This window comes from Mesocricetus auratus, unplaced genomic scaffold (assembly GCF_017639785.1).
Source record: "Mesocricetus auratus isolate SY011 unplaced genomic scaffold, BCM_Maur_2.0 Super-Scaffold_100014, whole genome shotgun sequence".
NCBI classification, from domain to species: domain Eukaryota; kingdom Metazoa; phylum Chordata; class Mammalia; order Rodentia; family Cricetidae; genus Mesocricetus; species Mesocricetus auratus.
The window spans coordinates 27,455,880-27,527,968 of record NW_024429197.1 but is presented as its reverse complement, the minus strand read 5'-3'; the positions used below and the strand labels follow the sequence as shown (position 1 = coordinate 27,527,968).

The 72,089-nt window shown below is 38.2% G+C and overlaps 1 protein-coding gene across 1 annotated transcript; it reads left to right on the top strand.

Annotated features, from left to right (window-relative positions):
• Nucleotides 1-15,857: 15,857 nt before the first annotated feature.
• LOC110341243 (selection and upkeep of intraepithelial T-cells protein 8) lies at nt 15,858-53,671 on the top strand. Its single transcript, XM_040757432.1, has 7 exons — nt 15,858-16,078; nt 31,818-31,898; nt 36,880-37,227; nt 37,567-37,848; nt 43,155-43,280; nt 49,756-49,881; nt 52,743-53,671. The coding sequence occupies exons 2-7, from the start codon at nt 31,820-31,822 to the stop codon at nt 52,763-52,765; spliced, it is 984 nt and encodes a 327-aa protein (XP_040613366.1). The 5' UTR covers nt 15,858-16,078; nt 31,818-31,819; the 3' UTR covers nt 52,766-53,671.
• The last annotated feature ends 18,418 nt before the right edge of the window (nt 53,672-72,089 follow it).

The following is a 72,089-nucleotide window of genomic DNA, read 5'->3' as shown; positions in this document are numbered from 1 at the left end:
GTTTGATGTTAGCTGTTGGTTTACTGTATATTGCTTTTATTATATTCAGGTACGTTCCTGTTATCCCTGATCTCTCTAGGACCTTTATCATGAAGGGTTGCTGGATTTTGTCAAAGGCTTTTTCAGCATCTAGTGAGATGATCATGTGGTTTTTCTTTCGCAGATTGTTAATATGGTGGATTACATTGATAGATTTTCTAATGTTGAACCATCCCTGCATTCCTGGGATGAAGCCTACTTGATCATGGTGGATGATTTTTCTGATGTGTTCTTGAATCCGGTTTGCGAGTATTTTATTGAGTATTTTTGCATCAATATTCATGAGGGAAATTGGTCTATAGTTCTCTTTCTTAGTTGTGTCTTTGTGTGGCTTGGGTATCAAGGTAATTGTAGCCTCGTAGAAAGAGTTTGGCAGTGAGCCTCCTGCTTCTATTGTGTGGAATACTTTGACGAGTATTGGAATTAGCTCTTCTTTGAATTTCTGGTAGAATTCTGCACTGAAGGCATCTGGGCCTGGGCTTTTTTGTTTGGGAGACTTTTGATGACTGCTTCTATTTCATTAGGGGTTATAGGTCTGTTTAGATTGTTTATCTGTTCTTGATTTAGTTTTGGCAAGTGATATCTATCCAGGAAATTGTCCATTTCCTTTAAATTTTCAGATTTTGTGGAGTACAGATTTTCAAAGTCTGCCCTGATGATTCTCTCGATTTCCTCAGAGTCTGTTGTTATGTCCCCTTTTTCATCCCTGATTTTGTTAATTAGCATGCTCTCCCTCGGCCTTTTGGTTAGTTTGGACAGAGATTTATCTATTTTGTTGATTTTCTCAAAGAACCAACTCTTTGTTTCATTGATTCTTCTCAGTGTTTTTCTGGTTTCTACTTGATTGATTTCAGCCCTCAATTTGATTATTTCCTGGCGTCTGCTCCTCCTGGGGGAGTTTGCTTCTTTTTGTTCTAGAACATTCAGCTGTGCTATTAATTCTCTAGTATGACTGTTCTCCAGTTTTTTCATGTGGGCACTTAGTGCTATAAACTTTCCTCTCAGCACTGCTTTCAAAGTGTCCCATAAGTTTGTGTATGTTGTGTCTTCATTCTCATTGAAATCGAGGAAGTCTTTAATTTCTTTTTTTATTTGTTCCTTTACCCAGGTAATGGTGCAATTGTGCATTGTTCAATCTCCATCATGAGGTTGTAAGGTTTCTGCGATTTGTGTTATTGTTGAATTCTAATGTTAATCATGGTGGTCTGATAAGATGCAGGGGGGTTATTCCAATTTTTTTTTGTATCTGTGGAGATTTGCTATGTTTCCTATTATGTGGTCAGTTTTAGAGAAGGTTCCATGTGATGCTGAGAAGAAGGTATATCCCTTTGTATTTGGGTGGAATGTTCTATAGATGTCTGTTAAACCCAGTTGGGTCATAACTTCTATTAGTTCTTTTGTTTCTTTGTTAAGTTTCTGTCTGGAGGACTTGTCTAGTGGTGAGAGCGGAGTGTTTAAGTCTCCTACTATTAGTGTGTGAGATTTTATGTGCATTTTGAGCTTTAGTAATGTTTCTTTCACGAATGTAGGTGCCTTTGTATTTGGGGCGTAGATGTTTAAAAGTGAGACTTCGTCTTGATGTATTTTTCCTTTGATGAATATGAAGTGTCCTTCTTCATCTCTTTTGATTGATTTTAATTTGAAGTCTAATTTGTTAGATATTAGGATTGCTACACCTGCTTGTTTCTTGGGACCGTTTGATTGGAAGATCTTTTCCCAACCCTTTACTCTGAGATAACGTCTGTCTTTGATGTTGAGATGTGTTTCTTGTATGCAGCAGAAGGAAGGGTTCTGTCTTCGTATCCATTCTGCTAGTCTGTGTCTTTTTATAGGCAAGTTGAGGCCGTTGACATTGAGGGATATTAATGACCATTGATTGGTGATCCTTGTTTGTGCTTGATTTATTGTTAGTGAAGTTATTTTGTGTAGTTTCTCCTCCCTTTTTCTTTTGGTGTTTTGTAAAGTGTCATTATATATTGCCTGTGTCTTTGTGAATGTAGTTATCTTCCTTGGCTCTAGGTTTTCCTTCTAGCATTTTCTGTAGAGCTGGATTCATGGATACGTATTGTTTAAATCTGGCTTTGTCATGGAATATTTTGTTTTCTCCATCTATGGTAATTGAGAGCTTTGCTGGATATAGTAGTCTGGGCTGGCATCCTTGTCCCCTTAGTGTTTGTAGGACATCTGTCCAGGATCTTCTGGCTTTCATCGTTTCCATTGGGAAGTCAGGCTGTCGGTCCAGCCTAGCCTAGAACTCACAGAGATCTGCCTGCCTCTGCCTCCCAAGTGCTGGGATTAAAGGCATGTGCCACCAACGCCTGGCTGCAGGTAAGATTTTATCTCCAAATACAATGTAAAATCACTGTAAGCAATTATGATCAACACAGGGAAATCATTTCTTGTTTAACTCTCTTGTTCCACAGTCCAAGAATGATCTATTGAGTATTAGTTTTATCTAAACATTCTTCTACAAACTGTGATATTGAGTTGTTAAATCAAGACAGAGGAAAATGAGAGAGTACCTGACAAATCCTTATACATTTACTGCAGTCTAGTTAGGTTGAGAAGTATTGTATTGACACTCTGGTGTTCCATTTTACCCCTGTGGAAGGACATTTGAGTAAAGGTCAGCTGAAATGTAGCTCAGGTGAGAGAAATCTCACTACAAAGACCTTTCTCATTTCATGGACAGGAAGATACACAAGGAAGGTCTGGGAATGGGAATGCGCTGAGTCAGAGTGCAGGAGAGTATTTTTGTTCAAGATGTTTTCTACAAATTGTAACTGAAACAGATGCAATTACAAATAATGTCAGTTATCGCCCTCAATGAAAAGGCCTGTAAGAAGAAGGTCCTGGACCAAATGTGCAAATGAGTATGACTATCTGCCTTCAGGGTGCTGATTCCTCTCCTGCAACTCCCTTCAGAAAAGGCAGTCATGGCTTTTGCTTGCTGAATGACCTGAAGATGACAGCTGTGCTCAGGAGCCTCCCCAGGAAAAGACCCTAGAATTTCTTTTGTTGGTTGTAGGGAAAGAGTTTAACTCTGCGAGTTACATGCCATTGTTGAGAAAGATCCCATCAATAGATGAAACAAATACTAATACCACATGTAGATTGCTTGATGTTGAGTCATAGGTGCCACAGCAGAAAGAGAAGCTCATTAAGATGCTAGGCCTTCTTTTTCTGAAGTAGCATAGGGGTACACCCTTCTTGGAAAAGACTGACACGCAACTAGCTCACTCCAGGTACTTCATGTAAACATATACTAGGTTAATTGGAGCTGGGAAAGGTTCCAACTTCCAGAGTCAGCTTGCTCTCACTGTAATGAAGCAGACAACTTACGTGAATCTCAATCCCTTTTGCTTATCAAATGTAAGAACTCCAGATCAGCTAGGACTGTCTTAGGACCAAGACAGCTGCAGCTGCAAGCTTTCATGTAGCATCCAGTGCAGACTCTCCAGAGAAACATTTCTTCAAGGTTTAAACACTATCAAAACAATTGCTAGGTCTGTACTAATTAACAAAAGTATAGCAAAGGCTTTGTTGAAACATTTCTCTTAGGGCCAGACACAAAGGCTTTACTTACATATCACTACACACATATGCTGATATAATAATTTTACAATATGTACTGAGTTCCTACCACCAACAGAAGCAAACCAGTCTTTATCCTTGCACTCCTTGGGTGAATAAATAATGAGGGAAATAATATGGAATTAATATGTGGTGTATTTCTGTATGAGTCACAGTTTCCCTTGACTAATTGAGATCAACAACTGGGACCGAGTAATGGAGATCCTTTGGTGTATCTGGCAATACAGGAGAGTCGAGGTGAGAAGACACAGCCAAGTGAAACTGTAACATCATTATTGAAGACGATTCTCTGAATCCCACTATAAACAGAAATACAGTGGTTCACCAGTTCAAAATATTCCATTTCTTTATTCTCTGTTTTACACATAATTCAATCAAATAACATTGAAATAGTACATTAATGTTTATCTGAACTAGATATTATGCTCTTCAAAGAACAGAACAAATCCCTCTATTACCATGTAACCTATGTTAATGTCTTTCAAATTAATGTCATAGGATTCTATAGGATGATATTTGTTGTCCTTATCCACTTCCAGTAATTGATGGGACCAGACACAGAGATCCAAAACCAAGAACCAGGCTGAGCTCCTGGAATCCAGTTGAAGTGAGGAAGGAGGAAATATATGATCAAGGGAGGTAAAGATCATGATGGAAAAATCTACAGAGACAGCTGAACTAAGTTCGTGAAAACTCATGAACTCTAGACCCACAATGGTGGAGACTCCAAGGGACAGAACTAGGCCTGCCATATGTGAGACATAGTTGTGAAGATTGGACTATCAGAGGGGACCCTGGCAGTAGGACCATGATACAAACCTGGTACATGAGCTAGGTAATTGGAGCCCATTCCCTATGGTGGGCTGCCATGCTCAGTCTTAATGAATGGTAGAAGGACTGGACACTGCCTCAACCTGTTGAGGCAGACTATGTATGTTGACTCATCATGGGAGCACTTCCCTTGAGTAAGGATGGACTGAGGGTAGGCTAGAGGGTAGGTAAGGGCAAGTAGGAGGAAGCAAGGGGAGAATGGGAGGAGGGGGGAAGGGAGAACTTTGGTTGAAATGTAAAATGAAGTAAAAAAATTATCAGTTTAAGGAGGTCCCATGTATTAGTTGTCGACATTAATTGTGCTATTGGTGTTATGTTCAGGAAGTGGTCTCCTGTACCAATTTGTTCAAGGACACCTACCACTTTCTCTTCTAAGAGGTTCAGTGTGACTGGATTTATATTAAGGTCTTTGATACATTTGGACTTAAGGTTTGTGCATGGCGATAGACATGGATCTATCTGCAGTCTTCAACATGCCAGCATCCAGTTCTGCCAGCACCATTTGTTGAAGATGCTTTCTTTTTTCCATTATATAATTTAAGCTTCTGTAAGGCAAAGGACACAGTCAACAAGACAAAAAGGCAGCCCACAGAATAGGAAAGGATATTCACTATCCCCACATCTGACAGAGGGCTGATCTCCAAAATTTACAAAGAACTCAAGAAGCAAATCTCCAAAACACCAAAGGATCCAATTAAAAACTGAGCTACAGAACTAAGTTGAGAACTCTCAATAGAGGAGTCTAAAATGGCTGAGAGACACTAAGAAAGTGCTCAATATCCCTAGCCATTAGGGAAATGCAAATCAAAACAACTCTGAGATACCATCTTACTCCTGTCAGAATGGCTAAAATAAAAAACACCAATGACAGTTTCTGCTGGAGGGGACGTAGAGAAAGGGGAAAACTCCTCTACTGCTGGTAAGAGTGCCAACTCGTACAGCCTCTTTGGAAATCAATATGGAGATTCTTCAGGACAATGGGAATCAGTCTACTATAAGACCCAGCAATTTCACTTTTAGGAGTATACCCAACAGATGTACGTTCATACAACAAGGACATCTGTATCACTGCATTCATAGTAGCATTATTGTAACAGCCAGAACCTGGAAGCAGCCTAGATGCCCCTCAACTGAAGAGTGGATAGAAAAAATGTGGTACACTTATACAATGAAGTACTATTCAGCAGAAAGAAAAAACAATGGAATCTTGAAATTCTCAGGCAAATGGATGGCACTAGAAGAAACCATCCTGAGTGAGGTAACCCAGTCACAAAAAGACAATCATGGTATGTACTCACTCATATATGGATTTTAGACATGGATCAGGGGAGTGCCAGACTGCAATCCCACTGCCAGAGAGTCTGGGAAACAGGGAGGACCCTAAGAGAGATATGCATGGTACCCCAGAGAAGGGGAATGTGGCAAGATCTCCTGAGAAGATGGGGGGCATGGTTGGAAGGGAGAGGGAGCTGGGAAAAAGTGAGAGGGAGAAGATGAGGGGAGGGGAGTACATGGGAGACCATGAAGGTTGAATCAGGGGAAGAATAGAGGAGAACAGGACGAGAGATACCATCATGGAGGGAGTCATTATAGGTTTTTTTTTTAATTTTATTTTCCAGTTTAAATTTAGATAAGAATCAAGGTTGCTTCACAAGTCAGTTCCAGGTCCCTCTCCCTTTCCCTCCCTTCCTCCCGTGCCCTCCCCTCCCCCCCATTATCCTCTCATTTCTCCAGGGAGGGTGAGGCCCTCCATGGGGGTGTCCATAGTGTGTCATTTCATATAGGGCAGGGCCTAGACCCTTTCCCAAGAGTTCTGGGTGAGAGTGCACCTCACATTGTTCTATTGGAGTCCAAAGTCTGTGTGTATACTTGGGATGGGTACTGATCTGCTGCCCAAGGTCAATAGATTCCCTAGGCCTCTTCACTGACACCCAGATTCAGGGGGTCTTGATCAGTCCCATGCTGGCTTCCCAGGCTAATGCCTGGGATTCAAGAGTTAACCTTTGTCTGGTCAGCTGTTTCTGGGGGTTAAACCAGCCCAGTCTTTATAGGTTTGAGGAGAGATCTGGCACTACTCAGATTTCCAGAGATCTACAAGGATGACACCAACTGGCAAACTAAGCAATAGTGTAGAGACTACCTTAAATGCCCCTCCCTGAAAATGAGTTCTACTACTTCCTTATATGCCATCTTAGAACATTCAACCAATGACTGATGGAAGCAGAGCCAAACACCCACAGCTAAACACTGAACTGAACTCCTGGAACCCAGTGACAGAGAGGGAGGACTGATGAGTAAAGGGGTAAAAATTGGACTTGTTTAACCCACAGAAACTGCTGACCTGAACAAGGGGAAGCTCTTGGATCCCAGATTGATGGCTGGGAGGCCAGCATGGGACTGATGCACACCCCCGAATGTGGGTGTCAGTGAGGAGGCCTAGGCAATCAAAGGGGCCTACTATGGGTAGTAGATCAGTATTTATCCCTGGCATACAAATGGTCTTTGGGTTCCCATCCCACAATAAGGGATGCTCTCTCAGCCTGGACTCTTGGGGGGAGGGCCTAGGCCCTGCCCTGAATGAAATGACAGACTCTGGATATCCCCCATGGAGGGCCTTACTCTTCCTGGGGAATAGAATTGGAACTGGGTTGGGGGGGTTGGGTGGGTTGGTGGGGGTGTTGCATGGGAGTCAGGGAGGGAGAGAGAGCTGGCATTGACATGTGTAGCAACCTTTTTCTAATTTAAATAAAAAAATTTAAAAAGAAATAAATAAAATTTAAAAAATGGAACAAATAGTTATAAATTGAAATGATTTTCAATCACTACATTTAAAATATTAACTAAAAAGTCATAAAGGTGATTTGATGGAAGTGGTCTGGGAAAAAGCTGGAGGGAGAATAGTTGTTGATAAGATCAAAACACATTATATGAATGTATGAAATTATCAAAAAATAAATTAAAAAGATAAAGAAATATTCTCAAATCCTATAATCTCTAAATGTGTTAAATTGTGTGTGTATTCTCAATTATACTTCACAATTCTTTTAATCCATTATATTCAAACAGTTTTTGTCTGAATCATTTTTCTTTGCATTAAAAATATTTCCAATGATGATTCTTTTGACCTTTGTTATTTAAAAATGTAATTCTCACTTAGCATATTTTTAAGATTAATGTGTATCATTGGTTATGTTTTCTGTGGTTTTAATTTTGCTTCTTAGAGTTCTGTGTTGATAGTTTTCATACATTTGGAAATAAGGCAAGTATTTTTGTGTTACTTCATTTTTTTGAGTACCTTTGCTTTAACAATGGAATGAATTTCTACTACATATTAGACCATTTGACATTGGCAATCATCATTTTCTCTTTTGGTGGCACAAAAGAAGGGTTTATTTTGCTATAACATGAAAAATAAAAGACCTAGAGAAAGATATTGGGGTTTAAGCTCAAGCTGAAGATCAGAAAAAACAAAGCAGCTAAGCCAGTAGATCTTACCTCTACCCAGTTGAAATGGCAATTCTGTCTCCATAAATCCTCAGAGGCAAAAGCTCTTAGTTCCTGTCTTCTCCTGCCTTTTATTCCTTTCCCCTCCCAGCCATAGCACTCCTGTCTCTACCTTCCTAATGCTGGGATTAAAGGTGTGTGATCCCAGGAGCTGATATCACCATTGTGTGAATTGTTTCTTTTAGGACTGGATCAATTTTGTGTAGTCAGTATGGCCTTGAACTAACAGATTCGTCTACCTCTTAATCCTGAGTCCTGGAATTAAAGAGGTTTGCCACCACTGTTCAACTTCTATAGCTAACTAGTATGGCTTCTGGGATTAAATGTGTGTATCACCACTGTATGACTTATATAGCTTGTGGCTGGCTTTGCTTTCTGTACCCTCAAGTAAACTTTAATAAAATATAAATAATATATGACCACATTTTGGCTCATAGTGTGAAGGTACATTTAGTCATAGCAAGTAAGCCATGGTGACTGAGCAGTTCTTGGCAGTAGTGACAATAGCATGAAATTGAGCTCATATCTGTGTGGATCAGAAAACAGAGAAGGAGAATTCCAAAGTTTAGATACCTTTTTCCTTGTTTCTTTTCATTTAGTCCAGGACCCAAGTTAAAGAAAACCTCCACTCCCCATTAAAGCCAACTCATAACTGTTAGGTTTCTTGTATGCCAATAATATAATAAGTTTCTCCACTAATGCAGTAAACCAGATCACGCTGAATTAAAAAGTAAAAGACCAGCTTTATTTGGGCAAAGAACCATTGGGTAAGCCTCCATCTCTTAGAGAGCAAGGACAGGGAAAGGGGCAGAAGAAAAATCACATGGCCAGTGAGAGGAGGGGGATTATATACCCTGTAGGAGAGGGATGATGACATGTTTTCCACAAGCTGGGTTTGTGCCCATGTATGGTATGCTTTTAGGTGGGATCTTGAGCAGCTAGTAGCTTAGGGGGGAAGAACCACCTCTGCCACTGCCATAGAACTGGACCTTTTGGTGTTTCTATCTGAGAGGGTGGGGTTTGGAGAAGGAGAAGTGGCCAGATCAAACAGGGGTGAGCTGGGGATTCCAGCCAAACATCCTGACCTTCTTGAATACATGGACAAAGGTTCAAATCTTGCCACTTCCTGTTGCCATGGGATGACCAGGGGAGGAGGAGTCAGGAGTCAATGGACTCACATTCAGCCAGAGGTATGAGTGAAGAAGCATTCAGTTAATTGCCATCCTGGAGACCTCAGGAATCTTTTCCTCGAGGAAGCAACAAGGCAAGTTGCTAGGAGGAAATATAGATTACCACCTGCCCTATGAATGGGACTAGCAATGGGACGAGTGAAGACTTCCAGTTAAGAATGAAACAGAGATGCACCCTGGTTGTATTGATGAAGTTCTTCAGACTATTTGTGGAGTGAAACAATATTAGTTTACACCAGGCCAAATTCCTTGATACAGCAGCAACACTCTTTCCCCAAGAACATGCAAGTGTCTGTAATACAGTTGGAACAAATTTACACCTTGGTTTCATAGCAAAGGTTATGGCTTTGGGTTTAAAGGCATAAACATTTTTCTTATGTTTAGATGGCCTGGTTTTAGCCTGATGAAACACACCTTTAAGAAGACAACCAAAGGAAATTTAAATTTAAAATTTAAAATCTGAATAGTAAGTAGTCAGTGCTCTGTCAGTTTATCAGAACTCCATTTGCAATGCTAAAACTCTGAACCTCTGAAATTCCAATGTAATAATTGCATAGAAAGGGGACAGAAATCCAAAACATCTTTACATACCTTAGTGGAAAGTTACATCTGAAACCTCTTTTTCCTTTACTTTGAAGCCTGTGAACAAGGCAAACCTGTCTGTATTTTTAACAAGACACTTAACTAATGAATTACCAAAGTGGTTGTAGCCTGGTAGGAGTTGGGAAGAGAGCTGTTAGACTGGCAAAGCTATAAGTACTCTAGTCATCAAATGCCATCAGATCTGACAAGCATAAATTTTACCTGAGTAAGCAGAAGTGAAGCAGCTTCCAAATTTATTAAAATGACAGGGAATTACCAGATACCTACACAGATACTCCAGGTTCCTCCATGGTCCCAGGGCAGACTCAGTCTTCAGCTCCAAGGCCCAGAAGATCTGGCAGTCTTTCCTGTGGAGTAGGGATTTGGGGAGACTGGCCTACCCTGTCTTGGCAAACTGGCAACAATCTATTTTCCAGTGTCCTGCTTGTCTGCAGTGAGGGCTGGGTCTTGGCAGCAGTTCATGTGAAAGGCAGTTTTTTATGCACTGTGGCCTGCTTTGCCGCATTTAAAGCAAGCTCCAGGTGGAGGTTCTTCTGTGCCCATCCATCTTTTTTGGAGGGGATGGGGTTGCTGCCAGCAGCTGCCATGCCTCTGTCATGAAAACCATTTCTATTAAACATTTTAAATGCCATATTCTCAGATCTCTGAAGTGTTTGAGAACCATATACCTATTAAGTATAAACACATACAGGAGGCTTAGTAAAGCTTGTCACTAAATGAATAGTTTGTAAAAAAAAAAAGTAGTTATTTAAGGTTAGGATTTGAGACCTTCATTCCTGTTATCTTTGAGTCTTAAAATCTGAATTGAAGACATAATTGAATTACCTATATCATCAAAATAGAATATCACAGTTTTTGTATGAGTTAGTTTATCTAAATAGCTAAAGCTTAACAAAGTAAACAAAGACAAAGAAGCTAGATAAATATTATTGTGAACCTGAATAGACTTTATGAATTCATAAACCTAGATTATCAAATACAGTTTATTTATCAAATGTTGTTTTTCTATCAGCACAACAGCTGCACCTGAATCTATTGTTATTTCAGCTCTTAACTGTGACTCTGCAGTCATACCCACACTGCTTAGGCAGTGGCCTGTCTGGATTTCTGCATGTCACTGGATCTGCCTCCTTGCTCCTGCCAAATGTAGTTTTTAACTAAATCTCTATCTTTCTATTTACCAGTGAAGACTCAGGAGTCACATGCTGGGGTGAAAACCTACTAGCTCAGAGAGGCCAAGAAGCAACCAGCTGACCTTCTGCTTTTGCCAGTGATCCCACAAGAGAGAGTGTCTCTTCTGCTACCCCAAAGTAAAAAGGACTGCCACACTCAAAGTCCCTCCCTACTACTTCATGTGCAACTCTCTATCCGTTTTCTGACTCCATGACTACTTTACATCAACTAGTTGCTGACTCCACTTCCTTACCCAAGGTTGATTTTATTTAATTAACATAGTCTTGGGGTTCACAAAGTGATTGTGTCCTGTTTATCCATTTTGGACAGCATACTGTCAGCAGTTACAGAAGGGTAGTTTGTTACCCATTGTCTAGCTTTACCATATTTGAAACATACTCTGTAAGGAGGTTTTGATATGTCTATCATCTTCTTTGAAGTAGATTGGTGCTACCAGAAGCAAATGTGTCTCACTATCATGAAAAGCCTTATGTTATTAAAATATATTAAATGGTATATTCTGCAGATTTTTGAAGTGTTTGAAGACCACTTATCTGAAATATATCTCTGTTTAACCTTTAAAACATACCTAACATGACTACAAATTTGATTGTCATGAGGGCATAAATACTAACTTGTATTTCTTAATTATCCTAAACAGTTTGTAATCATAGCTTTCAAGGACTAGAACTTTACATTACATTTTTAAGTGAGCTGTGTATGTATTACACCTTAAGAGTAGAGACATATATACCTTATGTTAACACAAACATAATCCTTAATTTGTATCAATATACAAAAATCAATACCAATGTCAAATATTTGAGACTAGGAGTTTTCTTTTATTTTAAAAGTAGATTTAGCTGGGTGTTGGTGGCACACACCTTTTATCCCAGCACTCAGGAGGCAGAAGCAGGCAGATCTCTGTGACTTCAAGGCCAGCCAGCCTGGTCTACAGCGCAAGTGCCAGGATCAGCTCCCAAGCTACACAGAGAAACCCTGTCTTGAAAAACAAACAAACAAATAAATAAGTGTAGATTCCATAATCTACCTTTTTATCTTATTTCTATATTCCCCTTTTCTTCCTTCCTATCCTCTTTTTTCAATGCTAGATAAGAAAGAAAGGATAGTGGAAAGAAAAAGAGTAAGAAATTCCTGAATCTAACCTCCTTTATTTAACATTTTCCCTGATCATGATCAGTAACAACTTACAACCAACACTCTTAAATGACAACAAACACTTATAACCCACTAAATGGTCAAAAACCACCCAACCCATGCCTTGGAAATGTGAGTGTTGTATTCTTAAAACAGCTTCCTGTTATCTGTTAGCAATGACATCTTTAAGGCATCTTGAGAAAATTGAGATAATGTTCAACTCCTGGGAAAGTTAGCTATATCATTTGTTGTACAGTCTCTATGTGAAGGAACAGTGCAGGACTGAAGTGAAGGCCTGCCTGGAGTGGTCTCCGAACTGGACCATCTTAGCTGGCCATTTTGAAGTTTTCCTGAGCATTTTGTAGTCCAAAATTATTCTTTGGGATATGTTTGTTAGTTTAGTGACTTTACCACAATCCAGGTTAATCTATCATTTCAGGGCCCCATCATCAAAGGTTATTGTCAGGAATAGTCACAGTTCATTGTAGAATACTTAACATATTAAATGTTATATTCAACAGATCTCTAAAGGCTAGAGTACTACAACCTATTAAGTACTTCCAGGTTATACCAAGGTAGTTACCAATTAGATACATGTTTCATACTCAAACCCCAAAACATGTACAGGAAGCTACAAGAAGTTATTGCTATAATTATTAGGTACTCTGCATGACTACGGACATCCCAATGGAAAGTTCATATTCTCCTAGATTTTAATATAATATTCAGACCTTAAGAAAAGTTCTAAAGAGTGAAAATAAAAGCAAAATATTATGTGATTAGTGGCAATAGAATAGCCCTACAATTATGGTTTGCTTCTGTCTCATACCACATGACTCTTCTATTGTGAGAAAGAAATATTTGATTTTCTGTTAATAAGTATTCATAGGTTTAGAGAAGGAGAAAGCCACACTCCAATTCCAAAGCCAGCTAAGGAATCCAGAGGTCAGTTCTTTGATTCTTCTCTTTTTCTCTAAAGTCTGAAAGAAAGTTTTATTTATTTTTCCAGTTGTTTATGTGATGTTCTTTGTTAATTCATTCTTTTTGCAATCAGGAATTCCATCTTATTGATATCTCATACCAAGCAAATTATAAGTGAGGAAAGTTGCCGGTACATTTGCAAGAGTAATTTGTATTTATCATAGGAGGAGGTAGAGATAGTGTTGCATAACATAATGGAGAGGGGAATGTGGCACAGGTTGATTTTATCTGACACGGATTCATTGCATAATTTTCTTTGAAGCTCTTGACCCTAGGGCAATGATATAGAATCCATGAACTAAAGATGTATGATGTGCTGAAACCGTGAGATTGTTATTTGTTTCAGAGCAATACGTACCAGTCTGTGTACGCTAGTTAACAGTTGGAAGTGGGGTTAGAGTTTGCAACTGATTCAATTGAGTCTTGCAGTGATCAGGGGCAGAATAAAAAAAGTCTGGTTGTATGATAGAGTAGTTTATGTGAGCAGCTCAGTGTGAGACATTCACCATGAGCATATCTGTGATTTCCTGGAACTGGGTGCTTCCCATAAATACTGATTGTGTTTGAGACATAGATAAAACACAGATTCTTTGCTTTGAAAACAGTACTAGTCAGACTAATTCAGTTTCCAACAAACTCAAACCCCCATTCACTGCATGATTTTTCTGCTGTTAACACTGTGTAAGCTTCCTTTGTAATAGAAATGCTTTGTGAATAAAAACCGGATCTTTTCAATGGTTTCAACAGTTGACCATTTCAGGTAATTAGTGAATAATTTATTCAATTGAACACTCAGATGGTCCACTATGGCTCTCATGATACTGCATTATTTGTGTACTATGAAATGTGTATGATTCGATTTATTTTCAGACATGCACAGTATGTAACTATCTTTCAATCAAGATCATTAATCTTTCCATAAAATCCATAGCTTGCTTTTCTGCCCCTTTGGCCAAATCATAGTGGAAAATGACAAACATATCACCCTTAACTTAAGAAGGCTGTAGTGAGATGGTCTTAGGCATTACAGGAACAAAGATCTTAGAGTATCACTTCTATTGAGCTGCACAGATTTACAGAGCTTTTGTGACGGAAATAGTTGTTGCTGAGAATAATTCATCCATGTAGTAGAAGATGGATGGTAAGGATTAGTTATAGACTGAGGGTCAGCTATGATGCCACTGGGAATTATAACTTCTAGTCTACAAAATAACACTCTGCTACAGTGTGTGTAGATTAAGCAGTGGATTGGGTGTCACAGAGTAGATGCTCTGGTGTGCAAAGTTCCCTATAGGACTGATGTTGTGGGGTAATCTTTTTATTCACTGAAAAGATGTGTCTCTGTTTGAACTCTTCTAACAAGCCACCTTCCGATTCATTTAATAAAGAGCTGAACACTAAATAAGTAGGCAGGAGAAGGTAAGAACAACTTCTGGGCAGAGAATGAACTCTGGGAAGAAGTCAGAGAGGTTAAGATTTGCCAGGAAGATGTAGAGGAAGTCGGAACTACAGTACTGAGGAGAAGAGAGGTCACAAGACAGAACATAGATTAATATAAATGAGAAGATTTGAATTATAAGGGCTAGTTGGGAACAAGCCTAAGAGAAGGTCATATATTCATACTTACTAATAAGTCTCTCTGTCATTATTCAGGATCTAGAAGTACAAAGAAAGTCCTACTGCAGACTGAGGCACCATTCTCTGAGTTACTGGGAGAATTAGTAGTTACAATTTGTCAGCTAAATGCTTTCTGGGAATATTACTCAACAGAGGCAGACTATCTTTGTGAATCTTCTTCTGGTCCAAGGACATAAAGTTAATGCATGCAATTCTATACCTCAGAATCTAATGCCCAGAAACTTTAATTAGACATTTTTTTATTGTGTGATTTTTAGAATGGAAACCTCACAGTGACTACCCAATAGTTTATAAATTAGACAAAGGTGACCTAAATAAATTGAATAATTATGAATTTAAAGTCTCAAAATGTCATTTGTCTTTTATTTAAAACTCCAACAATTGGAAATTGTTAAGTAATGTGGATGAGAGAAGAGACATTGTATGCCCTTGTGAAACTAATTATTCTGATCCAAGAGTAATTTAGTTTGCTAAATTCCCAGTGGTGTGGCAGTAGAAAGAGTTCTTACATAGTACCATTTTGTATTCTGGTAGAATTTTGAGGGATGGAGTGAATAATTCTCTTTTGTGTATTTCAAATATAGAGAATTATCAAAAATAAAGATTATAGTTTTTTCCTTCCATAATTTTCTGTCTAAATTTGTGGTCTTAGTGGTCTATGTCCCCACTACAAGGTAATTACTAAAATATTCCTAAGGACAGTTTAGAGAGATGCTGCACAAGTCTTGACCATTCTTCTTAATTTAACATTTCCTAATTTATTTCATAAGAAAAAACCCTAATAATTATTTTCCAAGTGCTTCTACTAAACTTAGTCCACCACACGACTAAATTTAGTGGAGATTTCAGGGAAAAACATAACTGATATCTAGATGTTTAAAAATATTCAAAGAAGTAATGTAAAAAAAGTAAATGCCATTTATAAAGGTAATTTCCAGAATACAATACTGTTGCTACAAGCAAGAAATCCCCTTTGTATTTCCAGAATTACCATGATTTTTAAGGAACTTTCTGGTGAAACTATATGAAGAAACATGCTTTGTCTCGAGTACTATCATGAGCCAAGCCAGTCATGTTGGAGCAGGCCTACTGAAAACAGCAGAGAGTTCCTGAGTGGCACAGAGTATGCTGCTAGTGAGAGTGGACAAAATAGCAATCTTCCTGTTTTCTCTGAAGGGATACTGATTGATACTGGCAAGAGAAAATGCCATCCTGAAGGATACTTGTTGACGCTCTGAGAGAATACCAACTCTAATCTAGAGGAGGTTTTAGTAACTAATGGTGAAGAAACTTTCCTGAAAAACCTGAAGGCACTGAGGATATTTGAAGGGCCAGAAAAGAAATTCTCTGTAGATTCTGGAGCTCAAGTAAGTGATCTGGGTATGGACAATGGTTGGAGACAAGGGTATTTTCTGCCTCTGTAAGTTCAGATTTAGAGTTTCACAACTTGATTATATGTTGGGACTTAGAAATCTGATAGGCAGTTTAGTCCTTCAAAAGAGAGGATTTGCTTTCATATTTCATTATCCTGACATGGTCCCTTGCACCCTGAGATTCAGGAACAATACCATGCCCACAGTTTACTTCCTCCTTTTCATAAACTAGCTCTCTGAGAATTATACACAATATCATATTTACTCACTTCTCCCAACTGCTCCAGGATGCAACTCACTTTCTTTCACTATCCGACTTTGTGTTCTCCTAAAAACAAAACATCAAGTACAGATGGTGCTGCCCTACACTAGACGGTGTAGTGTCACCCCATGAAAGGGCTCCCAACAGTTATAAATTGCCACCAGAAACTAGAGAAAACACTGAATTGTCACTGTTATAGACTTGACAGTTATCCAAGTTTCTACAATTCTGCTTCTGAGATTCAAGTTATACAACTAAATGGCCACTAACAGATCACAACCAATATTTTATGTTTATATTAAAGTATTTTTATGAAGAGGTTTGATGAGGTATTGTTGACATGCAATAAATTCTGCCTGCTTTTTAAGGAAAATAATTTTTAAAGTTTTAAATATATGTAGTCATGAAATTGTCACTTCATTCCGTATAACAAGTATCTATCTGTGACTCCCAAAACTCTGTTTGTTTTGGGGGCCATTCCTTCTTCTCCCTTTCTCTGTCTCTAGAGACTTACTTGTTTACTTTCAAAATTATTTGCTTTTTTAGAAACATATATTTGTGACCATAACATGTAAACCATTTTTGTCTGATTCCTTTAATTCACCCACATCCTCTAGATATCAATATCTGACATTTATAAAATGGCTCATTACTTTTTTATTGATGCATGTATTGTTAGGTTAACTATAACTTGTTTGATCATTCTACTGTCAGTCATATTTTGAATTATTTCCAGTTGTTTTTAATATATTATTATTACTATGTACAAGTATTCTTCTACTTTCATTTCTCTTATAGTTTTTTAAAATAGTATATTTAATAAACTCTATCATTGAGTTAATTGTTCTGAAAGAGTAGGTGGTATTGGAGGGAGATACCAGAATCATACTAGTCATTAAATGATTAACTTTATTATCATGTCTCTTTGATGACTGTAATCTGATTTTTCAGGTAGTATGACAATTGTTCTAATACTTTCATCACTTGTGTAAATCATATGTTGGAACAGTGTTAGAGAAAATCTATCATGTTACTTGTCAAATACATAGAAGACATACATGTATCTTTAAGTATTTTTACAATGGCTACATGAAGACCAAGTAGGCTTCACACAACAGGCTCATGTAGGAAAGCATCTAGAAGAGAAGAAAACCCATGAGATCCAGCTGATTCCTGAAATGTCTTATACATCCCAGGAAAGCTAATCCAGGCTCTATCCTGATTTTCCAAGAAATACAATGCACACATTTTCTATGGCCTGTATTTTATCTTTGTATTGGTTCTGGTCCCTCTTTTGCAGATGAAAATGCTTAAAATTTTCTAAATTACAATTGATCATTTTTCAAAAATGTCTGCATTGTTCTCTGTCATACCAAAAATCTTTTGCCTTGCCACAACTTGTACAAATTTTCTTTTTTTCATTTCACATTAATTCTTTTTATTTCTTTATTTTTATTTTATATTTTTTCTCAATATATGTTTTTATTTTTACTTAAATTAGAAACATGAATGCTTCACGTGTCAATCCCAGATGCCTCTCCCACCCCTCCTCCCTTGTCCCTCCACTAGCCCCCCCAGCACCCCCCAGTCCCCACATCATTTCCCAGGGAGGGTAAGGTCCTCCTTGGGGGATCTCCAGAGTCTGTCGGGGAGCAGGAAGGTTGAGTCAAGGTAAGAACAGAGGAGAGCAGGATGAGAGATACCATAATAAATGGAGTCATTATAGGCTTAAGTAGAGAACTGCCACTAGTGAAATCTCCAGAGATCTACAAGGATAACACCAACTGGCAAACTAAGCAATGAGGGAGAGACTACATTAATAGCCCCCTTTGATGATAAGGTTGATGACTATCTTATATGCCATCCTAGAACCGTCATCCAGTGACTGATGGAAGCAGAGACAGATACCCAGTAATAGAGTTGGGTAGTGGTGAGCAAAGGGGTCAAGACCATGCTGGTGAAGGCTACAAAGACAGCTGACTGGACAAGGGGGAGCTCTTGAACCCCAGACTGATGACTGAGAGGCCAGCAAGGGACTGATCCAGACTTTCTGAATATAGTGTCAGTGAGGAGGCCTCAGAAATCACTGGGGCCTTGGGTAGCAGATCAGTGTTTACCACGGTGTATGAATGAACATTGGGAGCCCAATCCAAATAGAGGTATGCCCTCTCAGCCTGGGGAAGGGCCTAGGTCCTGCCCTGGATGAAATGACAAATTTTCTTTTTGAATTATATAAATTCAAATTTATATAATTGAGTTATTAATGCTAAAAACTTTGCATTATTATAGTTTTGCATATGAATTCCTAATTACTTATGCACCATATTTTCAATAGATAAATTTTTGCTTGAAAATTTTAGTGCTATATATTTCTTAGGCTAATGTGCCTCTACTTCTGTATTATTCTGTTTCCTATGGAGGTCCATTACCCTTTTGCCGGTTCCATAATATTTTAATCATTGAAGCTTTGTGTGAATCTTGAGATTGATAGCACAATCTCTGTAATTCATATTTAGAGTTGTTTTGATAATAACTGGCTTTTTAAAAAGTGTTTCTTCACCATCCTATATACATTGCATACAACTTCATGTTATGTACGAAAATCTTGGTGCATGTCTTAGGCAACTTTATGGTGCTTTAATAGAGTACCATAAACTTGGTAATGGATGAGGAAAAGAAATTTCTGGAAGATGAAAAGTGCAAAATGAAAATACTATTATCTGTAGAAATTTTTTGTGATGTCATCTATTAGTATTCAGGCATCTGTACTGGCTTGTTCTTGGGATTCTAACAGGATATGCTCTCAACTGCAGTCACTAAAAGCACCACCTGTGCATATTCACTATGTTCCCTTTTAAACAGGCCTTGCCCACTTCCCATTCTTTTCTCTTTCTTTCTCTCCCTCTCTCTGTCTGTCTGTTCTCTCATGTGCACTATCTCCCTCTCTCTCCTCTTTCTCCCCCCTGTCTCCTCTTTCCTCTCTCCCACTGCTCCTGTCTCTGGAGGCTGCTCTCACTCCTTCCCTTTCTTCCCCTTTATGATCCCTTTCCCTAATAAAACCCCCTCTGCTTGAACCCTGTTGCATGGTGTCTCTCTCTTGTTCACTGTTTTTCTTAAATTACAACACTATCCATGACAGGTTAAATGGTAAGAGACAGAAAAGCAACACGGGTATGGGTTTGTCCTATTATAAAGATTTCACCCTGATCATAAACCCACTCTCATAATAATGGCATTAGTTCAGGTGTAAGAACAGAGTCTCAATGCTCTAATCGCCTGTTTAGGCTGTTTACAATCTCACTTCCTAATACTGCACCATGGCAATTAAGCACCAACCTGGAAGTGGGAGGAGAGATCCATGTCACAGCACCATTCATACTGACAGTCACATAGTATGTCAATTCAGACAGCCTCCATTCTCAGTGTCTTCTTTTCAATTTTATCTTCTTTTTGTATTTATTTGTTTGTTTTTACATGCCAACTGCTTTCCCTGCCCTTCTCTCCACCCAGTCTTTCCTCCCAACTTCACACCCACCTATACCTCCTCCTCAGTTTCTCTTCAGAACTGGGCAGGCCTCCCATGGTTATCAACCAGCCATTGCATATCAAGTTTCAGTGAGAATAGGCACCTCCTCTCCTAATAGGGCTGGAAGAGGCGACCCATTAGTAGGAAAGGGTACTAAATGTAGGCAAGAGTCAGAGACATCCCCTACTTCCACTGTTAGGAGGTCTCCAAAGAAGACCAAGTTACACGAGTTTCTGTGTTTTTTAATACTGGCTAATGCTTTAATGCAATATTGCATTGCAGAAGTTAACATGATGTTTTGCACATGGGTAACACATCTCCAATTTCTGTCTATACACTATGACTTAGTATGGCTTTGCCTATTGCCTTTATGAAGTTAATCATTTTATTTTCTGTTTATAATTTACAGAGAGATTTCACCATGAATGAGCACTGAATTCATTGAATGTTATCTCTGTTTAGCTGGTAATCTATTTCATAGCAGTTTGAATCATACTCATTGACTTTCAAATGTTAAACCAGCTTGATGACTTCTCTATTCATAATATACAGTATCATTTTAAGATATTGCTTGACTTGATTTGTTAATATTTAGTTTCTAGGTATTACACTTCTCTGTGGGATATATTACTCTACAGTGTTTATTTTCTTTTAATACAGTTAATGGTCAACTATAGCTCATGAACTGAATTGTGAAGTTTATCTACACTTCATTTTGCCTAATAGACTCTGTAGAATTAAGTTTGATTTTTTTTATTTTTCGAGACAGGGTTTCTCTGTGGCTTTGTAGGCTGTCCTGGAACTAGCTCTTGTAGACCAGGCTGTTCTCAAATTCACAGAGATCCGCCTGCCTCTGTCTCCCGAGTGCTGGGATTAAAGGAGTGTGCCACCACTACCCGGCAAGTTTGATTTTAAAATGCTTTATTGAACTCATTAAGATAATGGTCTGGGCATGAATAATTCTTCTTAGGTGACCTACTATTTTCCATAATAAGTATAGGACATTCAAGACAACTCTCTTGCTTGTGAAAACATACTATTTAACTCATGAAAGTCTTATTCTATCCTATGTTCTTGAGTTTTGTAGTTCTTTCTTACTATCTACTTAATTTTCTAAGCTTAGAATGTGATTAGATCTTTTATTTATGATAGATCTAGTTTGTGTCATCTCTTTTTTACTTGGCATGAATATAAGTTTGCCAGTTCTATTGCTCTTTAAAAAAGCCTACTGTTTTGATTTTCTATTATCAACTCCCTTGAGTTCTATTCTAAACAAACATTTTAAAACATTATTTTTATTGAAATATTTTGAAACAGAATTGTATAGATTTAAAACATTCTTTAAAATTCTGCACTGAGGTCATCTGTACTGGGGATTTTTTTGGTTGGGCGACTTTTGATGACTGCTTCTATTTTCATAGGGATTATAGGTCTATTTAAATTGCTTATCTGTTCTTGATTTAATTTTGGCAAGTGATAGCTATCCAGGAAGTTGTCCATTTCCTTTAAATTTTCGAATTTTGTGGAGTACAGGTTTTCAAAGTATGACCTGATGATTCTCTGAATTTCCTCAGAGTCCGTTGTTATGTCCTCCTTTTCATTTCTGATTTTGTTATTTTGCATGATCACACTCTGCTGTTTGGTAAGTTTGGACAAAGGTTTTTCTATCTTGTTTATTTTCTCAAAGAATCAACTCTTCTTTGCATTGATTCTTTTTATTGTTTTCCTAGTTTCTACTTTATTGATTTCAGCCCTCAATTTGATTATTTCCTGGCGTCTACTCCTCCTTTCATCTGTGCTGTTAATTCTCTAGTATAACTATTCTCCAGTTTCTTCATGTGGGCACTTAGTGCTATGAACTTCCCCCCGTAGCAGTGCTTTCAAAGTGTTCCATAGGTTTGGGTATGTTGTGTCTTCATTCTCATTGAATTCTAGGAAGTCTTTAATTTCCTTGTTTATTTCTTCTTTGGCCCAGGAATGGTGCAGTTGTGCATTATTCAATTTCCATGAGTTTGTAGGTTTTCTTCAATTTGTGTTGTTGTTGAATTCTAATTTTAAAGCATGGTGGTCTGATAAGATGCATGGAGTTATTCCAATTTTTTGAAGTTGCTGAGGTTTGATATGTTGCCAAGTAAGTGGTCGATTTTTGAGAAGGTTCCATGCGGTGGTGAGAAGAAGGTATATTCTTTTTTATGTGGATGAAAAGTTCTATAGATGTCTGTTAATCCCAGTTGGGTCATTACTTCTATTAGACCCTTTGCTTCTTTGTTGAGTTTCTGTCTGGTATTCCTGTCTAGTGGTGAGAGTGGTGTGTTGAAATCTCCCACTATAAGTGTGTGGGGATTTATATGTGATTTAAGTTTTAGTAATGTTTCTTTTGCGAATGTGGATGCCTTTGCATTTGGGGCATAGATGTTCAGGATAAACACTTCATCTTGGTGGATTTAGCCTTTGATGAGTATGTAATGACCTCCTTCATCTCTTTTGATTGATTTCATTTTAAAGTCTAATTTATTGGATATTAGGATTGTTGCTACCCCTGCTTGTTTCTTGGGTCCATTTGATTGGAAAAATTTTTCCCAACCTTTAACTCTCAGGTAATATCTGTCTTTGAGGGTGAGGTGTGTTTCTTGTATGCAGCAGAAGGATGGGTTCTGTCTTCGAATCCATTTTACTAGCCTGTGTCTTTTTATGGGTGAGTTAAGGCCATTAATGCTGAGGGATATTAATGACCATTGATTGCTCATTCTTCTTTGATTTGGAATGGTTGTTTTTGGTGGAATTATGTGTGGAATTTCACCCCTTGTTCTTTTGGCTGTTGGTAGAGAGGGATTCTCTAATGCCTATGTTTTTCTGGTTGTAGCTAACTTCCTTGGGTTGGATTTTTCCTTCCAAAACTATCTGTAGGGCTGGGTTAGTGGATTCGTATTGATTGAATCTAGTTTTGTCATGGAATATCTTGTTTTCTCCATCTATTGTGATTGAAACCTTTGCCGGGTATAGTAGTCTGGGCTGGCATCCATGGTCTCTTATTGTTGGTAGAATATCTATCCAGGACCTTTCAGAGTTTCCATAGAGAAGTCAGGTGTAATTCTGATAGGTTTGCCTTTATATGTTACTTGGCCTTTTTCCTTAGCTGCTCTTAATAATCTTAAAATGATTTAGTTTTATTTTATATGTATTCATCGATGACCTGTATGTATATGTTTACCACATACATGTAGTGTTCTTAGGAGCCTGAAGAGTGAATTAAACCCTTTGTAAATAAAGTGACAGATGATTGTTACCTACCATGTGAGTTCTGGGAACTGAACTTGGATCTTCAGCAAGAGCAACAAATGCTCTTTATTTCTAGCCCCAATTTCCGATGAAGTTATAATTGTTCTTTAAGTTCCGTGTCCTGGGGTTCATCTAAGTAATTCTCATTGTCTGTAGTGTCCTGGTAGGAAGCATGGCTGACGTTGGCAGCAGCAAGTTCCAAAGATGGAGTTGGGCTGCAGGAGGACTTAGGCCCTTGTGCACTTCTTTGAAGCATTAAAACATCATTTGTCTTATTCCTTAGCATGGATTCTGAGAAAAGTCAGTTTATGTGGAACACTACAATGTCTTCCTCTTGGGAACAGTAAGCCACTTTCTTTTATGTGGCTATATGTACATATGCATATTGTTTTTAAATTACAATTTAAAATTTTTGTCAACCAGCATATTTTGATCATATTCCTTACTTTCCCCCCATGCACCTCCTCCAAGTCTCTTGTCATACTCCTAACTACCTACCAAAACAAAACAACATGCACACAAAAAACATGGAGTGTTCCTGGGCATGGAGTCTGTCCTGGAGTTTAGATATATTCAGTGTGACTTTGTTGGAGAAATGGATTGCAAATACCTTCTTGGTTATGGGTCATGCTTTGGATCTACTTCCCTTTTTTAATGTTGGGGCTTTATCTGGTTTAATTTTTTGCAAGTCTTGTGTGTGCTCTAACTGTCTCTGTGAGTTCATGTTTGGTGTATTAGCTGTTTTTGTGTAGAAGACACTCTTTCTTTGAATTCATCCCTTTCCTTTGATTCTTTCTGTCCTTCCTCTTCCATACAGATCCCTGAGCCTTGAGGTTATGGGTACGATAAAGACATAGGAATGATTTCTCCAAATTACTTCACTTTCTCAACATTGTCTAGCTGTGTGTCTCCTTGTCAATTACAATTTGCTTCTATGAGAAGCTTCTATGATGAGAGTTGAGCAGTGTATTGACTTTTGGGTATAGCAGTATATCACTAGAAGTCATTTTATTGCTGTGTTCATGTAGCAGAATGATATTGGGTTTTCTACTAGACCCATGATATGTAAAGTATTGGAGTATTGGACTCTTGATACTTTGGCAGTGTCAGGTATGTGTTCCACTGGACTAAGATCCAATCAAATAGTGATTGGTTATTCCCATAATGTATGTGCCACTATTGTATTAGTAGCTTACAAGTGAGCCACTGTTGTAGGTCACAGAGCATGCAGTTAAGTGATATTGAAGATTACTATTATTATCTTGCAGTAACTTCTAGAACCACAAATGCTAATCAGTAGGAGTGAAGATTCTAGTTCAGCACCAGCTTAATTTCTTCATGTTTGCTTTCATAAGTTAAGTGTTGTCTTCAGTAATAGAACCTTCAGCAATAGGTAATCCATAGGCTTGGTAATAGCCTCTGATGTTTAGGGATATAGTCTATGGGATACCTTTGACCAACAACCCGTTCCTAGCATTGTGAGTTTTATTTGATAGCATAAGATGTCTGATTGGGAAATTGTCTCCCCTTTTACATTATTTTAATATATGTATATATTTTAGGAAGCTTCTACAGTAGTAGGCTACCATGGCATGTCTAAAGGCCTTTGGTGTTAGTTTCCCTTCTCCTATTCCCTTCTTTACTCTACTCTCCCAAACTACTTCCCATTTAACACCCCCACTGTCACATTTATCCATTTATAACACTGTTTTATTTCTCTTTGAAACACACTTATTTAAAGCTTAAAATCTTGCATCCACATATAAGATAAAAGATAATATTTGTCTTTCTGGATCTAGGTTACTTCATGAAAGATTGTTACTTCTAGCACCATTCGTTTATTTGAAATTTTCAATTTTGTTTTTCTTAACTGCTGAATAATAGTCCATTGTATAAAGGTAAGACTGAGAGAATCTTCCAAAATTCTCTATAATAAGATGTAGACCAGTGTTGCTATAAACTGTCTTAGTCAGTGTTCCATTGCTGTGAAGGCACCATGTCCATTGCAACTCTTATAAATGAAAGCATTTAGTTGGGGCTTGCTTACAGTTGAATAGCCTTAGTTCACTGTCATCATGCCAGAGAGAATGACAGCATTCAGGCAGACATGGTGCTGGAGAAGGAGCTGAGAGTTCTACATCTGGATATTCAGGCAGCAAGAAGTGAGAGAGCCATTGAACTTGAAATGGGCTTTTTGAAACCTCAAAGCCCACACCCAGAGACATATTTCTTCCAAAAATGCCACACCTCCTAATTCTTCAAGTAGTGCTACTCCCTTGTGATCAAGTGTTTTAACCTACGAGCTGATGGTGGTCATCATTATTAAAACCACCACATACCACTTCCTGACTTCCATAGGCTATTAGCCATATCATAATGCAAAAATCCAGTCAGTCCATTTTCAAAAATCCACAGTATGTGCAACATTCTTTTTTTGGGGAGCGGGAGTTTGAGGCAATGATTCTTTGTGGCTTTGGAGGCTTTTCTGGAACTAGCTCTTGTAAACCAGGCTGGTTTCAAACTCACAGAGATTCGCATGCCTCTGCCTCCTGAGTGCTGGGATTAAAGGCATGCTCCACCATTGCCCAACTAGTCTGTAACAATCTTTTTTTATTTTAAATAGCTTCTTTTACATGTCAATCCCGTTCCCTCTCCCTCCCCTCCTCCCGCACCCCCTCAATATCCCCCCATCCTCCCACCCTATTGCCAAATCCTTCCACATAGGGGATATCTAGAGTCTATCATTTCATTCAGGGTAGGGTCCAGGCACTTCCCTAAGAATCCAGGCAGAGAGAGCAACCTTCTTTGTGTTATGGACACACGATGTCTGTTAGTAATCGAGGGATAAACACTGATCCATTGCTCAGGACCCCATAGGTAGCCCAGGCCTCCACATTGACTCTCACATTCAGGGGGTTAGGATCGGGCCCATGCTGGCCTCCCAGCTGTCGGTCTGGGGTCCAAGAGCTCTCCCATGTTCAGATCAGCTGTCTCTGCTGGTTTTGCCAACCCATTCTTTGCCAATTTGCTCTTTGTTCCTCTCACTCTGTCGCTGGGTTCCTTGGGTTCTGTTTAGTATTTAACTGTGGGTGTTTGCCTCTGCTTCCACCAGTCACTGGATGAAGGCTCCAGGATGGTTATAGACATCAAGTTCACTATCAGGAATAGGCATTCGAGGTGGTCTCTACACTATTGCATAGCTTGCCAATTGGTGTCATCCGTTTAGATCACTAGAGGTCACAATGGTGCCTTATCTGTCTTCTAACCTGTGATTCCCTCTTCCGCCATCCTACCCCCCCCAGTCGACCTTCCTGTTCCTCCAAGTCCTACTCTCTCCTCCACTTCTCCCCCTCTCTATTTCCCAGGTCCCCCTCCGCCCCACCCCTCGTCGTGTTCCCCATCTGTTCAGAGGATCTTGCCTCATTTCTCTTCTCTTGGGTACCATGTATATCTTTTAGGTTCTTTCGTGTTTCTCGGACTCTCTGTCAGTGGAAGTGCAGACTGGCACTCTCCTGATCCATATTTAAATTCCATATATGAGTGAGTACATACCATGTTTGTCTTTTTTGACTGGGTTACCTCACTCAGGATGGTTTCTTCCAGTGCTATCCATTTACCTGCGAATTTCAAGATTCCATTGTTTTTTTTTTTTGCTGAGTAATACTCCATTATGTAAATGTACCACATTTTCTTTATCCACTGTTCAGTTGAGGGGCATCTAGGTTGCTTCCAGGTTCTGGCTATTACAAATAATGCTGCTATGAACATAGTGGAGCAGATGCCCTTGTTGTATGAATTTGCCTCCTTTGTATATATGCCTAAGAGTTGAATTGCTGGGTCTTGTGATAGATTGATTCCCATTTTCCTGAGGAATCTCCATACTGCTTTCCAAAGTGGCTGTACGAGTTGGCACTCCCACCAGCAGTGGAGGAGTGTTCCCCTCTCTCCACATCCTCTCCAGCATAAATTGTCTTTGGTGTTTTTGATTTTAGCCATTCTGACAGGAGTAAGATGGTATCTCAGAGTTGTTTTGATTTGCATTTCCCTGATGGCTAAGGATGTTGAACACTTTCTTAAGTGTCTCTTGGCCATTTTAGCCTCCTCTATTGAGAATTCTCTGTTTAATTCTGTACCCCACCTTTTGATTGGATCCTTTGGTGTTTTGGAGACTTGTTTCTTGAGTTCTTTGTAAATTTTGGAGATTAGCCCTCTGTCAGATGTGGGGTCAGTGAGTGTCTTTTCGCATTCTATGGACTGCCTTTCTGTCTTGTTGACTGTGTCCTTTGCCTTACAGAAGCTTTTTAGTTTCAGAAGGTCCCATTTGTTAATTGTCGATCTCAGTGCCTGTGCCACTGGTGTTATGTTTAGGAAGTGGTCTCCTGTACCAACTCGTTGAAGAGTATCTCCCACTTTCTCTTCTAAAAGTTTCAGTGTGGCTGCATTTATGTTGAGATCTTTGATCCATTTGGACTTAAGTTTTGTACAAGGCGATAAACATGGATCTCTCTGCAGTCTTCTGCATACCAGTACCCAGTTATGCCAGCACCATTTGTTGAAGATGCTTTCTTTTTCCATTGTACAGTTTTAGCTACTTTGTCAAAAATCAAGTGTTCATAGGTGTGTGGGTTAAAATTAGGGCTTTTGACTCGGTTCCATTGGTCTACCTGCCTATTTTTATGCCAATACCAAGCTGTTTTCAGGACTATAGCTCTATAATAGAGCTTGAAGTCAGGTATGGTGATGCCTCCTGAAGTTCCTTTATTGTATAGGGATGTTTTGGCTATCCTGGGCCTTTTGTTTTTCCATATAAAGTTGATTAATGTTCTTTCCAGGTCCTTGAAGAATTGTGATGGAATTTTGATAGGGATTGCATTGAATGTGTAGACTGCTTTTGGCAAGATTGCCATTTTTATTACGTTGATCCTACCAATCCAAGACCATGGGAAATCTTTCTATTTTCTGGTATCTTCTTAGATTTCTTTCTTTAAAGACACAAAGTTCTTGATATACAGGTCTTTAACTTCCTTGGTTAACATTATCCCCAGATATTTGATGCTGTTTTTGGCTATTGTAAAAGGTGATGTTTCTCTGATTTCTTTCTCAGTCAGTTCATCATCTGTATATAATAGGGCCACTAATTTTTTGAGTTTACCTTGTATCCTGCCACATTGCTGAAGATGTTTATCAGCTCTAGGAGCTCTAGCACCTTTATCATGAAGGGGTGCTGGATTTTGTCAAAGGCTTTTCCAGCATCTAGTGAGATGATCATGTGGTTTTTCTTTCGCAGATTGTTAATATGGTGGATTACATTGATAGATTTTCTAATGTTGAACCATTCCTGCATTCCTGGGATGAAGCCTACTTGATCATGGTGGATGATTTTTCTGATGTGTTCTTGAATCCGGTTTGTGAGTATTTTATTGAGTATTTTTGCAACGATGTTCATGAGGGAAATTGGTCTATAGTTCTCTTTCTTAGTTGTGTCTTTGTGTGGCTTGGGTATCAAGGTAATTGTAGCCTCGTAGAAAGAGTTTGGCAGTGAGCCTCCTGCTTCTATTGTGTGGAATGCTTTGAGGAGTTTTGGAATTAGCTCTTCTTTGAATTTCTGGTAGAATTCTGCACTGAAGCCATCTGGGCCTGGGCTTTTTTTGTTTGGGAGGCTTTTGATGACTGCTTCTATTTCATTAGGGGTTATAGGTCTGTTTAGATTGTTTATCTGTTCTTGATTTAGTTTTGGCAAGTGATATCTATCCAGGAAATTGTCCATTTCCTTTAAATTTTCAAATTTTGTAGAGTACAGAATTTCAAAGTATGCCCTGATGATTCTCTGGATTTCCTCAGAGTCTGTTGTTATGTCCCCTTTTTCATCCCTGATTTTGTTAATTAGCATGCTCTCCCTCTGTCTTTTGGTTAGTTTGGACAGAGGTTTATCTATTTTGTTGATTTTCTCAAAGAACCAACTCTTTGTTTCATTGATTCTTCTCAGTGTTTTTCTGGTTTCTACTTGATTGATTTCAGCCCTCAATTTGATTATTTCCTGGCGTCTGCTCCTCCTGGAGGAGTTTGCTTCTTTTTGTTCTAGAACGTTCAGCTGTGCTATTAATTCTCTAGTATGACTGTTCTCCAGTTTTTTCATGTGGGCACTTAGTGCTATAAACTTTCCTCTCAGCACTGCTTTCAAAGTGTCCCATAAGTTTGTGTATGTTGTGTCTTCATTCTCATTGATATCGAGGAAGTCTTTAAATTCTTTTTTTATTTGTTCCTTTACCCAGGGATGGTGCAATTGTGCATTGTTCAATCTCCATGGGTTTGTAGGGTTTCTGCGATTTGTGTTATTGTTGAATTCTAATGTTAATGCATGGTGGTCTGATAAGATGCAGGGGGTTATTCCAATTTTTTTGTATCTGTGGAGATTTGCTATGTTTCCTATTATGTGGTCAATTTTAGAGAAGGTTCCATGTGGTGCCGAGAAGAAGGTATATCGCTTTGTATTTGGGTGGAATGTTTTATAGATGTCGGTTAAACCCAGTTGGGTCATAACTTCTATTAGTTCTTTTGTTTCTTTGTTAAGTTTCTGTCTGGAGGTCCTGTCTAGCAGTGAGAGCATAGTGTTGAAGTCTCCTACTATTAGTGTGTGAGATTTTATGTGCATTTTGAGCTTTAGTAATGTTTCTTTCACAAATGTAGGTGCCTTTGTAGTTGGTCATGGGGGAACAGGAAGTTGAGGGGGTGGGGGTAGAATAGGGGGAAGAGGGAATCATAGGATCGAATACAGATCAGGCACCAGAGTGACCTCGAGTGATCTAAAGGGATAACACCAATTGGCAAGCTAAGCAATAGTGGAGAGGCCACCTCGAATGCCCATCCCTGATAATGAACTTGATGTCTATAACCATCCGGGAGCCTTCATCCTGTGACTGATGGAAGCAGAGGTAAACACACAATTAATCACTGAACTGAACCCAAGGAACCCAGTGACAGAGAGAGAGGAGTGATGAGCAAATTGGCAAAGAATGGGCTGGCAAAACCAGCAGAGACAGCTGATCTGAACAGGGGAGAGCTCTTGGACCCCAGACCGATGGTGGGGAGGCCAGCATGGGACTGATCTGGACCCCCCAAATATGAGTGTCAGAGAGAAGGCCTGGGCAACCTATGGGGCCCTGAGCTGTGGATCAGTGTCTATCCCTGGTATACAAAACAGTCTTTGTGTGCCTATAGCACAAAGAGGGATGCTCTCTCACCCTGGACTCTTAGGGGAGTGCCTGGACCCTACCCAGAGTAAAATGACAGACTCTAGATATCCCCTATGTGGAAGGATTTGGCAATAGGTTGGGAGGGTGGAGGGGAAGGGGAGTGTGGGTGGAGGGGAGGGAGAGGGAACTGGGATTGACATGTAAAACAAGCTATTTAAAATTAAAATAAAAAATGATTTAAAAAACTCTCATCTGAGACTTGTAGCAATTTCTTAATTGTAACCCCCTATAAAACCCAAATGAAACAGCAGATCACATAATTCCAACACACAATGGCACAGAATATACATGACCATTCCAAAAGGGAGGAAAGGGAACATAGTGAGAAAATAATGTCTAGGTGTCTGTTGCTCCTTCATCTGCATTTCAGTAATTTTTAGAGTAGGGAACTTAGTTTAAGAGAAACTTTAATAATGGTACATCTTCCCATCAGTAATAGAAAAAAAGTTGATTCTTCATGCATTGCATTCTCATTTTGAGTTCATGGAAAGAAAGTAAGTCAGACTTTTAATATCAGCTGTCTTGAAGATTTTATATCCTTCAAGATATATACATATATGTATACATAATGTGTATATGTATGTGTGTCTGTCTGTGTGTATGCATGAATACACACATATATATATAATAATTTTCTTGCAAGTTGTGTGATTATCCTTATTAAAAGTGTAAGTTACATCCTCCAGTGTCTTTGCAAGATTAGTAAATTTTAACTAATGTTTCTTCATATGGCCATTCTTGTCCCAAAATTTTAATTTAAGGAATTGCTCTTGATGTGTTTTCCTCTGATAAGTTTGAAAAGTCAATTTATTCAAGTATTTCTTTTGAAAACTTATGTCTATACTTTCAATTATCAATAACATATTCACAAAACATTCTCACATTTTATAGTATAAAAGTGACCATTAAAATTATTAAAAATTAACAGGTTTCAGCACTGTTACGATTAGAAATAATATATACAATTGATAAGAAATGATATTAGCTCATTCATAGTTTTATCTCAATACATTTTTTTCAATTGCACGAATTAAAATTATTTTTCTTATGTTTCATTCACATTTAGGCATTCACGCCTTTATACTGGCTATTTTGTTCCCTATATACAATAATTTGCTTTAAATGTTTTTCTTCCATTGTTTGCTAAATACATCTGCTGGAAGTACTGCTTATTTAGAAAGTTTGGACAAAAGGTTAAAGAAACCACAGAGTGTGAACTAGAGAGATAAAGGTACTGGGAAGTCCTCCTCTGAACAGAACCACTTGTGAGGACAAACTCCTTTTTCCAACACTAAGGAGATTTATATTTAGTGGAACCTTAAGGTCTCTTTTTAAAACTTTGAATTAATTTTGCTTATTTAGACAATCTATACTTCATATCTCACTGTTACATTGTTACATTTTTCGTTTCAGATATGATGAAGCTTACATACTCCTATTTTCCTGGGTATCACATATGCCTTATTTTCTTGCAAGTGATAGCATCAACTTCTGGTAAGAACGTGTGCTTTTTTTCTTATCCATTGCAATTATGAAAAGGACGCAAGATAGACTTCTATTGTCCAGTTGCATATTGAAGGAGGTTAACAACATCACTTCATGGCAATATCAAGTAAAATAGTTATGGGTGAAATTTTCTGTCCTTCCTGGACCTGCAGAAGCTGTTTAGTCCCAAATAAACACCCAGAGGCTTACGTTAGCTATAAACTGTTTCAGCTGTTGTTCAGGCTTCTTTTTGGCTAGCCCTCTCTTAATCATTAACCCATTCCTACTAATATGTGAATCTCCACACGGTCTTGGCTTACCAGTGATACCTGTTTCTCTTGTTTTTTTGGCAGCTGCATGGCATCTACCTCTTTGCCTTTTACCTTTCTCTATCCCTGTTCAGATTTCCTGCCTGGCTAAATGCTGCCTGTCCATTGGTAAAAACAACTTTATTCATCAACCAATAAGAGAAACATTCACAACATGCAGAAGGACATCACCAATCATCTCTTTTTTGTCTAAATAAAAAGGATGGTTTTATCTTTAATATAGTAAAATTATATATAGCAAAACAGTTATCAAGCAAGCATTATAATTACAATATTTAGCTCATTAACATTTGGCAAAATTTAAAGAAAATATTATACCATCTATCTTATCTTTGTGAGTCTAAAGTTTTATATGTAACTTATCTTTTATCACATCTAAGAAAACTGTAACTGTATTTGTCTTCAACCCCGTGAAAGACCCCAGAGGCATAATATATAAATTTTAGAAGCGACAGAGACATCTCACTGCCTGAACAGTCACCTAAAGTTTCTCGGTAATGTTGGGGCATCTCTCTTTAGCCTATAGGCCTAGAACGTATGGCTGACTTTTTGATGAAGCAAGAACCTTGAAGGACCATCCTGTCCCACGGCAAATTCAGCAGTCACTTTTCTTTGTAACCTGCTTGTCTAGTGTGTTATTAAGCAGTCCAGGCAAGAGCAGTTTCCTGTTCAAATGACTATTCTTGTCACATTGAAGGAAAACTCCATTATGAATTTCTGCAATGCTCATTATCTTCTCTGACCTAATTGGTGTTGCTAGAATCAGATGTGTCTTCTAGTCATTAAAAGCTCCAAGTTAACAAACCATATTAAATACTATAGTCTGAATGTCTTTGTAAGGTTTTGAAAAATGCATGTCCATTTACAATATATCTCTGTATAACTAGAAAAACTAACTAATGTGACTATAGACAGATTTTCTATCCCACCTGGTCCCACAACCATTTAGCCCCAAATAAACACCCAAAAGGCTTATATTATAAACTGTTTGGCTGATGGCTCAGGCTTCTTATTAGCTATCTCTCTCTTAATTATGAACCAATTTCTATTCATCTAAGTATTTCCATGTGGTCATGGCTTACCAGAGAATGCCCAGGCACCCTGCCTTCCTTGTGACTACACAGCAACTCTCTGGTGACTGCTTCCCTGCCTCTCTTCCTTCCAGCATTCTCCTAGTCTGGTAGCACCACCTACATTTCCTTCCTGGCTGCTGGCCAATCAGCATTTTATTAAACCAATATGAGAAACATATATTCACAGCATACAGAAGGTCCTTCCTCATCACATGACTATATTCCTGGCTGTAGTGTGGTCTGTGAGGCTGCATGGTCTCAGCTGTTTTAGATGTTGGGTCACCTGGGTAACTGCTTTAGGGGGTCATGCTTGATCAAACCATTTTAGTCCAGAAGGAATCCACAGCTTTTTTATCTTCTGTGGAAACAAAAGCAGAACCTCTTTTACAAAGTAACATGTACTTAGACTTAAATTTTTTGTCTTTTTATTTTTAAATTTAAATTAAATTAGAAACAAGACATTGAGAAGCCCTCAAGAAAGGTCACAACCCAAATGCACAGGTTTGCTAAAAAGCTGAATCTAAATCATAATTCTCCAGAATGCTTCTTCTCTCTCCCCACATATTTTAGTGCCACATCATTAAAACATGCCACCAGGGCACATTAATTGTAGCATATTTGACTTCCAACAAAACCTTCCAGGACTAACTAACAATCAAAACCAGAGTCCATAAGGATGGAGCAAGTTAAGTCACACAGTCTCTAATGTTGAGGCCATAAATTTAATATAACCATAATTAATATTGCAAATGATCTAATGGCAAAAGTGGATAATATGTAAGAACAAATGGATAATATAAGCAAAGTTAGAAATTCTGAGCTAGTAACAAAAAAAATCTGATAGGCAAAAATACACCTTAGCAGAACTAATGAATTCCTCTTTTATGGGCTCTGAATGGACAAAACTTGGAAAAGAACATCTGACCTTGAGTATTAATCATAGAAATGTATAAAGAGAAAAAAGACTAACACTTTTGCTGAGAAAGTCTAAGAACTCAGAGACAATTCTCAAAAGTGTAGTATATAGACGATGGTAATGCAAAAAGAAAGGCAAAAGGCAAAAGAAAGAGAGGCACATACAGTGAAACCATGGCTTAAATTCCCCATAGATCCACAAATCTTGGAGAATACCAAACAGGGTGAGAGACAAAGCAAACAAAAAATGTTCCCCTGCATGTAGTATTTAAAATATAATGAAAATTGAAGATAAAATTTAAAATGCTGGCAGTCATGGAGGGAAGAGGAAGAATCTGTATTGTGTTTAGTAACTCTGTCTTGAGAAATATGTATGTTCAAGGTTTATTGGAGAGAAGGAAAACGGCAAAGTCAGATAATGAAAACTACATAAATATTAGAGAAGGAAAAGTTGATAGTAAAATAATCCCAATTGATCTAATAAAGGACAGGATTTTCAAAACAGTAAAAGCAATGTATTCATCAATTATGAATTACAATGCAAGGAAATAAATGGCAGTGATAGATGAAAAGGAATGAGTGTTTGTAGCCTTTGATTAATAAGTTGCTTTTATGAACCATTACACTATTGTTTTTATTTACATTAGATATGTTATCCTCATTTCTCCCCCATAAAGCTTCAGTTTATCACTATTCGACTTCCTTGTTCTACAGATTTGACTACTTAAAATATGCAGATTTTGTCTTTTTCTATCTGTCTTATTTCATTTAAACTAATTTTCATTAAGTGTGCTCATGTTGTAGCATATGGCAGGATTCTTTTTATTTAACTCTGAACAATATTTCATTATATGTATATATCATATTTTTCTTATCTGTTCATTTGTCAGTGGATCTTGTGTTTGCTTCTGAATCTCAGAAAGAAGTTTCTACATTAGCATTAAAATATTAATGGAAAATATTATATCATGTTTCATTGTCCTTTTGGACCATGGGTAAAAGAGTGGCAAGAAGTTGAGGTGGCCTTCAGTTCCTATATTTCTTTTAAGTTTCTTTCCCAGGTTTTGAATCACTTTACTTATATTTCTAGCCTGCTTATATATGATTTTTTATCTTATACATCCTTTAGTTATTTGAGCATACTAAGATTCTTACTTTAAGGTCTTTGTCTAGTAGATCCGCTGTCTAGTCGAGAGTCAGGGAGACTCTGATTTATTTTTTCCTTTGTATTAGCTGTGCTCCTCTGATTCTTTTCATGTGTTGGGATTTTTGTTGTTGAAAACTAGACATTTAAATCCAACAATATGATGACTCTGCAAAATGTGATTTCTTCCTTCTCCAGTGCTTTTGAATTTAGCTTCTTGTAGTCTGTGCTAGTGACCACTTGTAAGTTTAAGGCTTCTCCTTGGCTGCTTTCAGAATCTGTTTGTTTCCTTGTGCACTTGCATACTTTCCAATTCTTCCCCTATATGCAGATGCTTTTGAACGCCCTCTTTCAAAAATAAAATTAACTCTGTGAGTTTGAGACCAGCCTGGTCTACAGAGCAAGTTACATGACAGCCTCCAAAACAATACAGAGAAACCCTGCCTCAAAAACCAAAAGAAATTAAAATTAAAAAATTAAAATAACCAAACTTCTTTAAACAATTTCAGTTAGAAAAGGGTAAGATTTTCACTTTAGGAGAAGCTTCAAAAATAACTAATCACCCCTTGGTCTATGCTTATGTGATAGAGGCAATAATCAATGATCAGAACATAGCTCTCCAATAATTGTAAAATAAAGTTGTTTTGGTTCATCCTGGCTCTCATAAGCTACACAGAATTCCTTGATGAACATGGACAACTGGTCATCAATAAACTAATGGTTGGTGGCAGCTAGTTGGTGTTGTGATAAAAGCTGAAATGACTATAAATAAAATGCATGTAAATAATCCAAAGCTTAGTTGGAGTTCTAAGTCATCATGATTTGGTTTTGAAATTTCTCCTCAATGACACTCATGGGCTAATGGGTTGTTAACGGTGATATCCAACCATTGAGAAGTGATGAAACTTTTGGTTGCTCAGCCTCCATCAATGTGGATTCGTGATACTGTGGCGTTATTGAAGGGAGAATGAAGTAGGAAGTAGTGTGTGGTCAGAGGAATTAGACAAGTTGGAGAACACTTTGGAAAGTCCTTATCCTTTCTCTTCTGTTCTCTGTGCTTTCTGGGAATGGGCAACTGTGTTTTACATTCTCCAGGATGACATTCTGTCTCAGCAGGGCTGAGAAACAGTGGTAAAAATCTACTCATGAAGTGAAGCCTCTGCCACCATGAGTCAAAATGTATTTTCTCATTGAAATTCTTTTTCTTAGATATTTTGTCACACATACTATCACAAAAACTGACAAACATCATTCAATAGATTCAAGAATTCCAATAAAGTTATACTTGACAGATTCTTTCATAGAATTCTTAAGTAGCAAGACAGATTATTGGGATTCCTACTTCATTCGATTCTATTTTAAAGATAAGAATGAGCTAGCAGTGGTTTTAAAATATTGAAAGATGAGAATGAATGTAATCATTATTGAATATTTAGGTGTGGGCAGGATTTGATATGTTCTTCCAGCACCTTGTGGCAGCAAAGGCTTGTTAGTTTCAGATTTATTTTGATTTTAATTTTTTTCCACAGAGAATCTGATGGTGACAGCTCCCACTGAACACTTGGTGGCTAGAGTAGGAGGCCAGGCTGAGCTCAGCTGCCAGGTGATCCCACCACGCAGTGTGGAGTACATGGAGGTGCGTTGGTTCAGGAGTGGCCATTCCCAACCTCTTTACCTATACAGAGGTAGCCATGGAGCGAATGGAGAAGCTGCACCTGAATATGTGAATCGTGTAGAGTTTGTGAAAGAGGCCATTGGAAAGGGAAAAGTGGCCCTCAGAATTCGTAATATCAGCATTCCTGATGACGGGCTTTACCAATGTTCATTTAATGATAGTGCCTTCAGTTATGTGGCCAGCATGAATCTCAGTGTGGCAGGTAAGTTCCCTGTGCAACATAGTATGCCAGTGTCTTTTTGCCCAAAAAACTGAAATACATGGAAATTATCTTTGTGTTTTTTATAGATTTTTCATATTTTATGCTTGTAAAATAGCCAAGTAATGAGTTAAAGTCACATAGTTCTCCAAAAATACACTATACAGGAAGTAGACATTGCATAGCAATTAATTAACCTAACTTGAAAATAAAATATGAAAGTTGATTCACCCATATTATTAAACTACAGGATGTCATGATTGAGATTCCCTTTTTTCCCTACTCTATCCATCCAAACTCAGTATAATCACTATGCTTTTAACTCCTTGTAATTTCCACCAGCATTTGGATTGAAGACGCAAATCCATGTTCAGAGTTCTGGAAATGGAGGATTCATTGTGGGGTGCTTTTCAGAAGGGTGGTTCCCACAGCCCCGAATGGAGTGGAGAGACAGCAGAGGGGAAGTAGTTCCATATTCTTCAGTATCACACTCACAGGATGGAGATAGATTTTTCCACATGAAGATGACTCTTCTCCTCAGAAACCATTCTCAGGAAAGTATCACATGTTGCGTTCTTAACCCTCTAACGGGTGAAGAGAAGCAAACGAATCTCATCTTTGCAAGTGAGTACTCAGTCATGATAGGTTAATTGTCAACTTGGAAGCATAAAGGATAAACCAATGGATTAATGTTAAAAGACTGCATTGCAGAACATTCTTTGAGTGTGCCTCTTTATCATAGATACTAGTTTTGGTGAGGCAAATGTTAAGTGTGCAGTATTAGAAGAGCTTAGAGCCATTATCTCAATAAATTTCCATTTGTGTTCAAGTTTAACAAGATATTAGCTTAGTAAGATAAAAATGGTATATCAATTTGAAATATGTTCTCATCTCAGAAAAAATGTAAGCATACTTCGTAGGTTTTTATGAATTCTAAGTCATTAGGACATATTGATTACTGTCACATAGTATTCAGTGCTAGAACTTGCATTTTAAAATTCCTATAGAGTAAATACATAGAAATTGTTATGACAGTGAGATGAATAACAAAGAGAGTCAGAGAGAGAGAATAGCCATAAGAAAAATGTGTAAGTAAAATGCAGATTATGTGATTATTTTCTCACTGCTCACTCCTAGAAGACATGATAGATAAATTAAAAACAAATCAAGAAAATGTTGTCATATGTATAATGAAGCTATCTTTCACTAACACCAAGTGCAGAAATTAAGTTTCTCATATGAACAGACTGTGTGTGGGTGGAGAGAGGAGAGTTTATATCTTTAGACACTTGTTCATGCAATATTTTTCTACTTTAAATAATGATTGTTTTCTTTCTCTTTTAAAAACTCTACAATGTGCTGGAGAATTAGGAAATTGACTAAAAAATTGTGTTGCTGTGACTGAATAGGGCTCTCTAGCAATGGCTCTTGGGATACCAGATTTCACAAGAATGAGTAGGAATCAGAAGTTAGGCAGGATGGCACTTGCAAGGCTTAGGCAGGATGATGATAGAATTTGAATTCAGCTTGGGTAATATGATAAGAAACGCTTCGAATAGAAAGTGAGTAAGATACTGCAAATATTTTTAAAGTAGAGATGAATGGATTTACTGATACATTAAAGATATGGTGAAAGACAAACTAAAAAAACCAAATACTTCTAAGGTCATTGAGTGGAATCATGATATGAAAAGAAACATTTTCAGTCAATACAGGAAACTTTTTTTTGAGTGAGCATATATTAGGTAAAAAACTTGTAAGGCTGTTAAGTGCAATTGCTGTACAAATTTCAGTTGCCATATGACCTCAAGGTTACTGTGACTGCATGTGCAAGACATGCACGAACTCAAGTCACACAAAATCCTAGAAAAGAGAGAGGGAAATTCCTTTAGCCGATGAGGTATTGGTAACTGATAGCAGCTGAGAAGGGAGAATTAGCATTCTTAAGCGTGTTACTCTTGATATAATCAACCAGGAACCAGGATCCAGTAGAAGGCCATATATTCAAAGAGTATGTTAGCAACACAATTTGGACTTGAAGAATTTATTTTGAAAAGGAAAGACAAAATTGAATGGGTAGGGAGGGTTATTGATGTGGGGGAAGTTGGAGGTGGGAATTATATCTCCAAGATGAACTTAGTATTCAGATGTTCTCTGTAGTTGCCACAAAATCAGGTCTACCAGTATGTAGTTCTGAGTCAGACACAGAAAATGAGAGGTAAGAAGAAAGAGAGGAAGACAGAGAGAGAGAGAGGGAGAGAAACAATGAGAAAAGAAAGGAAGGAAGAAAAGGGGAGAGGAAATGGACAAGGAAGGAAGAAAGGATGGAAGGACTAGAGAGATAGGGTGGGAAGGAGACAGGAAGAGGGCGCAGAGGGAGGGGAAGGAGGAAGAGAGGAAAGGAAAGAGTTGGATGAAGGTAGGAGAGAGGGAGGGAGTAATGGCGTGGGAGGAAACAAGAGGGAAGGAGGAAGGAAGATGAAAAAGGATAGGAAGAGTTGCAGAACCTGAAGCGGAAAACTGTCCTTCTAGCAGCGGCAGTTTCCTGGTCTGGTGCTGCTCTTTGCTATGTCTATTTTAAAGAAGTTCTCTTCTTTTTTCAGATGCCCTGTTTAATGAGAACGACATGAAAAAATCGATTTTCATTTTCTTTTCAGTATCAATCTGTTTATCTTTTTTATACCTTTTAGTTTTTATCTTCATCAAAGCAGGTAACTGATCAAGAAGGATAGAATATTAAGTTTTTTTTAGCTTTATGCCTAAATCACAAGTTAAAATTAAATGACATACATTATCCACTTTTATTCACAGCTTACTTCTTACTTTCAAATGTTGAATTTATACCTCTCAACTCTAGGATTACTAAAAGGAGCACCAATTGAAACACTGAAATTTAAAGATATCTTCTTTTTCTTAAGAAATACCATTTCCATCACAGTAGAGTAACCTTCTGTCACCTCAGACTGTGGAGTGATTGAAGCATGTGAGACTATTCTAGCATGTGATCACAAATTCCAGAATACAGTAGGGTGGGGACTGTATGCATGTGTATACATATGGTATACCTATGTGTGCATATGGCGTGTGTGTGTGTGTGTGTGTGTGTGTGTGTGTGTGTGTGTGTGTGTATGATCTCTGAGCTTAGATGCTTGGACTTGTGCTTCCACATGGCCAGAGATGAACTTTGAGTTTCTGACTCTATAATTCCCAGTTTTATTCTTTTAAGAAAATGTCTGTCACTGAAGCTAGAGCTAGGCTGGCAGTAAGAAAGCACAAATGATCCCCATTTTCTGCCACACATAGCACTGAATTTATAGGTGCATATGCCATATGCACAACTCTGCTTGTTTTTTTAATGTGAGTGCTAAGATTGGAACTCAGATCCTCATGATTGAACAGCAAATGCTTACCCTCTGAGCCATCTCTCCAGCCCCTCAATTATTTTTAATATTGCAATTTCTTAGGCCTTAGTCTTGAATAAATTAATACAAAAAAGAGGTGTAGGGATGAGCCCCACAAAGCTATCTGCTCTAAGGGTGGGGATAAGGAAATTTAGGACAGCTGGAGATAAAAGGACGTGAAACAGAAACAAATCTCTCTTCTCCTCTCTTCCCCTGGAAGCCTGCCATGCTTCTGACTCCCCCAGCCTTTTGTGTGTAAGTTCTTATTCTGGTAAATAAATATATTATATTCCCTATTGCATTTACCCTACACATCAAAGAAGCACTTATATAAATCAATAACTCCTTTACAACCACATTATTCTCTTACTTTTTATACAAACTAAATGTATATACCATACTCTGTAACGATACAGGGATCCAGTATAAGAACAACCTTTGGGGCTGGAGAGATAGCTCAATAGTTAATACCACTGGTAGGTCTTCCCGAGGACCTGGGTTCAGTTCCCAGCACCTGCATGGCAGCTCACAACTGTCTGTAACTCCAGTTCCAGGAGATCCAATATCATTTTCTAGCCAGTATGAGTATCACACATACAAATAATGCACAGGCATACATGTAGGCAAAGTACCTACTCACATAAAATTAAAGAAAAAGAACAGACCTTTTCCAACTCCAATGACAAAACAAAATTTATTCTTTATTATAGAACAGAGTAAAGCTGCTATATGGAAACACAAGAATTCAGAGGATGAGTAAATAATAAAGCAGAGAATAACAATTTGATAACACACTAAGAAATCTGCAGCCAAGGGATGAAAGAAGGCTGCAATTTAACAGTGATTAAAAGATAATGTGACTCAAAGGAGAAGTTGTAACCTGTTCGTTCTATTAGTTTATCTAATCCATGGACTCCTAACTAATGAATTATATTTAGAGGGGACTTCCTTATGCGCCAAGCACTGTGATAATGAATTTATTGAGTTTATCCAAATTATTCCTAAATGCTAGTTCTCTTACTTTCATCTTAATAGGGCTGAGAACATAGTGGATTACACAGGTTATAAGGGACATAGCTAAGATTGACCTACATTTATATTTGGCTCCAAATTTCATGCCGTATTATTATGCTGTTACTTTCAGTACTTGATGTAGTTTTAACTTTGGCACGGTGGCTGTTCCTTAATCTACTGCTATTTCAGCCAGCAATTATGATTGCACAGTTACCAGCCTGCTTATCTGGCAGCAGCACGTTTGCTCAGGCTGCAGCCTGGTGGTAATGCTTTTCCCTCATGCACTAACTCTGTCGCTGGTGCTAAAGGTAGCTTTAACTAAATCTCTATAGTTCTATATATAAATAAGACTCAAGATTCAAAGGCTGGAGTGAAAACCTATTAGCTTAGAGAGGATGAACAGAAACTAGTTAGCTTTATTTCCGTGCTGGTGTCTCCCCAAAAGTATGTCCTTCTGCCTCACCAAAACACACACACACAAAAAGCCTTGTCATTCAAAATCCCTCCCTCCTACTTCCTGTCTCTCTCTCTGTCTGTCCTGGATGCCCTCTGAAGCTCTATGATTACATTATGTCAACTAATTGCTAACTCTGACTCCTGATCCAAGGTTAATTTTATTTAGTTAATGCAAATGCAAACTTGGGGTTTACGGTATGATCAAATATCCCCCAACAACTTAGTTTCATGTTTCTTATTGTGCATCTCCCAGACTGTGGAGACCACTTAATCATTGAAGTATTCTATTCCAAGGTGGTTATGAGAAGTTTATTCTCTTTTGATATTAGATAATTTCTACACAATAGGTTCAATGGTGATTTCAGAAACACACACACACACACACACACACACGAGAGAGAGAGAGAGAGAGAGAGAGAGAGAGAGAGAGAGAGAGAGAGAGAAAGTAAATTCTGATTCCCTGCTACCCAGAGACTAAAAGTCAAAACTGTGCTATCTTGTTTCAAATGCATTTCTAGTTACTTCAAAAATCTTGCTCATCCTTTTCTGGAAGGTCATATGAAGATTAACTATCCTGTGGATACATATTTGTTAATCTATAGAGACACACTTGTGTACTGTCTGTTCAGTTTAGGAACAGGGTCCTAGCAGCTTGAAGATGAGAATATGTTTACTGACATTGCTGAAGGAGCAGGGCACTTCAGTTTTCAGAATCCATGGATCCAACTAAGTTCCCTCATTTCAGCTAATGCTGTTCTCATAGCTACCATTGCCCAAGATTGAATCTGATGAGGACTCTTTGAGTTGAGCTGTCTCCTCTCCCCACAATCACTGATTTTGTGCTAGGTTAGGTTGTTAGGTTCAGAAAAGGAAATTCCTCTTATCTCTGATAGTTTTACAAATCCAGTTGAAATGTCCTAGTTGCAAAACGAGCCTGATGCTTTAGTTCTACTTAGAGATGAATATGAAAGAGATAAACCACCTTTTCATGTGGTTATACTTCTGTACTGTTTCATACTCCTAAGTTCCTTTTATTAATTCTGACTCTTTCTGTTCTAGAATGTGCATGTGGATGTGAACCATGTCTCCATAAAGCAGGCATAATAGTAATGGTCTTTAAATTCCTGTGTTTCATGATCTTCTCTGTAACAATCGTTATTAAGTATGTGCAATTACGGAACAAAGGTAAATAGCATTAATGGTGATAACATATCTTCAATTCTCTTGTTTTCCTAGATGTATGTCTTTGGGGGATTGTTTAGTTATGTGACACTTACATCATCTCCAGGAGGATCTGTCGTTTGGGTATAACATAATAGAATCATGTTCTAACAAGGTGTGTAAGGTAGCAGCTAAATCTGCAGGTATTTTACAGCTGTTTTGGGAACCAAATCCTTTTGCTCTTGCGCAAGAAGGAAGAAACATAGCTTCAGAAAATATTGTTAGAGAGGCTTCCATTTATCTTAAATAATTTCTCTCCTTTTAATAATCAATACATATGTATGAATATGGGTCAAACATTTTTAGTTTTTATCTTACAGTCTGTACTGAAAATATATGAAATAAAAAGAATTTCTATTTAATTTCAAAAATGACATTTCACTTATACACAATTTCATGAGACTTTTAAATCCTCTGTGTATCTATTAAGTATTAAATATAGTCATAATAAAGAAGTAGCGTTTATGATGAGTAGAATAGCACTATAATTTGATTTTGGCATTTGACAATATTTTATTCTTCCAAGGCTAATGGGGAAATGTGTATATAGAATCATTAGCAGCAATCAATGCAGAGCAATACCATGGTATTAACATGCACATTTCTTCCAATCAACAAAAGAGAATATCAGAGTTATTGTGGTCACCAGAGGGGCTCTCTTTGTTTTCTTAGTTCCAACTTCTTGATAGATAGGCCTTGGATCATAGAATACAAAGGCCTGTACACTTTTGTGATTTTGACAAAAGTTTCTTCCTTAGAATTTATAAAAACAGAAAGTCAATTTTCCAATGCTTTTATATTTGCATTTATATTCACCCAGAAAATAAGGCAACTAAGACCAAACTACTCTGAACATCTTTGCTAAATAGTTGCTTATTATAACTTATAAAGATCCTGCAGCGGAACATGTGGGGATCAGAGACATGGTACAGATAATTTCAGCCATTTCAAGAGCCATCAGCATTCAATTCCTCCTGATGATAGGAGGCTTAGCAGCCTTAATGACTACTGTAGTCGACTGTAGATGGATTAATGAGTTGAGTTGGATCATATGTTGGTGCTCAAATACCTTTATAAACTACTGATAATTGCATCACTTTGCATATCATTAACAATGTATAAGAAAACCCTGACTATAGACTTACATGAGAGAGAGAGAGAGAGCTATGTATTATTACCTTTTATCAGATCTATGGTTCATAAAATGTTTTTCCTACATCCTGAAGGTCTTGGTGTCTTTACACTCTGTTGATCATTTTACTGTGTTGTGCACAAGCATTTTAGTTTCCTGAAGTTCTGCTTAAACTTTTTGCTGTCTACTATGCCTTTGAGGTCATCTTTAGGAAATCTTTACCAATCTTTGCTCTTCTGTTTTCTTTTAGGAATCTTATCATCCTAGGTCTTAACTTTACATATTTAATATATTGAGTTGATTCTTAATATAGGTTACAAGATGAGGTTTTAATTTCATTTGGGTAAATGCTCAGTTTCCCCAGAACTATACACTGAAGAGACTATCCTGTTCCATTGTGTGTTCATGGTTCCTTGTCTGATCCCATTGAAAATATATACCTGCATTCATTTCTGCTATCTCTATTTTGTTTCTATAGATCTGTTTTAATGCCAGTTTCACTCTATTTTCATTAACGTCCCTTTGTATTTGGACATTTAAGAAGTGCAATGCATTAAAATTTGCTATTTGTTTACATAATTCCTTTGGCATTTGGAAAAATGTCTCAAAGATTGATGAAATTTTAGGGCTGTTTTCCTTTAGTTTTGGGGCTGGGTTACAGTACTGGGGATGATTGGGATCTTAAGACTACAGCCTGTTGTACAAATATGTTGGAATGTTTGTTAGACTTCAGACATGAGAATGCACTGTGGTATCAAGATAATATACATTCTTAATGTTTATTCATTCTAAATAGTGAACCACAGTGCAAAAATATGGGTTCTACGGTTTGTAGAAGAGGCAATGTAAATTCCTTCTTTGAGGCAAAGCTAAACAGAATTCAGGCTACTACATAATTGAAATTCAGTACTATGGTGAGCACTTCAATTATGAAGACCAACAGTGTTTGCGATGGGTCTACTTTGACTTTGTGATTTCTCTTTCTATTATGACAGAAAGACCTTCTATTGGGGAATCAGAGTGTTCTGTACCTCTCTCTTTGCTGCTGTTTTCAGCCTTTGTGTCTTATGGGATCCATGCTTTTACTTGCTTAGTTCACATATTCTCTTTCAGTTACTGTGGTACAAATAATCATTTCTTGTTTTATTTCCTAATTTTAGAGGCCCTAAGAACTAATTTTCTCTCTTCAACCTTCTTGGACTATCTATTAACATTATTTGTTATTATTATTATCATTATTTTTATTACTGGATTTTCAAGACAGGGGTTCTCTGTGTAGCCCTTGCTGTCCTAGAATTTTCTCTGTAGACCAGACTGGCCTTGAATTCAGAGATCCACCTGTCTCTGCCTCCCAATCATGGAGATTAAAGGCATGTACTAGCACACTATGGAATAGCATTTTTTTGTTTACTACTGGTCATTCTATAATCACAGATACCCATGTATATCATATTCTCTATTGTATATTTGTGCCTGTAGGAACTTTGCTCAATAATATTTATTTACAGCCTCTGTATATATCGCATTCTCTTTTCAAGATTCATAAATGAGAAATTCATATTCCTTTCTTAGGTAATAGTCTCTAGATCTATACATGTTGTCTACAGTTTATGGATTAAAATGCTATATTAAGTTCCATTGTTTCTCCCAGCACTCGGGAGGCAGAGGCAGGCGGATCTCTGTGAGTTCGAGGCCGGGCTGGACCGACAGCCTCCAAAACAATACAGAGAAACCCTGTCTCGAAAAACCAAAAAAAAAAAAAAAGTTCCTTTGTTTCAATATTGTATGAATAGGTGCTCTTTTTGTTTCTTTTTCTTTTTTCTTTTTTAAAATTTCAATTAGAAAAAACCTTGTTTTACATGTCAATCTAGTTCCTTCTCCCTCCCCTCCTCCCCTGTACCCCACCAAGGCCCTATCTCATCCCCTTTCTGCTCCCCAGAGAGGGTGAGGCCTTCCATGGGGATCTTCTGTGTTTGTCATATCATTTGTAGCAGGGCCTAGACCCTCCCCCATGTGTCTAGGCTGAGAGAGTATCCCTTTAGGTGGAATGTGTTGACAAAGTCCATTCCTATACTAGGGATAAATACTGATCCACTACCAGAGGCCCCATAAATTGCCCAGGCCTCCTAATTTACACCCATGTTGGATTAATCCTGTGCTGGTTTCTCAGCTATCAGTCTGGTATCCATGATCTCCCCCTTGTTTAGGTCACCTGTTTCTGTATGATTCTCTAGCCTGGCATTGACCCCCTTGCTCATTACTCCTCCTTCTCTGCAACTGTATTCTAGGAGTTCAACTTAGTGTTTAGCTTTAGGTGTCTGCTTCTGCTTCCATCAGCTACTGGAAAAAGGCTCTAGGATGGCATATAAGGTAGTCATTGGGTTAGGGCATTTAAGATAGCCTCTCCACTGTTGCGTAGATTGTTAGTTGAGGTCATCTTTGTAGATCTCTGGACATTTCCCTAGTGCCAGATTTCTCTTTAAACGTATAATGCCCCCCTTCTATTATGGTATCTCTTGTCTTGCTCTCCTCTATTCTTCCCCCAACTCAGTCTTCCTGATCCCTCTTGTGGTCCTCTCCCCTCCTCTTCTCCACTTCTCTTTCTCCTAGATCCCTCTTCCCTCGCTCCATGCTCCCAATTTGCTCAGGAGATATTGTCCCTTTCTCCTTCTCCGGGGGACCATGTATCTCTCTTAGGTTCCTTCTTGTTTCCTAGCTTCTCTGGCAGTGCGAATTGTAGGCTGGTAATCCTTTGCTCTATGTCTAAAATCCATATATGAGTGAGTTCATACCATTTTTGGTTTTTTTGTGACTGCGTTACCTTGCTCTGGATGGTTCCTTCTAGTTCCACCTCTGAATTTTCAATAGGTGTTTATTTTGACAGTTTGTATATAGTATGTCATAGTGAAATCTTCTTTGGGTTGAACATCAATGGATTTCATTGAGCTTTGTGTAACCTCGTACTCCTTGTTTTCCTAAAGTTGTGAAGTTTTCATTGATTATTTATCCATTTCCTTCCATAATCTCTATTATGCAAAACTTACCCTTCTGATTCTCTGTCTCTCTCTCCTTCTCTCTCTCTTTCTCTCTCTGTACCTCTCTGTCTGTCTGCCCCCTCTCTCTCTTTCTGTCTGTCTGCCTCTCTCTTAGTTTAAGGAGTGGTTACTCTGTTTGCTCAGTTTCTTCTGTTGTTGATGTTCCATGTTCTCTTTTGATTTCCTCCATTATGCCCTTCAGTCCATGGTTCCTGTTTGGCTTTCTTTTATGATTCTCTCTACTAAACTTTTATTTTCTTCACAAATAATTTTCCCACTTATCAATGTTCTTTTGTAGTTTATTTAGCCATCTTAAAAATTAATGTGAAACTACTGTCAGGCAATTCATAGAACTTCATTTTTATGGGCTGTATTACTATAATTCATGGGTCCTTTCTGTGGTATATCTTTTTCCTGATAAGCACAACAAATTACATTAAATATAGTCACTTAAACCTAAATGCATTTGTTCTTATTGTTCTTATCATCAGAACCCTGAAAAAGGGCTCACTGAACTAAATATGGGGTTTTCCTGGAAGTAGGAAGAACCAATGTACTTGCCTTATATATCTTCTAATTGTATAGATTATACAATCATATTGAATATTTTTATTTATTTTCTTTCATACATTACATCTTGATCAGAGCTTCCTCTCCCTTCACTCTTCCAAGTCTCTCCACCTCCACATCTCCTCTCCTTGCCAAACTTCTGTTACTCCATTTCTCTTCAGAAAAAAAATCAGGCCTCCCAGTGATATCAACCTAACATGGCATTAAAAGATTCAACAAGACTATGCCAAAACCCTCATATCAAGGCTAGGTGAGGCAACCCAGTAGGAGAACAAAAGGGTCCAATGAGCATGCAAAAGTGTCTGAGACACCCACACTCTTACTGTTTGAAGCCTCATAAAAACCTCAAGTTAAACTACCACAGTATGTGTGCTAAGGGCTTAGTGCAGACACATGTAAGCTCTGTGATTATTGCTTAAGTCTCTGTGAGTCCCTAGGAACCTTGCTCACTTGTTTTCCTTGTGCCACAGAAATTGTCCTTCTTCCCCATCTTCTGTGGGTTTCTCCGAGATTCTTCTAATATTTGGCTGTGTGTCTCTGTATCTGCTCCCATCAACTACCAGAGGAAGCCTCTCTGATGATGACTGGGCTAGGCACCCAATCTATGAGTATAGCAAAATATCATTAAGAATTATTTCATTGACTTATTTGTTTGATGATCAATAATGTATTGTTCTATCCTAATCAGCACTTCATTTGTGCATGCACAAGTTTGTTTATATCGTTGGATAGTGTCTTGCAACTGTGATTATGGAGTCCTGCTTTCTTGCTAGCCATCATGTGGAGCCTGAGTTGGCTTACATCATATGTTTCCCATGAGTCCTGGCAAACAATGATGGGTCATGTGTCTTTCCATCTTACATCACTCTGTTTCTTCTTCTTTCTGAATCTAGCTAGTGGAAGTTTCTGTTTTTAAGAATTTATATTAATAGTCGGGTGGTGGTGGCACACACCTTTAATCCCAGCACTCGGGAGGCAGAGGCAGGCAGATCTCTGTGAGTTCGAGGCCAGGCTGGACCGATAGCCTCTGAAACAATACAGAGAAACCATGTCTCATAAAAACCAAAAAAAAAAAAAGAATTTATATTAATAGATTGGGTTTTTCCAAATAATCTTCTTATTTTAGGGTTTATAGCTTTAATGACATCTGGAGACTCCTTTTTATTTGATCTAACATGTTGCAAATTTTTAGGGAGTAGGTATGGATATTTTGGTGATCAATTCTGCTTACCATAGTATGGCCTCCAAAAATTTATATCTCCCTTAAACACTAAATTCATTCAAATCATTCTGAGGTTTCCCCCAAATTTTCATCTATTGCAGCCTCAAAGTTGATAATAGTAGGTAATGACAAAAAGATATAAAATATCTGCTTTTTATACTTGTGAGAATTGGTTGAATCAGTCCATTTTAACCAGCAAAACAATGTCTCTACAGATTAAATTATTTTTCTCTTCATCCTCCTTCTTCTTCTTTCCTTCCCTTCTTTTTTTCTTTCTTTTCTGATACAGAATTTCTTATGTAACAGAGGCTGGAATTACTCCTCTTGCCTCAGCCTCCTGAATGCTTATTGCAGGCATCTATCACCACATTCATCTTTGAAGAATCCTAAAAGCTAGTAAAAAGATATTAAATTATATCATTTAACTTCTCTTTTTCTAATACACAACTTCATTAATTTTCTAATTTTTAAATTTCTTAGTTTCTATTTCAGATCCACTATTTTCCTTATACAATAGCTGGATGGCAGATATAGCAATTGTGGTAGGTTTTCTGGTGTTAATTTTCACTGTTACAACCATCATATTATCATGGACACACATAAGAAGTAAGTAAACAAGAAGAGTCATTGTATTAATACTAATACAGACTATTTATTTTCTTGAAGTTCCTGCTTTGTAATTTATTAGTAGCCAAGATTCACTCAGTATCTCAAGGAAAGAATTTAATTCCTTTACTCAGTTTTTTTCTGTTTTATACATTAGTATTTTAAGGTCAAGTTGTAGTTTTCTCCTGTTTGAATTTCTACTTCAAGCGTGCAATCAAAAAATAAAAGGTTGGACTAGAAAGATGGCTCAGTCATTAAGAGTACTTACTGACTGTTATTCCAGAAGACCTAGGTTTGATTCTCAGCATTCACATTGCAGCTGACAACTGTCTGTAATGCCAGTTCCAAGAGATCTGATGCCTTCTTCTGACCACATAGGTACCATATGTTGCCCAAATATGTATGCACCAAGCACATACACATAGAATAATAAAATAAATGTGAAGACATTTTCTTTATTTCCCTTTTTATTTAAATTAGAAGCATGCATGCTTCAAATGTTAATCCCAGCTCCCCCCCTTCTCTCTCCCAGCCCTACTTCCATTCCTCACCCCCAACCCAATCCCCACATCTTTCCCCAGGGAGGGTGAGGCCCTCTTTGGGGGGATCAATTAGTAGGCTTTTGTTGTCTTACTAGTAGCATGCAGAATCCTAACTGTGTTGCTCAGATTTCATTATCTCATGCTTCAATGACTGAACCAATTCATTTCTTGACTTTTTTAGGACCTTCCAAAAATACAGATTGCCTCTCCAAAGATATATTGATGACAGTGATGACATTATCTTCTACACCAATAATTTTTTCTCATTGATATATTTCAGCAACTGAAAATTATAATTCAATCATCCTTGGACATTCTTTAGCTCTTTCACTATAAATGTGAAGAAAGTTCAGTTTCCCATATTCATTCTCCTAGAGAACTTAGGGCGATAGGTATTGAGTTAGAGATGATGCTGATTTTATCATCAAAATATTTTTGCTATAATGAGTCAGTGTAATTCCAGGTACGTTATTCCCCAATACTTCTTGCATTCAGGTGGCAATTCATATTTAATACCATTGTTTTTATTGGCATAATATCTTTAAATGAGTAGTGAATGACTAATGTATATCAATAAATGTTAGAAAAATAACAATGTATGAAATTCTGAGGTGTTTGAGCTCATAATTTTACCCATTTCAAATAGTTTCTCATAAGGGCATAAAATAGTCAGAGATTTTAAAATACATTAATAGAAGTGAATCTATGAAATCATTTGATAAGAATTTCCCTAAAATGGGAATAATGAAAAATAAAATATGAATATATAAAATATGCAAAAGTATTAATGTAAAAATACATTGTAGTTGTAAATTAATGAGTAATTAAATGATAGGATGTGAAATCATAGGTAGGTCTCTGAATCTACATTTTATACCTCCCCAGATTACATGAACTATAGATCAAAAGTATTTTTAAAATACTGATTGGAACACCAAACCAGTCACAAAACCTTTCATCTACAAGTGTCCTGCCTGCAAAAATATGCTGTAGAAATGGTGGGACAAAACTTGCAGGGCTTGTCTAACCAGAGGACCAATCCGTGAGAGGGACACATGCCCAGTGCAACCTGGATCCCAAGAACCAGAGACTGAATTGCCCAGAGTCCTAGGATAGAACAAAAGTGACTGACAAAAAAGTTAGTGAAATGATTCCTTGTGCCATGATGGAAGCAATTGTAAGACCCAGAGCAAACACTGAAATTTCTCCTACATCCAAGACTCCCAATCTCCACCCACCTCCCCCTGCGACCTTTCCTAATTTCTTAGCTCCACCCAAACATCATCAAGTCTTCCATAAAAGCAAAATTTTGCTTTAGTAGTTCTGGTATCTTGTCAATCACAGCTGATTTTCAGCTCCCAGCTAGGAAGAACCACAGGATCTTAATTTAAAATAACAAACAGTTTTGATAGTTTTTAATATTCCCTCTGAAATTTCATAAAGCAATCCTCTATCTTCGGTACTGTTCTCAACATTCTTTCTTGCAATTTCCACAGATGACCCCACTGAGCTCTTAACACTAAATGATTCTTGTAGCCCAAAGTCCTTCCACAATCCTCCCAAAAACATCAGGTCTGTCATTGCAATGCCAAACTTCTGGTACCAATTTGTCTTAGTTAGGGTTTCTACTGCTGTGCTGAAACACAATGATGAAAAATCAAGTTGGGGAGGAAAGGGCTTATTAGGCTTCCAGTTCAGCACTGTTGTTCATCACTGGAGGAAATTAGGACAGGAACTCAACAAGAGTAGGACCCTGGAGGCAGGAAATGATGAAGAGGCCATGGAGGGGAGCTACTTACTTATTTGCCTGCCATTTCTTGCTCAACATCCTTTTTTATAGAGCCCCAAGACCAGCAGCCCAGTTATGACACTACTCCTATGGGCTGGGCTCTCCCTCATTGATCACAATATGAGAAAATGCCTCACAGATGGATCTCAAGGAGACATTTCCTCAGCTGAGGCTCCTTCCTCTAATGACTCTAGCTTTTATCAAGTTGACATATAAAACTAACCAGTACACTTGCCTTGGTTTACTTTGGGACCTTAAGAGAATGGCTAATGTTGCTTATGTCCCTTCCCATAAAGGAATTGTAGCAATAGGGTCCTGGAATCAATATTCCATGGATACCAGTAGGTAGCTCTATATTTATGACCTAGACAATGAATATCAATAGCTGGTACTATCACAAAAACAAAGGTTATGTTGTGAATGAAGATAAGATAACTAATCTACTTATTACACTACTCTACCTATTATGGCTTCTGATAAGAGAACTTGAAAGATAATGATTCATCTTGTATTATAATCTCTATTTACAGCAACAAGACAAAGGAACATATGAAACAAAACAGCAGAGATACAACCAACAAAATTTAGACTCATACTCCAGATTCATCAATGAGTTGTTCTAAGAAAATAGGAAGAGAGAAGAGTCTACAACATAAAACAGATGTAAAAGCATATCCATTGCTATTGTTTATATTTTATTTTTTAATTTTTTTATTTTTTTGGTTTTTATGAGACAGGGTTTCTCTGTATTGTTTTGGAGGCTGTCGGTCCAGCCCAGCCTCAAACTCACAGAGATCTGCCTGCCTCTGCCCCCGCCACGAGTGCTGGGATTAAAGGCATGCGCCACCACTGCCTGGCATTGTTTATATTTTAAGTGCCCTCCAAAAATGCTAGTGGTAAAAACTTGGTCACTAGTGGGGTAATACTGAAGGACAATGAAACCTTTGAGAAATGAAGACGACTAGTGGGTGATCTCTGAGTAATTATGGGCACACACTCAAAAGCATAATGGAAAACTGGCCCCATCTCATTTCTTTATTTTGTTGTATAACCATTGCATGAATGATTTTGCTCTACCATTTACTTTTTCCATGCTGTACTCCCTGCTGTCCAGAGTTTTAGAAATAATGGGTCCATCTGTATATTTACAAAGAAAATTGACTGAAGTGGGAAAAGTGGGGAGACCTACCCTCAAAGTAGGTTTTACTTTTGAAGTCTGAAAAATAAGTATTGTTGCCTAGTTGCTTTTGCTTCTTCCTCAGCAAGTGTGTCTATCCCTGTTGCTGCTGCCATCCTCTTTGGTCTTTGAATGTGGACTGAGTATCAATAACTTTCCATGGGGACTTTCAGAAATTCTACACTGTGCTGGGACTGCAAAGACATCCAGATTCATTGATGGAGAAATAGTGGATTCTCTGCCTCCTTTGATCCTATTACATAAAACAATTCAATAAATTGAATTTTTATAATGTGCACACATTTTGATGGTTCTATTCTTATTGTGTCTTATAGGGTTCACAATAACCACCCATAATGGCTGGGGTCTGTTGAACCCCATTGGCCAACAACTCAAAAAAGTATTTAATCATTCCATGTACTGGGCATTTTATTTACTGTTATGAAGTGTCTAAATGGGGAATTGTCCACCTATTACAAGGTAACCCTATTTAAAACCCTTTCTAATATATATGTATACACATATTTTAGAAAGTTCCTACAGGGTTAGGTATTTAGCTCACTGGTTTCTATATGTCTCTTTCAAAAGGACTTCAGTGTTAGTTATCCCTCCTCATATTCTCTCCTCTTCCTTGTCCTTCAATCACCTGCTCCATGGGATCCTTCCTGTTCCATTATTATTAACCCTTTTAAGACTGTTATCCTTCTATCCTTTGAAAGACCTCCACTCTCCCATGGTCCTTTACAAATTTATTAACATTGCAAACAAACATACATATCTGCAGAATCAAAGATCACATCCACATAAAAGAGAACACATGAAATGTTTCTGTTTCTGTGTCTGGATTACCTGACTCAAGACAATTGTTTACAATTTCATCCACTTACTTGCAGTACTTATGATTGTATCATTCTCATTTTTATTAACTCATTTAGTATTCTGTTTTGTTTCCAAGAGAGGTATTTTTCTGGGAAGCCTCTGATGTCCTGGGGCTCGATTTGTATACTAGACTGTCTTGGAACTCACAAAGATTTGCATGCTTCTGTTTGCTGAGTGCTGGGTTTAAATAGACACACCAACACAACACAGTGAAAATTTTTTATATTGTATTTTGATCGTATTGATACTTCCTTCATACTCCTTCCAGAGATAACTCCCTTTCCTTTCCACACAACTTTGTGTTCTCTCTTTTTTTTTAATTTATCAAGTGCAGTTGGTACTGTCTACATACCCAAGGATGTGTAATCTTCCACTGTAGCCTGTTCATCTACCAGGGACAACACCTTTAAATAAAACCTACTCTCCCTCTCTCAAAGGTATCCATTGCTATACCTCTTTAGCTAGGAGTGGAATTTTGTGTTTCAGTACCTGTCTCCATGCTAGCATTTTTCTGGCATGAACTTGTACACGAATTTAATAATACCTAACAACAATCTTTGAAAATTTGTCCTCATATCCACAGATAAGTGTTGCCTTCATCCACCATCAAGGAAACTTCTCTTTGCAGCAGGTGGAGACCATTACAGAAAATCAAAACCAATCAAAATGTAGATATGAAGCCCAGTTCCAATGGCTACATGAACAAAACACTCCCACACCCAAAGCTCAAGCAACACTTTGGAGGAGAGAGTAGAAAGACTGTTTAGAACCAGAATAACATTGAGCTCACTGAGATTGTATCTCTTAGTAATAGCTACAGGCATAGAGTCTCATCAGCATTACTGCCCATATGAGTCATTCAAAGTTGTGGTAGAACAGAGATGACAAAAATGAACATACCAAACTGAATTGAGAGAAGTCCATGAATATTCAGTCATATGCAAAGAACTATAAACAACAAAAGAAAGCTGGGAATGGGAGAGGTGGCTTTCCCCAGAGAAATGTAATTCAATGATAATTGCAAAAAAAAGATAATGGGAAAAGAGGTTTCTCTAATGACTTAGAGAGATGCATAAATTTATGCATGTAATGATGTGTTACTAGGAGTTGGTTTAACAATATGTCTCATTTGCAGAATAGTTAGCAGGTTCTCCTAGGGCCTATGTCCCATCTAGCTACAGATTATTGGTCCCAATATCAGCACCTGACATTAATGCCACTATTGTACCAGTGGGCATGTACTGCCTGGAAGGTCCCTATTACATAGCTCATAAGGTTTACATCTGGGTAAGATTGAATATTAATTTTACATTGAATCTTCCAGCTTGACTTCTTATGTGTTCTGTAACTCAAATATGTATGTCTTCAGCATTAAGGTCTTACTCTTAAGTTCTGGAAGGTAACCAAGTATATTGAAACGTTTGGGAATTAGTAGGAACTCACTGGTCAACAAGTTCAAAACAGACAATTCATTCCTGATATTAGGCTTTTCATTTGTTTGTCTGTGAGTGTCTTATAGGGGTGGGAGTACTGTTGCTCCAATATAGGGTAACTCCGATTAAGTGCTTTTCATGTGTGTATGTATATATTTTAAGAAGCTTCTAATGTAGTATCCTTCCATATGGCCAAGTGGATGGGAAAGGATGAAGGATGGAATGCTAGGAGTGAATCTATGAAATCATTTGATAAGAATTCCCCTAAAATGGGAATAATGAAAAAATAAAATATGAATATATAAAATATGCAAAAGTATTAATGTAAAAATACATTGTAGTTGTAAATTAATCGGTAATTAAATGATAGGAATAACTGCAGACTGCAAATCATTTTAATGTTTATTTCCCCAATTGACTTTCCTTTCAGATGTGAATAATTCATCTATACTTCTTTTGGAAAATCTGAAATGCCAAATACTATTGTATGAAATGCTAATGCAATCTTGATGATTTTTTGTGGGGGAAAGATGAAAGAGCAAATCAATACATCGTAAAATATGTTCATATTTGTGTGTACATGCATGCATGTGTGTTCCCGTGCATGTTTCTGACCTCCTCTAAACATATGGAGAAGTGAAAATAAAAGTAATAGGAAATTTATTTTTTCCTCATTAAACAATGTTATCTAAAAAAACCCAGAACATACAAAATAATGGAAGAATATTAACAGTAGCAAAGGAAAAAGGCTAAGTAACATACAAAGGCAAACCTATCAGAATCACATCTGACTTCCCCATGGAAACTCTGAAAGCCAGAAGGCCCTTGATAGATATTCTACCAACACTAAGAGACCACGGATAACAGACCAGACTACTATACCCAGCAAAGCTTTCAATCACTATAGATGGACAAAACAAGATATTCCATGAAAAAATCAGATTAAACAATACATATCCATAAACACAGCCCTATATAAAGTACTGGAAGGAAAACTTCAATCTAAGGAAGGTAAATACACTCAAAAAACATATGCAATAGATAATGCAACTTTACCAAAAGACAAAAAAAGAGGGGTGAATCCACACTTACACGACCAATAACAAATCAAAAACAAACAATAATTAACACTCAATGGTCTTTAATTTCCCTCAATATTAATGGTCTTAATTTGCCTATAAAAAGACACAGGATAACAGAATGGATACAAAGACAAAATCCATCCTTCTGCAACATACAAAAAACACACCTCAACTTCAAAGTCAGACATTACCTCAGAGTTAAGTGTTGGGATAAAATCCAAGAAAAAAGCTGGTGTAGCTATCCTAGTATCAAACAAATTAGACTTCATATTAAAATAAATCAAAAGAGATGAAGAAGGTCATTTCATATTCATCACAGGAAAAATCAATCAGGATGAAGTATCAATTCTGAACATCTATGCCCCAAATATAATGGTCTCCACATTTGTAAAAAAATTATTAAATAACATATCTCACATAAGACCTCACACAGTTATAGTGGGATATTTCAACACCCCACTCTCACCACTAGGCAGGACCGCCAGAGAGAAACTCAACAAAGAAACAAAGGAACTAACAGAAGTTATGACCCAATTAGGTTTAACAGACATCTATAGAACATTCCACACAAGAGACTATACCTTCTTCTCAGCACCACATGGGACCTTCTCTAAAATCGACCACATACTTGGCAGCATAGCAAACCTCAACAAGTACAAAAAATTTGAATAACCCCTTGTATCTTATTGGACCACCATGCTTTAAAGTTAGAATTCAACAACAACACAAAGTACAAAAACCCTAAAAACTCGTGGAAATTGAACAATGAGCAATTGCACCATCCCTGGGTCAAGGAAGAAATAAAAAAGAATTTAAAGACTTCCTAAAATTAAATGAAACTGAAGATACAACATACCCAAACTTATGGGACACTTTGAAGGCAGTACTAAGAGGAAAGTTTATAACACTAAGTGCACATATCAAAAAACTGGAGAATAGTCACACTATAGAATTAGCAGCACAACTGAAAGCTCTAGAACAAAAAGAAGCAAACTCAGTAGGAGTAGACACCAGAAAATAATCAAATTGAGGGCTGAAATCAATAAAGCCAAAACAAAGAATCGATGTAAACAAGAGTTGGTTCTTCAAGAAAATCAAAAAGATAGACAAACCTCTGTCCAAACTAACTAAAAGGCAGAGAGAGAACATGGGAAATCAACAAAATCAATAATGGAAAGGGGAACATAACAACGGACACTGAGGAAATCCAGAGAATTTTCAGGCCACACTTTGAAAATCTGTACTCCACAAAACCAGAAAATTTAAAGAAAATGGACAATTTTTTGGATAGATATCACTTACCAAAATTAAATCAAGAGCAGATAAGCAATGTAAACAGACCTATAATCCCTAATGAAATAGAAGCAGTCATCAAGAGTCTCCCAACCAAAAAAAATAAAAAATAAAAACCTAGGTCCAGAAGGCTTCAGTGCAGAATTCTACCAGAAATTTAAAGAAGAGCTAACTCCAATACTCCTCAAAGTATTCCACACAATAGAAGCAGGAGTTTTGTTGCCAAAGTCTTTTTCACAAAGCTACAATTACCTTGATACCAAGGCCACAAAAAAACACAACTAAGAAAGAGAACTACAGACCAATCTACCTCATGAACATTGATGCAGACATACTAAATAAAATACTAGCAAATCAGATTCAAGAACACATCAGAAAAATCATCCACCATTATCAAGTAGGCTTCATCTCAGGAATGCAGGGATGGTTCAACATTAGAAACTCTATCAAAGTAATTCATCATATAAACAAACTGCAAAAGAAAAATCACATGATCATCTCACTTGATGTGGAAAAAAAAGCCTTTGACAAAATCCAACACCCCTTCATAATAAAGGTCCTGGAGAGATCAAGGATAACAGGAACATACTGAACATAATAAAAGCAATATACAGTAAGCCAACAGCTAACACCAAACTAAACAGAGAGAAACTCAATGAAATTCCTCTAAAATCAGAAACGAGACAAGGCTGTCCTCTCTCTTCATATCTCTTCAATATTGTACTTGAAATTTTGCCTAAAGCAATAAGATGACAAAAGGAAGAGGTCAAATTTTCACTATTTGCAGATATGATAGTTTCAATAAGTGACCCGAAAAATTCTACAAAGGAACTCCTAAAACTGATAAACACCTTCAGCAAAGTGGTAGTATACAAGGTTAACTCAAAAAAAATCAGTAGTCCTATTATATACAGATGATAAATTGGCTGAGAAAGAAATCAGAGAAACATCACACTTTACAATAGCCCCAAACAACATAAAATATGTGGGAATTTAACAAGTGAAAGACCGGTAGAGCCAGAACTTTGAGTCTTTAAAGAAAGAAATTTAAAAACATACCAGAAAAAGGAAAGATCTCCCATGCTCTTGGGTTGGTAGGATTAACATAGTTAAAATGGCAATCTTGCCAACAGCAAACTACAGATTCAACACAATCCCCATCGAAATATGGGCACAATTCTTCACAGACCTTGAAAGAACAATACTTAGCTTCGTAGAAAAACAAAAGACCCAGAATAGCCCAAACAACCCTGTACAAAAAAGGAACATTCAGGGGCATCAGCATCCCTGACTTCAAGCTCTATTATAGAGCTATGGTCCTGAAAACAACTTGATATTGGCACAAAAATAGACAGGTAGACTAGTGGAATCTTATTGAAAACTGATATTAACCCACACACATAAGAACACTAGATTTTTGACAAGGAAGCTAAAATTATGCACTGGAAAAAGACAGCATCTTCAACAATTGTGCTAGCATAACTGGATATTGGCATGTAGAACACTACAGATAGATCCATGTCTATTGCCATGCACAAAGCTTAAGTCCAAATGGATCAAAGACCTTAACATAAATCCAGCCACACTGAAACTCTTAGAGGAGAAAGTGGGAGATACCCTTGAGCGAATTGGTACAGGAGACTGCTTCCTGAACATAACACCAGTAGCACAGACACTGAGATAGATAATTAATAAATGGAACCTCCTAAAACTGAAAAGCTTCTGTAAGGGAAAGGGAACCTGGAAGCAACCTAGATGCCCATCAACTGAAGAGTGGATAGAGAAAATGTGTTACATTTACACAATGGAGTACTACTCAGTGGAAAAAAACAATAGAATCTTGAAATTTGGTGGCAAATGGATGGCACTAGAAGAAACCATCCTGAGTGAGGTAACCCAGTCACAAAAAGACAAGAATGGTATGTACTCACTCATATATGAACTTTAGGCCTGAAACAGGGGGAGTGTCAGCCTACAGTCTCCAGCTAGAAAGTCTGGGGGAGCTCATAGACCCAAGACTGATAGTTGAGAAGCCACCAAGGGACTGATCCAGCCCCCTGAACGTGGGTGTCAGTGAGAAGGCCTCAGCATTCTTTGAGGCTTCAGGAAATATACCAGCATTTAGCCCTGTCATCCAGATGGACATTGAGAGCTCATTCCACATGGAGGGATGCTGTCTCTGCCTGGACACATGGGGGAGGTCCTAGGCCCTGCCCCAGATCATATGACAGACTTTTGAGATCCCCAATGAAGGGCCTTACCCTCCTTGGAGAGTAGAATGGGAATTGGAGGAGGGGTTGGGGGAGAGAGATGAGGGGAAGGAGAGGTAGCTGCGTTTGACATGTGAAGCAAACATGTTTCTAATTTAAATTAAATTAAAAATAAAAGCAATTTCATTTCTGATTTACCAGGTGAGAGACTTTAAATCAGTGCTTCTATCCCATAGTTTTTATGCATCTGTTTAAATAATTTGTGTCATCTCTATTCATCTTTCGTAGATTACCACATTTAGAAATTCATAGATTTCTTTTATATTTTTCATTTTATTAGGATAAATATTCATGCATCTCTCAACTCAGAGAAGTTTCTATTTGAAATAGATGATTAATATAGAAACCTGAATGCGGGCAGTGTAAAGAAAAGGAGAGATGGTGAAGTGTTCAGATCTAGATGGGACATTTATACCACACTTTCTTTTCCCAGTACTCAGTGATCAAGATGCAAGAGGAGGAAAAGAGAGTATAAGAGTCAGAGGGAATGGATTATTAAAGTAAAGCACTATATATACATATAACACTTCTCACACACAAACTCACACCATCTGGGTTTGTATACACAAGATTGTGCAAGATCAATCTAGCCAAAATTCCAGCATGAATGACTTTAGGCTACTGAAATCCAACCTTTAATTAAATAAATAGCTATTGGATAATAACAGCTACTGCATGTGGGGTGACTGGTGAGTCAGTTTCATTATTAATGTGGCCACAAAGAGGAATTCCGTGCTTCAGTAGAAAAGCCCATACTTCTTCCCATACAATCACCACTAAATGGATTCAGTGAGTTTGAGAGAGAGAGAGAGAGAGAGAGAGAGAGAGAGAGAGAAGTGAAATTGGAAGGAAATTATTATAAGGTATTTACTTATGGTGGATAATCTATGTAATATGTTCTTGAATTCAGTTTGCAAGTATTACAAATTTTGCCTCTCTGTTAATCAATAATACAAGTTTATAATATTTTATTTTTTGTGTCTTTTCCTAGTATGGTTACAACAGTACCACTGATGTCAAAATTGGAATTTGAAAATGTTTCTTCTTTTCACAGTTTGTAAAATAGTTTGAGAAAGTATCATAAATATATTAGCTCTTCTTTGGAGGCCTGATAGGATTCTGTGCTGAATCTGTCTGGGCCTGGGTTTTCATTTTGAGGGGAGAGATTTCTTTCTTTAACTGGGAAAATTTTTTAACTTACTGCTTCTATCTCATTGGGTTCTATAATTATAATGGGGTATTTATTCTATCTTGCTTTAACTCATTTTGGATATATATTTATTTTAGATTTTCCAGTTTGGCAGATTCTCATACTTTGCACTGTTATTGGCTTAGGGCTTTTAGTTAGATAGTCCACATTTCCTAGAAGACAATATACTGCTATTATCCTGGTAAATGCCACAGTGCTAAACTAACGACTCTTAATGACCTATCTCTATAATCATAAACCAATGCTTATCTCCTTATCTTAACCCTCAGGAGAGAAGCGCTTCTATTTGCAGTACATAGTGATTAACACATAGACCCTCAACTGACTAAGGTGTAGAGAATAAGAGACTGAGGAATGCTCAGCCTAAATGATACATCTATACCTCTGTCCCTCCTCTCAAAGCTTAGGGATCATTGTTGAAGAACTGGAGGAGTGAGTACAAGTACAAAAGATGTTACATTAGCAAAAGGAAACAGAGTCTCCTGGACACAGCAGGACAGCTGCAAGTATGAATTCACAGTGGTCATTACAGCATGTGCAAACATGCAAACGCAAGCCAGACCAAATCCCAGCATGGAGAACGATGTTTGGTATGAAAATGTCCCTCTCATCCTGCTCTCATCTATTTTTCCCCTGACTCATCCTTCCTGCTCTCCCATGTCCTCCTCTCTCCTCCTTTTCTCCCCCTCTCTTTCTCCCAGATCTCTCTCCTCTCCACTCCCCCCCACCATGCTCCCAATCTGCTCAGGAGATCCTGTTCCATTCCCCTTCTCTGGGCTACCATACCTAAGGACTCTCTTAGGGTCCTCCCTGTTCCCCAGACTTTATGGTGGTGAGATTGTAGGCTGGCAATCCCCTGCTCCATGTCTAAAATCCATACATGAGTGAGTACATATCATGTTTGTCTTTTTGTGGCTGGGTTACCTTACTCAGAATGGTTTCTTCCAAGTGCCATACATTTGCCTGCGAATTTCAAGGTTCCATTGGTTTTTTTTCTTTCCGCTGAGTAATACTCTATTGTGTAAATGTACCACATTTTCTCTATCCACTCTTCAGTTGAGGGGCATCTAGGTTGCTTCCAGGTTCTGGATATTACAAATAATGCTGCTATGAACATAGTTCAACAGATGTCCTTATTGTATGAATGTGTATCTTTTGGGTATATGCCTAAGAAAATATCAAAATTCTTTATATGAAGTTAGTGTTAACTTAGTGCCTACACAAGACAAATATCCTGTCAAAAAGGAGAGTTATAGGTCATTCTGCTCATGAGCAAAGTTACAAAATTCTATCTGTAATCTGAAGTCAAGAACACATAAAAAACAACCCACCATTGTAGGAGTGAACCCCACACAGTTATCCGCCCATGAGGGTGGGGACAAGTAAATTAGCACAGGTAAAAGGAAGTAAAAGGAAAAAGGACCTCCTCTTTTGGAAGCTGGGCATGCTTGGAAGCCCACTCCTCTGTGGCTGGTGGCCAACTGGCTCGGGCCCCTGAGGTGAGTGCTACCCTCTCTACCCTCACCTGCATGCCCAAACGCCCACCACACCGTGGCCAGACAAAAGAACATCAGCCATCTGCGGTTGTGTGCCAAAACCTTGCAGTGCAGCCATCGATAACTAAGGTGAGTACTCATCGGTATCCAGCCGCTTTGCAGGCTGCTGAGCCTCCAGATACCAGGCTGCGATCCTGCTTGTTACTGCAGCTGCCATGTGCCCACCTGCCACCCAGAGCACAGGCTCCCAAACCATGCCTGCTTTTTCTCCCCCTCCCTGCTGTGCCGGCTCCCACCCAACTCTGCAGCTTCAACTGCTCCCAAATTCCATTCAAATCCCATTCCTGACACCAGATGATCATGATAGTCAGTGCTATAGGGAATACAATATATTTATTTACCAGAGAGAGAGAATCACACAAGTTGGGAGTCACAAGCATGGCTGGCTTCCAAAAGAGGAGGTCCTTTTTCCTTTCGTTTCCTTTGATCTCTACTTGTGCTAATTTACTTGTCCAGCCCTCATGGGCAGGTATTTCCTGCTTTGCTGAGAAGTCTTCTGGATACATTGTGGCCTTATGGGCTGAAGATGGTTGCCCCAACTTTACAGAGAAACTTCGGGTGACTGTCCAGGCAGCAAGATGTCTCTGTCAATCCTAGTGTTTATGTATTATCCTTCTGTAGTCTTGATGGAGTTGAAGACAGATAGTTATCATTACGGTTTTCCTTAGTTATGATAAAAGATAAGCTACATATAGAACTTTGGAGTCACAAGGATAGGATAGATGATATTTTCTTTAAATCTTGCTAAATGTTGACAAAATATTGTAACTGTGTTATTACTTGATAACTGTTCTGTTATATATAATTTGACTATGTTAAAGTTAAGACCTTTCTTTTTGTTTAAACAGAAAAGAGGAGATGCTGGGGAAGTCCTGTGTATATGTCAATAAAGCACTGTTAGCCAATAGGGAAGCAAGATAGGTGGGACTAGGAGTCCATGAGGACTCTGGGTAGGAGAAACACAGGGAGTCAAGATGTAGCTGCCATAGGGTTAAGAAGTTCGGGACTTTTCTCCAGTAAGAGAAATACTTAGATTAACAATTATGGGGTAAATACTTAAGTCAGAGCTAGCCAGTAAGAAACAAGAAGGCCAACAGCTTCATAATTAATACAGTGTCATGTGTGTTATTTGGGGACTACAACGCGACAGAGCCCAGGCGACTGGTGGGGAAAAACCAAAGCGGCTGGCAAGGAAAAGGCTTCTCTCTATACACCATGAACATATCTGCTTTATTACAGAAATTTATGGAAGATTCAGTGTGTCTAAATCAATAAAAATAACTCAACATATAACCAGACTAATGGATAGAAACAAAATAACCATCTCTAGTGGCTGATAGAAGCAGAGGCAGACACCCACAGCTAAACACTGAACTGAACTCCTGGAACCCAGTTGTAAAGGACAAGTGATGAGCAAAGGAGTCAAGACCCGGCTGGTAAAACCCATAGAAGCAGCTGACCTGAACAAGGGGGAGCTCATGGATCCCAGACTGGTGACTGAGAGGCCAGCATGGGACTGATCCAGATCCCCTAAACGTGGGTGTCAGTGAGGAGGTCTCGGAAATCTATGGGGCCTCAGATAGTAGATCAGTATTTATCCCTGAAGGACAAATGGACTTTGGGGGTCCATGCCAAATGGAGAGATGTTCTCTGAGCCTGGACACATGGGGGAGGGCCTAGGCCCTACCCGGGATGATATGACAGACTTTGAAGATCTCCCATGGAAGGCCTCACCATCTCTGGGGAGCGGAGGGGGGATGGAGCAGAAGGATATAGGGGTTGGTGGGACAAGGTGGAGGAGGGGAGGGAGAGGGAGCTAGGACTGACAAGTGAAGCAAGCTTGCTTCTAATTTCAATAAAAAAAGAAAATGCCCCTTACAGATGAGGAGTCATTGACAACTGCTAGCTGCTGGGAGAGGAAGAAGGACTCTTCTCTAAGAGTGTAGTCCCTGGTAGTCCACCTGTCATCAAGTGGAAAATAGTACATCCAAAAATATTGAATAGCACAAATTGGTCTCTATGGATGTATTGATTAGTGACAAGAGCCTTTTGGGGGTCCAGACCCAATTCCCTCTCAGGTTTCAGAGAAGAAGCAGCAACCAGCAAATGGCTCAACATCTGAGGGCAAAATGAACTCTCACTCCATGCTTTTCCACATCAGTTTCTTTATTGTTCTGCCTGTGTTGCAAAGTTTCCAGTTCATATACACACACAACCAGAAATTCTCTGGTAATAACAAGGTTACAAAGCTTGAATTTCTCAGGTCATAAAACAAATAGGAGCTGCACAAAGTGAAACTGGCAAGTTTCTTTATGACTCCAGGGAGTCATGGCTGGAGAAACACCCGGGCAGTGCTCAGACGTGGAAAGTTGATTTAGGGAGCTTCAAATTCTAAGAAGGGAAGAAAAGAGGAATTCCTGTGCTAGATCCCTAAGTGTGATTAATTAGACTAAATGTTTCTGATCAATAAATGTAAAGAAGGGAGGGATGCACTCTCTCTGCAGGCCAGAATTGTGGCACCTGGAAACAGGGCATTTGGGTAGCCATGGTGACAGGCATAAACTGTGGAAAAAGACAGGGCCTGACCATTTCCAGCCATTTGTGCCAAACAAAGGTGTTTGTTCCCAAGCTGTCCCTGTGAAAAGGTTTACCTTTCTCTGGAGCTGGCTGAATGATCAATTGTTTCTTCCTGTTATCTCTCAGGGTTAAGACACAGAATAAAATCCTATATCAATAAACCAGGTTGAGCATAGGTGCAGGGTATCAATAAAGCAGGAGTACTTTCCCAAATCAGCTGCAGGTGAATTCAGGACACACAGTCTCCTTATCAGGAAGGACTATGAACCAACAAGCCCAGACGTGCCATACTCCTATCTTTGAAGGTCTCAAATGTGATCTATTTGGAAGACTCCTCTCCTGGCCAAATGTCCCACCAATAGAAAAAAGTTGCAGGGAGCTTGCTTCTAAGTTTTTCTCATGGAATGGAGCAGAGATCTGACTGTGGGAACAAAGGCTTTTGATTGTGTGACTAACTTTCTCATTGGGGTTCCACAGTGTGGGGAAAAGTCACCCAATACACTAGTACATGGGAAAAATTATGCTCAATAATTAAATGCACTGCTGAATGAATCCCACTAGAGAAGGAGAGTGCTATGGCTTCACAAGGGATTTACTGCAAGAACAGCCATAATTCAAAAGGCAGTGTCCCCAGCACCTTGTATTTGGGCCGGCCTCCATCAGAATGCATTATTCTGGTGGGTTGACATTCTGATTTATCAGCTGAAATATCACTGCACAATTCTGAGGACTACAGCAGGTTAGATTTGGCAAACTTGACACAAATCAGGACTTACCAGGGAATGGGAAATCCTCACTGAGAAAAGAATGTTCATCAGATTGGTTAATTATTGATGTGAGAGAATCCAGAACACTCTGGGTGGTGACAACCCTAGGCATGCAGTAAGAAATCAGGCTAAGCAAAATCCATAAAGACCAAGCCAGGAAGAAGGTTTCCCTCCAATGTTTCTGCTTTAGTTCCTGCCTCCAGATTCTTGCACTGAGTTTGTTCCTGGTTTTATTTCCATTATTAATTGAGTGTGACCTGTACCCGAAACAACCCCATGTTTAAAAAAAAAAACAACACAAAGTTGATTGGGAAGGGAAGGGCAATGAATCTGGGAAGAATCTGGGATGTATATGATCAAAATTTTTGAAAAATTATTAGTAGCCAAAACAAACAAACAAACAAAAAACGGCTCGAAAGGCTACTCCCAGAATTTAAAGAAAAGCTTCACAGTATAGCAAAACTGAACTTAAAGTTTTATTATCTGAGGTGTACAGAATGAATTGACACAAGTGCTGTTAGGGTTGTGTTCTTAATGTTGTGTCCTCTAATTTTTTTCTAAGTTGTAATTCTTTCTAGTTTTTCATTGTTTCAATTCTCTGTTCCAAATCTCTTGCTTCTTTGTTCTCCTAGCTTAATAACATTTTTACAGGAGACTTCAGTCAATAAGAAAAAAGTTGCAAGAATTACATCTCATTGGTCATAACACATTCCTTGGGTAAACCATAACAACAGAGCTGTTACCATGGCAATGCAATATTTCAAGGTTTATGCTCTAAGATAGACCAGAGGCCAGAGGAACAGTGTCTGGTGAGACAAGCTGCTAGACATAGTCCTTTATCAGTCAGACATGTGCTAATAACCTTGGTTAGATTTCTGTGATTCTGGCCTTGTGCATAACTGTACTCCATGTGGAGAGATGCTTTCTCTCTCTGGACACATGGGGGAGGGCCTAGTACCTGCCCCAGATGATATGACAGACTCTGGAGATCCCCCATGAAGGGCCTAACCCTACTTGAAGAGTGGAATGGGGATGGAGTGAGGGATTGGAGACAGACTGACTGACTGGGGGCAGGAGAGGAGAGGAAAGAAAGGGAGCTGGGATTCACATGGGAAGCAAGCTTGTTTCTAATTTAAATAGAATAAAAATAATAATAAAAGAAAGAAAATAGAGGGAGCCATTATAGGTTTAAAGAGAAATCTGGCACTAGGGAAATGTCCAGAGATCTACAAGGGTGACCCCCAACTGACAATCTAAGCAATAGTGGAGAGGCTACCTTAAATGCCCTTCCCTGATAATGAGATTGATGACTACCTTATATGCCATCCTAGAGCCTTCATATAGTAACATGTGGAACAGAATCAGAAACAAACACCCACAGTTAAACACTGAGCTGATCTCCTGGAATCCAGTTGCAGACTTGGAGGAGTGATGAGCCAAGGGGTCAAGACCAGGCTGGAGAAATCCACAGAAACTGCTGACAAGGGGGAGCTCATGGACCCCAGACTGATAGCTGGGAAACCAGCATAGGACTGACCCAGATCCCCTGTATGTGGGCGTCAGTTAGGAGGCCTGGGCAATCTATGAGCCCTCTGGTAGAGGATAAATATTTATCCCTAGTATACAAATGAATTTTAATTGCCCATTTCACATAAAGGAATATTCACTCAGCCTAGACACAAGTTGGAAGACCTTGGCCCTGCTCCAAATAATATGACAGATTTTGAAGATCCCCCATGGAAGGCCTCACCCTCCCTTGGGAGCAGAAATGAGGTTTGTGGGGGATAAGGGAAGGGGGTGGAGAGGGAACTAGAATTGACATGTAAAACAAGCTTTTTTTCTAATTTAAATAAAAATGAAAAAATTGAAAACCCCCAGAAACTAAAAGAAAAAAGAAAAGAATACTATACACTTGCAAGTATTCACATGACAAATTGGCTGAACACGATGCTCCAACTTAGTCTCTAGAGACTGGGATGAAGGCCAAGACTGTGAAAGTACAAAAAATTCCACAAATGAGTTTGGGAACATTTTCTTCTTACTTTATAGTGAAGATATTAATGCTTTTATAGGTATTAAATGCATATTTGATAATTAAGAATCAAGTATTTATTATAAGTTGATCAGAAAATATAAAGGATAGGAATATTGCAGAAATTTGATATAAAAATAATGATATATTGGTTTCAAATAGTTTATAGTTTAATTTGTTAAGAATTTTTCTTTGCTTATTATAAGTTAAAAATTAGCTTTTAGATTTTAAATTGTGGTGACCATGAAAATAACAAAAGCCTCTCCTTGCCCTCTTAGTAAAATTTTGTCTACTTGCCCCAGAATCCATGATGATTAAATTTTATGATCATGACTTTTCATGGATGTTTGATTCATGTTGGCTAAATAGTCATGAGTTGGATATTTTGATATGTAAATACAGATTGATGTAACCCCTGTTGTAAGATATAAAAATAAACTCTGTAGACCTGGAAAAGATAATTCTCTTCTATAAAATGTCTCCCCAGTAGAGTAACAGATAATGCATTCCAAGAGGCTCTGAAAAAAAGATTCAAACTGCTGTCTTGGTCAACTTCTTTATATTGCCTGCTACATTCACCCTTCTGAAGTCCTGACCTCTGCTGGGGCTACCTTATGGCTTAGTGGGATGGGAAGAGAGGATGAAGGATGGATTCAAGGAGGAATAGCTAACACTAAATACTGTTGTGTGATATTTTGATCATGTTCTGACAAATTTTACTTGGAGTCAGAGGGTGGAGCTAGCCACTAGCCTACTGAAATTAACCACAGAGGTTTTGGAGGAGTATAACTAGTTAGGACAGGAAGTAGTAAGGTAGGGAAGAGAGGAATCTCAACCCGTTTGAAAGAAGGAATGGAGAAGGTATGACAGGAATGGTGACTTCTCTGCTTCTCTGATCCTTTCAGATTCTTACCCAGATGTCTGACTCCTACATGTTTATTGATAAAGCATATCTAGATTACACTTCATCTGGTATCCATCTTTGGGGGCATGAAAGCATGACATAGATGCTGCCCCCTGGCTTTGGGGCAGCTGTTGGCAGCCACCGCTTGTGACCTCAAGTGCAGCCACCAGAGTCAGCTGTGTTTTTTTTTTCTCTCTTGCCTCAAGCCCTCTGAGCAAGTCTGGGATTTTACTGTTGCAGCCTTTCCACAAGTCTCCACAGGCACCTGCGCTCCAAATGTTGCTGAAGATAGTGGCCCACTAACAGCTGGCTCTGCCTTCAGACAGTTCTGTGCCCTCACTTTCCTCGTGTCACACATGCTGCTTCAGCATGTCCCCCTGTGTCTCTTTCACATGCTGGATCCTTGGCAGCTTCCCCTGTGGGCAGTATGCTCTCCATGGAACCATGTTCTCAGAGTGCTGCAAAACTAGGTTAGCCACCTCAGCACCTACACCGGCTTCTATTGTTCTTGCAACTACCACATGCTCTCAGCTCCCAACTGCGAGAGAGCAGTTACAGCTGCTTTCAGACAGGCTGTGCACTACCTGTGTTCTCTGCCCAGGTGTGCTATGCAGCTTCAGCCAACATCACACTTCACTGTCATCAGTGATACACCTGATAATTTTTAAAAAGTAGAATTAGCTTTTAAAAGGAGGAGAATAGGGTCCTTCCACATGCTAAAAAATGGGAAATATAATGCATGGAGTTAGATCTCTATACAGATCCATAATGGATGGTTTGAAAATAGAACAATTAAATGAAGGCATAATCAACATATCTGGGATTGACATAATGTCAATTATCATGTTGGTAATTCTTATTTTATCCCTAAAAAGTTGTTTAATATCAGTGCCAAATACAAAAAAATGACAATAAGAAAAAATCCACAGAAAGAGAGACTAATGACACTAAGAAAAGTATTCACACATAGACAGAGGATTTTAGAGCAGAAATTACCACACCATGACATTATGAAACTGAAGTGGAGTAGTCCAAGGCTATTCAAAAACCAACCTTAATTTATTCAGTTATCATTCAAGAATGACCACCAGATAATAGGTATCCACAGGCTATTCTTTATTGCAGTCTAGTCTTCAGTTACCATGGAAAAACTGGTAATGAGATAAAACAAAGGTCATAAAATAGCAAGGTAGGGTTAGAGGTTATGGGCCTTCCCAAGATTAATCCTTGGTGAAGACCATTATGCTGATGTGGAAAAAGCGGGTTATATTTGATGATCACACCCTGCCCCTATGCCATACGGCAACTGTGAATGGTCGGTCCAAGCCTGAAGAATCAGTAAATATAACCAAGCCACTTACAAAAATTATTCAAGGTCCCAAGTAAGGCTTCACTGACTTTTTATGAAGACTGACTTCCTCTGTAGATAGAATGATATAAGATCCAGAAGTTAGGGAATATTACTTGAATCTTTGGCTTTTGAAAATGCTCATTCAGAATGCAAAAGGGGGATTAGGCCTTTAAAGGCAAGATCATCACCAATAGATGAATGAATTAGAAATACAGTTGATATTGGATCTCACATTCATGATGACACTTGGATGGAGAAGTGACTTCTAAAACTTTTAAGAAAAATCAAAAGATTAGATGTTTTAATTATGGTAAATTATATAGTCTAAAAATGGATTTCAGGCAAGGTGTTTCCAAGAACAATGTTTTTTTTTTCTTAGAGATAATCCAAAAGTCTTCTGGAATATGCAGAAGGTATGCCATATGCTGACAGTGGACTAATGAATGTAGATCAACACAAGACAGGCAAGGTAACCCTTTGCCATCAGTAAACATCATAGGGGACTCTGACAGGACTCCTTATCAAATCTGGTTCAGTCATTTCCTGCCAGGATACAGAAAATCCTCCATAGAGAAATTAAAAGACTTAATGCCTCTTATGGAAAACCATACTGCTCCGAATGACAGAACAGCTTTAGAAGATAAACAAAATTTTCAGGAGAAACCATAAAGCAAGTATTTCATCAAAATTCTACAAATGATCAAATACCAAAGTTATAAATATGAATTAATGGCATTGTAAGTGGTGGTTTCATAGAAACAAGGACAGATGTAATAATAATTGCACCAAGTTCTTGGCATCTAAATTGGCCTCTTCAGGAGGTAAATGTTCAGATTTTAGGGACTGGAACTTTATCTCAAGTAAAACAAAGCGCAAGATTGGTCAAAGGTATAGGGCCAGAAGGACAGAGAGGAAAATTAAAGTCATATGTGTCTAACATAGCAAAGAATGTATGGGAATGTGATCCCACAACAATGGAATACTCAGATTATCATCCCTCCAATCTCAGAAACAAACCATAAACCAATGTATGTTTCTGGGAAATGCAATAAAATGTATTATGAACAGTCACCGAATGTTCAAGTTGTGTATAAACATGGTACAATGGCTACTGATCTTTGAAAGGTACCAACAGCCCTACCTTTAAAACACTTAACTGACAAACCTATTTGGGTGGAACAATAAACTTTAACCCTAGAAAAATTACAAGCCTTAGAATAGTCAGTACAAGAGCAACTAAATACCCAACATACTGAAGAATTGACCAATCCTTAGAATACTTCTGTATGTGTTCTTAAAAAGAAATCTGAAAAAATGGATAATGGTAAGAGATCTAAGAGCCATTA

Bases quoted from the DNA above. Each gene is read 5' to 3' on its own strand.
- LOC110341243 (XM_040757432.1), top strand. From the start codon at position 31,820: ATGATGAAGCTTACATACTCCTATTTTCCTGGGTATCACATATGCCTT. The intron at 37,849-43,154 runs GTGAGTACTCAG...TTTCTGTTCTAG, and splicing joins AACGAATCTCATCTTTGCAA to AATGTGCATGTGGATGTGAA. The intron at 49,882-52,742 runs GTAAGTAAACAA...CTCTATTTACAG, and splicing joins ATCATGGACACACATAAGAA to CAACAAGACAAAGGAACATA.